This window comes from Henckelia pumila, chromosome 2 (assembly GCF_033568475.1).
Source record: "Henckelia pumila isolate YLH828 chromosome 2, ASM3356847v2, whole genome shotgun sequence".
In the NCBI taxonomy this organism is placed as follows: domain Eukaryota; kingdom Viridiplantae; phylum Streptophyta; class Magnoliopsida; order Lamiales; family Gesneriaceae; genus Henckelia; species Henckelia pumila.
Genome location: NC_133121.1, coordinates 78,109,926 through 78,182,014, shown reverse-complemented (window position 1 = coordinate 78,182,014; position 72,089 = coordinate 78,109,926). Strand labels below are relative to the sequence as shown.

Below are 72,089 nucleotides of genomic sequence, written 5' to 3'. Positions count from 1 at the left end.
ACTGAGCTCCATAGTCCATTTCACCAATATTCCAGAAAATATCAACTCGAGTCAATATCCCCCCAATAGGGCTGTTGGTCAGCACCACAATAGGATGTGATAGAAAGTAAGGTCTGAGCTTCCTTGTTGTCATAAACAAGGCCAACGCTAACTTTTCCACCTCCGAATACCGGAGTTCATTAAGGGCATGTGAGAAGAAATAGATAGGGTGTTGAGCTGTTCCCTCCTGCCTAATAAGTACTGAACTGTCCGCCCATTCCAAAGCTGATAAGTAGATGTACAACGGTTCACCAAGAACTGCCTTAGCCAACACAGGGAGTTCAGCTAAATATCTTTTTAGGTCATCAAATTCCTTCCAACATTCATCATCCCATTCAAATTTCTTGGCTGTGCGAAGAACTTTGAAGAAAGGTAAACTTCTATGGGCTGATCTTGATATAAATCGAGATAAGGCTGTTATCCTTCCTACCAACCTCTGAACTTCTTGTAGATTACGAGGAACAGACATGGATCGGATAGCCTGCAACTTCTCAGGATTGGCCTCTATGCCCCTCTCAGTAACCATGTACCCCAAAAACTTACCTCCCTAACTCCAAATACACCCTTCTCCGGTTGAGTTTTATCCGATGGGCCCTCAAAGTCGAGAAAGTCTCCTCAAGGTCGGCCAGCAATCCCACATCATCCCGAGACTTCACCATGATATCATCTACATAAACTTCCACATTTCTACCAATTTTGGAGGCGAACACTATGTCCATGAGCCTCTGATAAGTGGCCCCTGCATTCTTCAAACCAAAAGGCATCACTCTGTAACAAAAAGTTTCATGAGAGGTAGTGAAACTTAATTTGTCCTGATATTCCTCCGCCAAAGGAATTTGGTGATACCCCTGATATGCATCCATGAAGCATAAGTACTGATGACCTGTCGTAGAGTCAACCAGCTGATCAATTCGAGGCAGTGGATAGCAATCTTTGGGGAATGTCTTATTCAAGTCTCTGAAATCAACACACATCCTCCACTTACCTGAGCTATTGGGGACCAAGACCACATTTGATAACCAAGTAGGGAACTGCACTTCCCTAATGTGTCCTGCCTTAAGGAGCTCATCCACTTTTTTTTAATGACCTTATTCTTTTTCGGTCCAAAGTGTCTCTTCTTCTATTTTATCGGCCTCACTCCCGCAAGAGTGTTGAGTCGATGAACCATAATTTTTGCACTAACCCCTGTGAGCTCTGATACAGACCAAGAAAAAACATCTTTGTTCTTCTTCAAGCAATCAACCAAGCTTTGCTTCACCGATGGGCCGAGATCAGCAGCTAATTTAACAATCTGAGCTCCCGGACTTAACTCCACTTTCTCATGACCTTCTTCAGACATTAGAAACACCTTCTAACCAAACACCCTCGGTGCCCGGTGATGCGATCATGGATGGTTCGCATGCTGATCAAGTGGCTAAGGATCTATTGGAGATACCACAAGGACCAGTTACGAGAGGCCGAGTTAAAAGGTTCAAGGAAGCACTTCAATCTTTGATGATGAAGTCACAAGAGGGCGTTGGATTTCTTGATATTCAATTTGGGGGATGTTATAATCTTATTGAGGCCAAAGAAGGTCAAGAAAGTGAAGAAATTGAAGATCAAATTTGAAGCTACGGCGCGCCCGCACTTATCTCTCCGCGCTCCCGCTCCTTGTTTTGCGAACCTGCTACGCGCCCGTGCCTTGAAGACTGCGCGCCCGCGCGTACGAGTGATTGGTTTGACAAAGATATGTGTACCTATAGCGCGCCCGCGCCGTGTTCCTGTGCGCCCGTGCCACGTACTTTTACACACATCAAAGGTGTTTGTGTGTTTGCGAGATATTATGCTTATTTTTGATATTCTATGTTATTTTTAAGTCTTTTATTCCTACTAGGAAACTTTTAAGAGATATTATTATATCTTTAGGTATATTTTGCGATATCATTTATTATTTTTGTAGTTGTATTATAAATACAACAAACATTCATTATTTTGAATAACAATTAAGATTTTAGATTTTTATACATAAAATTCTATCTCTAGAATTTTAATTGAAGCTTTGTGCTTTGTTCAAAAATCAAACTTATCAAAGTTCATACTTTGTGGCGTTTGTCGATTGATTATCCTCGTGGGTTGTCAGAAACAGGTTTTCTGAAGGTCCCATTGTGATCAATTGTTTTTTTTTCGTGATTGGTTGTTGCTAGTTTCAAGTAAACTAGAGGTGAATAATCCAAAACATTTACTTGTTTTCAAGATTGGGCAATTTTTTGATTTCTTTTGTTATTAGATTGAGGGTACGATTTTAATATAGTCGTGTTTGCCTTTCATGCATTAAGAATTCATATCATTTGGTATCAAAAGCTAAGGTTTTGAATCAAGTAAGTATCTTATATTCATCTATACCGTTCTTCGTGTTTTTCGTGTTCTTCGCTCTTTATTTTTCGTTCTTCATCTGAGTCTATTCTATTTCAAATTTCTAAGTCGTTTCGGTGTCAATATTGTCACCCAAGTTTTCATGTCTTGTGCTATAAGTTATCTCAAAAAAATAAAAAATAAAAAGATAAAAATCGAAAATAAAAAAAATAGATTTGAAATCGGTCAAAAAAAATATAGAAAGACCGAAAGCTTAAAAAAATATATATTGAAGAAGCAAGATAACTTGTGGTCAATTACTTTGCTCTTCTTCATCCTTGTGTGCAAGTCAAAAATTCAATTCCATAACTTTCTTCTTCTTGTTTTTGTCAATCTTCGAGAGTCAATTTTCAAGTGTCTACAAGTTGTGAACTTGAAATTTTGGTTCATGCCTACACAAAGCAAAAAGCCTACACAAATTTTGAGTGAAAAAAAGAGTGGTTGAGTGAATTCCTTTGGAGTGACTTGTGAGATATTGGGTGAGAAATTTTATTACTAAAATTTTTTTGCAGGTACAATGAGTTTTAATAAAGAAGGAGAGGATAGTTCTAGTCAAGGGTTTTCCAAGACCCAAATAGATGATTTGTCTAAGATGATGAGGGAAGCAATGAGGGCCGAATTGGAGACAGTGCATGAAAAAATAAGTAAACTTGAAGTTGGTGGTATTGAGGATGATGAGATTTTTGGTGAAAATTGGGGTAGGAATAGACGAGATCAAGAGGGTGTAAGAAATAGAAGGGAAGCGAGGCGTGGAAGATACATTGAAGGGGGAAGGGAAGATGGGAATATTAGTGGGATTAAGATGAAAATTCCTTCATTCATTGGAAAATATGATCCGGAGGCTTACTTAGAGTGGGAGATGAGAGTGGAGTCCATATTTGACTGCCACAACTACAGTGATTCAAAAAAAATAAAATTAGTGGTCGTTGAGTTTGTGGATTATGCTCTTATTTGGTGGGATCAATATGTTATTTCTAAGAGGCGGAATCGAGAGCGTCCTATTGAGACATGGGAGAAGATGAAGCAAATTTTGCGAAAGATATTTGTGCCGAATTACTACTATCGTGACATGTTTAGGCGACTGCAAAATTTGAAACAAGGTCCAAAGAGTGTTGAAGATTATTTCAAGGAGTTGTAGGTTACTATGATCCGGGCTAATATTGAAGAGGATTGTGAAGCAACTATGGCTCGTTTTTTATGTGGTTTGAATAGGGAGATTCAAGATCAAGTGGAGCTTAGACACTACATGGATCTTGAGGAGATGGTGCAAATTTCCATGAAAGTGTAACAACAACTCAAAAGAAGAGGCATGGGTCAAAACTCTACTGTTGGAGGTTCTTCTACTCCTTGGCGTCCAAACATTGGCAAACGAGAGGATGTCAAGCCGGTGTCCAAACCAAAAATTGACATCAAGTAAGAAACACCAAAACAAGGAGTGCAAGGTAAATCTGAAATTCCTATTAATCGTTCTAGAGATATCAAATGCTTTAGATGTCAAGATGTTGGTCATATTGCTAGTCAGTGTCCAAATAAAAAGATTATGATTATGAATTCTTATGGTGAGTTTGAGTCGGAGAGTGAGGAGGAGAAATATGATGGTATGCCTGCGTTGGAGGATCCCGATGATGAGGGATATGATGCGGTGGTTGGAGAGTTGTTGGTGACTAGGAGAGTTTTGAATATGCAACAAAAAGAGGAGGAAGAAAATCAAAGAGAAAATTTGGTTCATACTAGATGCTTTGTGAAAAACAAAGTGTGTAGTGTCATTATTGACGGGGATAGTTTTACTAATGTGGCGAGTAGTCTTGTTGAAAAATTGAGTTTGCTACTTTAAAGCATCCTCAACCATATAGATTGCAGTGGTTTAATGATAGTTTGAAGGTGAGGGTGACTAGGCAAGTTGTGGTACCTTTTTCCATTGGTAAGTACGTGGATGAAGTGTTGTGTGATGTCGTTCCTATGCAAGCTTGTCATATGTTGTTGGGTAGGCCGTGAAGGTGATACATGACGGTTTTAAAAATCTTTATTCTTTTACTATGAAAAAAGAGTCTGTTGTATTATTGCCTATAACTCCAAAGCAAGTATTGGAGGATCATTTAAAAAAGAAAAAGAGAGAAGAGGCCGAAAAAAGAGTGAACAAAAAAGTGAGGTGACCTTAGAAAAAAAGAATGAAAGAAAAAAAGATGAGAAAAAAATTGAGAGGAAAGAGACTGATAAAAAAAATATATGGCCCAAAAGAGTGAGTTGCGAGAGATTTTACATGTGCATACTCCACTTGTGTTGATTTTCTATAAGGAGATTCTCCTTAACACAAGTGATATAGCGGAAAAACTTCCGAGCAGTGTTGTTTCTCTCTTGTAGGAATTTGAAGAATTATTTCCGAAGGATCCACCTCAAGGATTACCACATTTGAGGGGAATTGAGCATCAAATTGATCTTGTGCCCGAAAGTGCATTGCCGAATCGTCCAACTTATAGGAGTAACCCGGAGGAAACAAAAGAGCTACAAAGTCAGGTAAGTGAACTTCTCGATAAGGGGTTTGTGCATTAGTCTATATCTCCTTGTGAAGTGCCTGTTTTGTTGGTTCCTAAGAAAGACGGTTCATGGAGAATGTGTGTGGATTGTAGAGCCATTAACAATATTACCATCAAGTATAGGCATCCTATTACTAGACTAGATGATATGTTGGATGAATTGCATGGTTCTAGTATCTTTAGTAAAATTGATCTTAAAAGTGGCGCTATCATCAAATTAGAATGAGAGAGGGTGATGAACTTGTGTTTTTTAGTTTTGTTGTGAGTGCTCAAGGTGTCAAAGTTGATGAGGACAAGGTAAGTGCAATTTGAGATTGGCCAACGCCTACTTCTTTTTGGTCAAGTTCGGAGTTTTCATGGTCTTGCAAGTTTCTATAGGAGATTTGTGAAGGATTTCAGCACTTTGGCGGCTCCTATGACTGCGGTGATAAAAAAGAACGTTATATTCCATTGGGGCGAGGAGAAAAAGAAGTCTTTTGATATTATTAAGCAAAAATTAATTAATGCTCCTTTACTTGTATTGCCTAATTTTTCTAATACATTTGAAATTTAATGTGACGCATCAGGTGTAGGGATTGGAGGTGTTTTGATGCAAGGAGGACGACCAATTGCATACTTTAGTGAGAAGCTAAGTGGAGCAGCGTTGAATTATCCTACCTACGACAAGGAATTCTATGCCTTGGTTCGTGTGCTTGAAACATGGCAGCATTATTTGAGGCCAAAAGAATTTGTGATTCATACGGATCATGAGTCTTTGAAGCATCTCAAAGGACAACAAAAGCTGAACAAAAGACATGCCAAGTGGGTGGCATTTTGTAGTAACCCAGAACTCATTTTAAGATAATAATATGTTAAACATGATTAAGGGTTAGTAATTAACCAATTTCGGGGCTTAATCAACTAAAAAAATGATTTGACGAACGGAGTTTCCGTTGGCCATCGGACGCAACGATGGAGTGGCAGAACGGACGCAACGTTCCTCAACGGACGCAATGTTCCTTGAGATACAGGCAGACATGAGGTGGATTGATAACTAAGCTACGAGTTTTGACAAGTGTCAAACATGCAGGAACGGACGCAACGAACCCGAACGGATGCAACGTTTGTGTCCGGAAATTTTGGCTATAAATAGGGGTCTTCAGAGTTCATTTTCAAATACAAATTCCGAGTTTCCTTCTTCGATCAGTTATATAGTATGAGTTATACACTTGAGGGCCCTATCAGTTATAATAGAGGTTCTGGAATAACCAATGTGTGGTTATAGTCATCCGGGACTAGCGACTCCAAAGGGCTATCTACGGACGAAGGTATGGTCCGGGAATCAATTTAATTTTTGGGAGTATTTATTAGCTTAGTTAAGACTTATAGAACTTGTATAGTGATACGGTGAACTTTTAAATATAGGCTTGGAACCTAGGATCTACTATACTTGAACTAGCCTAGAGGTACGTACACATTGACTGAGATTGTCAGCGAGTATACATGTTTATATGTTGCATTTATTTGGAATTATTATATGGCATGATATATGATTTACCGCTTTTTATATTCATATGTCATGTGCAAATACACGTTGAGCCTATATCTTGTTATACCTGATTATAGAGCCGCTCAGCTCTATACTCGATAGTCTGTCACTGATAGTACCGCGACGGCGGGGACATGTATGTCTGACTACTCTGGTGTACTAGACGAGTGTGGTTGCACCCAGAGGTTGATCCGCGCGGTGGCAGCACTCATATGGCGCCGGTACGAAGCATGACTTTTCAGATGACCTTTTACCAGTTATCATGTTGCATGCATTATATACATATGTTTACTCATGTTTATGTACTGGGCGTTAGCACTCACGTCCTAGTTGTTATCTTGGACACCCTATTCCACGGGGCAGGTCGCAGGATGGACGGAGCTGGTAGTTCAAGGCAGGACTAGGGAGCAGGAGCCTTGAGGAGTTAATTATACAGCAGGATTCAATATAGCTGTATAATGTTTACTTTTAAGTTTTTAGATATGATTGTATCACTATAGTATTAAGCCTGGATATATTTTACTAAGCTGATATGTAATTTATGGATTATGTTTCCGCACGTTTTACTCTGTTAAGTATTTTGCTGTATTAAGTTTAATGCATGCTATTAGTTGCCAGTTAGTAGGTGATTCCATGTAGGGTCACTACATTTTTGATATCAGAGCATGCATAGATTTTGGGAATTAGTACTTGGGATTTAGTTTAGTCTTGAGTAATTCTTGCGCATTTGGGATTTTAATGTGCAATTCTTTTTAGGATATGGCTGACGAGAGTCACGGTAGTGTTGGCCAGGGAGGTGGTCATCATTGTCATCATCGCCATCGTGATGATCAGTATCGTCCTCATGAGGGTAGACGTCGCTACACTATCAATAAGTTCATGCAAGTAGGACCGAAACCCTTGGTGGGAGGCGAGAATCCTGAACAGGCAAGAGGTTGGATGTCTAAACTCGAGAGTGCGTTTCGAGCTTTCGATTGCACTGAGGAGCAGAAACTGAAAGTTCTAGAATTCGTTCTAGAGGATCGAGCACGCTTATGGTAGGATGCCAAAGCTACTCAAGCACGTACTGAGAGAGGACAGGTGACTTGGGGGGATTTCTGTCAGCAGTTTCAGAAACTGTATTTTCCTCCAGCTGTTCATCAAGCACGATCTATGGAGTTTCTGGCTCTGAGGCAAGGATCAATGACTATTGATCAATATCAGCAACGATTTCTTGATCTGCTACCTTTTAGTCCTCATATCAATGACAGTGATGCGTCCAAGTATGATATCTTTCTGCAAGGCCTGAATCAAGATATCTACTCACAAGTTGTCGTATGTGATAATCTGACATCTTATGAGACTTTGGTGAACCGTTGCCTTCAAGTGGAGAAAAGAAATAGGCGGGCACTGTTGATGATGCCAGAACAGCCTTGTGGATCTCTTGGGCCTAGGGCTCAATCTGTTGTGCAATCTGGACCTATGTCTTCTTCTACTCCTACTATTTCGTCTGGTTCTCGTGGCTCATGAGGTACATTCCTCTTTGGGAAGAAAAAGAAGAAGGAAGAGTTTTTCAGTCACTGTGGTGGGAAGCATCCTGCAGCTTCATGTAGGAAAGCTACTGGTGCTTGTTATATTTGTGGAGAGCAGGGACATCTGCGGAGAGATTGTCCTCAGTGTATGGGTTCTGCTAGTGGATCGGGATCACAGGTTGGATCTCAGGCTTCTACTTTTCCACGTCAGCAGCCAGCACCACAGAATTCTTCTGGTTACCATCCATAGACTCAAGGGCAAGTGTTTGCTCTGTCTCAGGATCAGGCTACTGAAGGAAGCGATCGCATGTTGGTAGGTACCTTTTTGTTATGTGATATTCCTGCACTTGTCTTAATTGGTACTGGAGCATCGCATTCCTTTATTTCTAGCCGTTTTGTTAAGAGACATAGATTACCTTATGTATCATTAGATATGAATTTAGTTGTATCTACTCTGCAGGAGCAGGAGGTAGTAACTAAGCGTCTAGTGATGGGTTGCCTTCTAGAGTTTGAGGGTCATGTGTTATCGACTAATTTGATGATATTAGCGATGACAGATTTTGATTGTATTTTGGGAATAGATATGCTGACTTTGTATCACGCTACTGTGGATTGTTATCAACGTCTGGTACAGTTTCATCCGGATGAGGGTGATAGCTGGTACTTTTATGGTGAGGGTGCGCGACCTCCAATGCCACTTGTATCGGCTCTGAAGGCATGTCATGTCTTGGAGTCAGGTGGGGAGGGCTACCTCATTTATGCAGTTGATAGGTCCACGAGTAGTTAGAGTATTGATCAGCTACCGATAGTCAGTGAGTTTCCTGATGTATTCCCTGATGAGATTCCTGGTTTTCCTCCGGTTCGAGAGGTTGAATATGGTATTGATCTAGTACCAGAAACTACGCCTATATCCCGAGCACCTTATCGTCTGGCACTGTCAGAGATGAGGGAATTGAAACAGCAGTTGCAGGATCTGCTTGATAAGGGATATATTCGTCCGAGTGTTTCTCCGTGGGGAGCACCCGTGTTATTTGTCAAGAAGAAGAATGGATCGATGCGATTATGTATTGATTACAGGCAGCTGAATCGTGTCACCATCAAGAATAAGTATCCTTTGCCACGAATTGATGATCTGTTCGATCAATTATAGGGTACTTCTGTTTACTCTAAGATAGATTTGAGATCGGGGTACCATCAGATGCGGGTACGAGACTCAAATATTTCTACGACTACTTTTAGGACCAGATACGGGCATTATGAATTTCTGGTTATGCCATTTGGTTTGACGAATGCACCGGCAGTCTTTATGAATCTGATGAATCAGGTATTTTGAGAATATCTGGATAGATTTTTCATCGTCTTCATTGATGATATTCTTGTCTATTCTCATGACAAGGATGAGCATGCACAACATCTGAGAATTGTGTTGCAGACGTTACGAGAGAAGCAGCTGTATGCGAAATTGAGCAAGTGTGAATTCTGGCTTGATCGGGTAGTGTTTCTCGGTCATGTGATTTCTAGTGAAGGGATATCTGTTGATCCTAGTAAGATAGAGGCAGTGCTGAACTGGTCTCGTCCGACGACGGTTGCTGAGATTTGAAGTTTCTTGGGTCTAGCGGGTTATTACCGTCGGTTTATCGAGAATTTTGCACAGTTGGCCAGGCCTTTGACTCAGCTTACTCGGAAAGATGTTACCTTCATATGGTCCTCGGATTGTGAGGAGTCATTTCACGAGCTGCGTAGACGTCTTACTACTGCACCTGTGCTAGCTCTACCTTTTGGATCAGGAGGTTATGTTGTCTATACTGATGCCTCTGGTCAGGGGTTAGTTTGTGTTCTGACACAGCATGTACATGTTATTGCCTATGCTTCTCGACAGTTAAAGACGCATGAGAATAATTATCCAGTATATGATCTCGAGTTAGCCGCAATTGTATTTGCACTCAAGATCTGGAGGCATTATCTTTATGGTGAGAAATTTGAGATATCACAGACCACAAGAGTCTGAAATATTTATTTACTTAGGCGGAGTTGAATATGCGACAGAGACGCTGGATGGATCTCTTGAAAGATTATGATTGTGAAATCAAATATCATCCAGGTTCTGCTAATTTTACTGCTGATGCCTTGAATCGACAGGTGAGACTTTCTGCACTTCAGACTAGTGGAATATCTCATATGGTTCAGGAGTGCTGTTCATTGAGTTTTACACTCAAGCCCAAGAAAGGAAGAAATGGAATTCGTTTGTATACTATATTATCTGAGCCAACATTATATTCCCGGATCAGGGAAGCTCAGATATCTGATGTTAAGACTCAGTGTTTGGCACGTCTAGACAATGGGGTTAATACATCTGGATTCCATTATCAGGCAGATGGTTTATTGTGCTTATCGAATCAAGTAGTTGTACCTGATGTTGCGGAGCTCAGGAACGATATTCTTTCTCAAGCTCATAGAAGTCGATTATCTATTCATCCTGGAAGTATGAAAATGTATAAGGACTTGAGAACCAGATTCTGGTGGAAAGGGATGAAACGGAGTGTTTATCAATTTGTTTCGAGATGTTTGGTTTGTCAACAGGTCAAGGCTGAACACCGACGACCAGGTGGATTACTACAGAATCTTGAGATTCCCGAATGGAAATGGGAACACGTGACTATGGATTTTGTTACCCATTTGCCTATGACTTCACGTCAGTGTGATGCTATCTGGGTCGTTGTTGACTGTTTGACAAAATCAGCACATTTCATTCCTTACAACCGGGAGTATTCTTATGATCGCATGACACGCTTATACATCCAGGAGATAGTGCGATTACATGGGGTTCCAGTAAGCATAGTTAGTGATAGAGACCCGCGATTTACCTCACGCTTTTGGGGTAGTTTTCAGCAGGCGTTGGGTACCACTCTGAGTTTGAGCACTGCATATCATCCGGAGACTGACGGGCAGTTAGAGCGGACGATTCATACGTTGGAGGATATGCTACGTTCTTCTGTCATGGATTTTGGCTTATCTTGGCAGGATCAATTACCTTTGATCGAATTTGCCTACAATAACAGTTATCATCGTAGTATTGATATGACACCTTTTGAGGCATTGTATGGTCGACGGTGTCGTACTCCGTTATTCTGGGATGAAGTCGGGGAACGACAAGTCGAAGGTCCTGAGTTGGTGCAGCAGATTGTAGAAAAGGTAGATTTGATCAAACAAAGGATCAAAATTGCTCAAGATCGGCAAGCCAGTTATGCTAATATTTACCGCAGGCCACTTCAGTTTGAGCCTGGTGAATATGTGTTTCTACGAGTATCACCTTTCAGGAAGGTGATGAGATTCGGTGTGAAAGGCAAGTTATCACCTCGTTTTATTGGGCCTTTCTAGATACTAGAGAAGATTGGAGATGTTGCTTATCGTTTGGCGTTACCGCCATCTCTTTCCAGTATACATAATGTTTTTCATGTGTCGTTACTTTGACAATATATAGCTGATGAATCACATGTGATTCAGTCTACTGATGTTCAGCTAAAGCCAGATCTGTCGTATGTTGAACGACCACTCCGTATCCTAGATAGGAAGGAGAAATTTCTTCGGAATAAGACTATACCACTTGTGATGGTACAGTGGCACCGCCGATGCGTTGAGGGAGCAACTTGGGAAACCGAGAGCCATATGCGAGCAGAATATCCTGAGTTGTTTGCCTTGTACTTTTGATTAACATGTAAAGGTGTAATTACAGTTGTTGTAATAAAATATGGTTTGATGTTTCATATTGTTATCTTGATTTGTCTTTAGATTTTATTTCGCGGACGAAATGTCTAAAGGTGGGGAGAATGTAGTAACCCAGAACCCATTTTAAGATAATATGTTAAACATGATTAAGGGTTAGTAATTAACCAATTTCGGGGCTTAATCAACTAAAAAGATGATTTGATGAACGGAGCTTCCGTTGGCCATCGGACGCAAGATGGAGGGGTAGAACGGACGCAACGTTCCTCAACGGACGCAACATTCCTTGAGATACAGGCAGGCATGAGGTGGCTTGATGACTAAGCTACGAGTTTTGACAAGTGTCAAACATGGAGGAACGTACGCAACGAACCCGAATGGACGTAACGTTCGTGTCCGGAAATTTTGGCTATAAATAGGGGTCTCCGGAGTTCATTTTCAAATACGAATTCCGATTTTCCTTCTTCGATCAGTTATATAGTGTGAGTTATACACTTGAGGGCCCCATCAGTTATAATAGAGGTTCTGGAATAACCAAGGTGTGGTTATAGTCATCCAGGACTAGCGACTCCAAAGGGCTATCTACGGACGAAGGTATGGTCCAGGAATCAATTTAAGTTTTGGGAGTATTTATTAGCTTAGTTAAGGCTTATAGAACTTGTGTAGTGATACGGTGAACTTTTGAATATAGGCTTGGAACCTAGGATCTACTATACTTGAACTAGCCTAGAGGTACGTACACATTGACTGAGATTGCCAGCGAGTATACATGTTTATATGTTGCATTTATTTGGCATTATTATATGGCATGATATATGATTTACCGCTTTCTATATTCATATGTCATGTGCATATACACGTTGAGCCTATATCTTGTTATACCTGATTATAGAGCCGCTCAGCTCTATACTCGATAGTCTGTCACTGAGAGTACCGCGACGACGGGGACATGAATGTCTGACTACTCTGGTGTACTAGACGAGTGTGGTTGCACCCAGAGGTTGATCCGCGCGGTGGCAGCACTCATATGGCGCCGGTACTGAGCATGACTTTTCAGATGACCTTTTACCAGTCATCATATTGCATGCATTATATACATATGTTTACTCATGTTTATGTACTGGGCGTTAGCGCTCACGTCCTAGTTGTTATCTTGGACAACCTATTCCATGGGGCAGGTCGCAGGATGGACGGAGCTGGTAGTTCAAGGCAGGACTAGGGAGCATTGAGGAGTTAATTATACAGCAGGATTCGATATAGCTGTATAATGTTTACTTTTAAGTTTTCGATATGGTTGTATCACTACAGTATTAAGCCTGGATATATTTTACCAAGCTGATATGTAATTTATGGATTATGTTTCTGCACGTTTTACTCTGTTAAGTATTTTGTTGTATTAAGTTTAATGCATGCTATTAGTTGCCAGTTAGTAGGTGATTCCATGTAGGGTCACTACACATTTGTAGAGAATTTTCCTTACATTATCAAGTACAAGCAAGGGAAGTAAAACGTGGTAGCAGACGCTCTATCACGAAGGTATGTGCTTCTATCTACTCTAAATTCTAAGTTTTTAGGATTTGAGTATGTGAAAGAGTTGTATGCTAGTGATCCTGATTTTGGGAATATTTATGCGTCATGTTTGCATGGTCCAAAGGATAAATTTTTCATGCATGATGGATATTTGTTTAAGGAAGATAAGTTGTGTGTGCCTAAATCGTCCATTCATGAGTTACTTGTTAGGGAATCACATGGGGGTGGTTTGATGGGACATTTTGGTGTGGCTAAAACTTATGACACTTTGCATGAACATTTTTATTGGCCACATATGAAGCATGATGTTGAAAACATTTGTGAAAGATGTGTGACTTGTAGGAAAGCTAAATCTAAGACACAACCACATGGATTATATACTCCACTTCCTGTTTCTAGTGAACCATGGGTAGATATTTCTATGAATTTTGTTTTAGGACTACCAAGGTCGAAGAAGGGGAGGGATTCTGTGTTTGTGGTGGTTGATAGATTTTCTAAGATGGCTCATTTTATTGCTTGTCATAAATCTGATGATGCTTCTCATGTTGCGGATTTATTCTTTAATGAAATTGTAAGATTGCATGACATGCCTAGGAGTATTGTGTCAGATAGGGATACTCTTTTCTTGAGCTACTTTTGGAAAATATTATGGTGCAAACTTGGTACTAAACTACTATTTTCAACTACATGTCATTCTCAAACGGATGGTCAAACTGAGGTTGTTAATAGGACGTTAGGAACTTTGTTGCGTACTATAATTAAAAAGAATTTGAAGAGTTGGGAGGAATGTTTGCCATTTGTTGAGTTAGCATATAATCGTAGTGTGCATTCTACTACAAAGTTTTCACCATTTGAAATTGTGTATGATTTTAATCATTTAACCCCGTTGGATTTGATGTCTTTGCCTATGAGTGAAAGAGTTAATTTGGATGGAAAGAAAAAGGCTGAATTTGTGCGAAATTTGCATGAGAAGGTGAAAGCAAACATTGAGAAAAAGAACATGCAATACACAAAGCAAGGAAACAAAGGTAAAAAAAATGTCGTGTTTGAACCAGGTGATTGGGTTTGGTTGCATCTGAGGAAGGAGAGATTTCCGGAGAAGCGGCGTTCTAAGTTGTTACCAAGAGGCGATGGACCTTTTCAAGTCTTGGAGAGGATCAATGATAATGCTTACAAATTAGATTTGCCAGGTGAGTAAAATGTTAGTGCTACTTTCAATGTTTCTGATTTGTCTCCGTTTGATGTAGGTGATGTTCAAGATTTGAGGACAAATCCTTTTCAAAAAGGGGAGGATGATGCGATCATAGATGGTTCGCATGCTGATCAAGTGGCTAAGGATCCGTTGAAGATACCACGAGGACCAGTTACGAGAGGCCGAGTTAAAAAGTTCAAGGAAGCACTTCAATATTTGATGATGAAGTCACAAGAGGGTGTTGGATTTCTTGATATTCAATTTGGGGATGTTATAATCTTATTGAGGTCAAAGGAGGTCAAGAAAGTGAAGAAATTGAAGATCAAATTTGAAGCTACGGTGCGCCCGCGCCTTGTTTTGTGAACCTGCTGCGCTCCCGCGCGTACGAGTGATTGGTTTGACAAAGATATGCGTACCTATAGCGCACCCGCGCTGCATCCTGTAGATGTCAGATGGAAAATGCGTGACTGACGCGCGCCCGCGTCGTGTTCCTGCGCGCCCGCGCCACGTACTTTTACACACACCAAAGGTGTTTGTGTGTGTGCGAGATATTATGCTTATTTGTGATATTTTATGCTATTTTTAAGTCTTTTATACCTAATAGGAAACTTTGAGGAGATATTATTATATATTTAGGTATATTTTGCGATATCTTTTATTATTTTTGTAGTTGTATTATAAATACAACAAACATTCATTATTTTAAATAACAATTAAGATTTCATATTTTTATACATAAAATTATCTCTCTAGAATTTTTATTGAAGCTTTGTGCTTTGTTCAAAAATCAAACTTATCAAAGTTCATACTTTGTGGCGTTTGTTGATTGATTATCCTCGTGGATTGTTAGAAACAGGTTTTCTGAAGGTTCCGTTGTGATCAATTATTTTTTTTCATGATTGTTTGTTGCTAGTTTCAAGTAAACTAGAGGTGAATAATCCAAAACCTTTACTTATTTTTAAGATTGGGCAATTTTTTGATTTCTTTTGTTATTGGATTGAGGGTACGATTTTAATATAGTCGTGTTTGTCTTCCATACATTAAGATTTCATATCGTTCCTACTGAAACCATTCCTACCTCCCTTATACTCTTCTTTGCATCAACCTTTACTTCATTCACATAGCATAGTCGGGTTGCCTTTTGATCACCCGGACAACCCCTACTTCCTTTCCACTTGGAAACTTCAACTTCTGATGATAGGTGGATGCTATGGCTCGGAAATCGCTCAGGGCAGGGCATCCCAAGATTCCATTGAAAGAAGATGGTGTATCCACCACTGTGAAGCAAGCCATTTTGGTTATTCTCTGCTCTCCACTTCCAATAGATAATGGGAGCACTATTTGTCCCAAGGGTTGCAGAGCATGACCCGTGAACCCATACAACGCAATGGTGATTGGGTCCAACTCAAATCCTTCCAATTTCATTTGGTCAAAGGTTTCTTTGAAAATAATGTTCACTGAGCTCCCAGTGTCCACAAAGATGCGAGCCACATCATAATTAGTTATGGTCAAAGTGACCAATAAAGGATCATTATGAGGTACCACCACATCGTTTAATTTTTCCCTTCCAAAACTGATGTTTGGATCAGCAAGACAGCTGAGCTGAGAATTCACCTCAAAATTTTCCAACCTTCGCCCATGAGCTTTGCGAGCCCTTCCTGAATCTCCATCTGTAGTGCCTCATGAAATCATATTGATCATGCTCCTACGAGGGTGATTTGCAATTTTCTCAACCCTATCTTCCTAACCATTTCGAGGAGCTCTTCCTTGATGATCAAGTTGGTTTCCCCTTACTTCATTTCCCTGATTCCTCCATTGAGGAGCTCGGCCTTGGCGAGGAGGATTTTCCCTCCGAGTTAGCTCAACCCTGATTCGAGCATCCTCATAAACAATTCTCTGCACCTCCTCCCCTAGCCTCTGGAAGTCATTAGTGAAATGTCCATATTCTTGATGAAAATCACAGAATTTATTAGATGGGAGCAATCGCGGGCCTCTTTCAGCATTTCGGGGTCTCGTAAGCACTTGCCTTTCCTCACATACCTGCATCGCTTTTTCCAAGCTCAGTGAAAGAGGTACATAAGGATAAGGCCCCTTACCTCTGCTTGGCTCTTCCGCAGCCCTCTTTCTCCCAACTTCCCTTTTACTTTCCACCTTTACTCCTGATTTACTTCCTGACTTACTTCCAGATGTTCCATCCTGTTTTATTTGTCTCTGTGCATCCTCCAAATTCACATACTTCTTAGCTCGGCTAAGGAGCTCATCATAAGTCAAAGGAGGCTTCTTAACCAAGGATTTAAAAAACTCTCCTCCCCTTAACCCTTGAGTGAAAGAGTTCACCAGGGTGTCAGCAGTGGCAGCAGGTACTTCCAGAGCTGCTGTATTGAAGCGTTGAACATATTCCCTCAAGGGTTCCACCTCAGATTGCTTCAGATTAAACAAACTGAGAGAGGTCTTCAAATATTTCTTGTTACTCGCAAATTGGTGTAGAAAAGCTGAGCTGAAGTCGTTGAAACTTCGGATGATACCAGGCTGTAAGAGGTTGAACCATTGCTGAGCTGACCTCACCAGAGTAGTGAGAAAGACCCGACATTTAATTGCATCCGATTATATATGCAACAGGGCTGCATTTTCAAATCTCCCCAAATGTTATTCTGGATCTGAGCTCCCATCATACTCCCCTATGGTGGGCTGCTTTTCGCAGGGAGTTCTTCATCTAGAATGGCCCAAGCGAAAGGGCTTTCCCTCTGTATAGGCTCGGGCTGACCTCCAACTTGCCGACCCAATCTCCTGATCTCCTCCCACACCGCATCCATTTGGTTTGGCTGACCTCCGGGTGGAGGGGGACGAGGTGGTGGATTCTGACCCATGGCCATTTGCACCGTTTGAGTGATGAACTGGCTGAGCTGATTTACAGTCATGTCCGCCACATTCCCTCCTCCTCTTCCTCTTCCTCTTCCTCTTTCTGACATATCTACGCATTAGCTTAAATTTCCCATAGACGGAGCCAATTGATATTCCTCAATAAAGTGATCTTCTTGGATGAGCTGAAGAAACTCCTCCAACAAAAGATGAAATGTTGCTGGCCTGAAACCACAAACAAGAGTGTTAAGGGGGGGGCCGGAAGGTGTTCCGGCGTATCCCCTCTGACGCTCAAGTCAGATGCTAGGATAGCGAAATATAGAGTGATGTGTGCACACGAATGAAAATTAGGATCTTAATAATGAAAGTGAACCTGATATTTATAGGAGAGAGCTTCGAATTTAACGCTTATCTTCCTTATCAAGAACCCAAGAATCTCGGGATCACGATCCCAAATATTTAGGCTGAGATCTCTCCCGAGTCTTGTCTGCCAAATGAAATAATAATACGCTTAATCTGAGCTGAACTGCCCCCATGAGGACATTATGTTGCTACCCTATAAGTACTAACAGGTAGAATAGTGAGTGATCTGATGTTGAATCCCGAGCTCACCCAAAACAAATGATCCTAACAACTTAACTAGCTTATTGAGGTTACTGGGCCAACCTGCTTAAGCTAGCTTCCTTCCGACCCCAAATCCGAGCCTAGCTCCCGACCCGACCTGAGAAATATGGCGAGGGGGCTTGGCCGAGCTCCCGACCCGACCTGAGAAATATGACGAGGGGGCTTGGCCGAGCTCCCGACCCGACCTGAGAAATATGGCGAGGGGCTTACAAGAACCTTCGAGCTTAGGGTCATCGATGAGCTGAGCTAATTTCCTCCTCCGAGTATCATATATATATATATATATATATATATATATATATATATATATATATATATGAGTTTCGATCACATGGATAACTACCATAGGCAACTACGTGGGTATATATATATATATATATATATATATATATATATATATATATATATATATATATATAAACAATGATGTTCAACTCGTCCCCGACCACTAAAACCCGGTACCGTGTTTTAGTTATGCGAAAAATAAAAAAAACAACAACTAAAACCGGGTACCGGGTTTTAGTAGTCGAGGACGAAATGAAAAAATATTGTTGGGCAGATGAAAAATCCTCATATATATATATAATTTGATCTTTACATTATAAATATATTAGATATAATTCAATCACCTCAAATTGTTCCGATACTTTAGTTTTGATTCATGTCCAATATATCATTCTCAATATTTCAAAACATTTAATAATTAATAAGATGCCAAAATATAAAGTATTCCATAAAAATATTTCTCACTTTGCTTCCCACTATATCCTATTATACTAACCACTATCTCATTCTTAATATGGAGCAAATGTTAATGCTATTACACATTCATAGTATTCGACCACCAAATAAATATTTATCGATCATAATATTCTAATTAAAATCAAATTTACACAAATAACATTTAATTCCAAATAATGTTTATATTATATGCACATACGTACAAACATGTTCCCGTGCCTACTAATAAAGATTGCAAGCCGAAATATTTCTTATCTTATTACAGCGAAAGGGGATCAGCTAATATTAGCTATAATTACGGGAAAATGATGTCAAACAAAAATCGAAAATAAATTCTTAATCCTCACTAATCTTCAGGGATTCTTTCTGATCGTGGCAAACATTTGGATTAATATTAGAAGCCTGTTTGGATTTTGTAGAGATTTTTTTAAATAAGTGTTTTTTAAGCTATAATTTTTTGCTTTTGAAATTTTTTTTTTTTTATTAAAAAAAGTGTTTTTTAAGCACTTTTTTGGTCTGACTTTTGTAACCAAACGAGGCTTAAGAGAGTATTTGTCATCTTTAAAAATAAATAATTATTGATTTTTTCTTTATAAATTTGTATAAGAAAAAATCGATAAACACCTATCGATATCTATCTATGCTATATACTTAATATCTTACTATCTTATTAAAATAGAAACCCTCTAATTAACAAAATTTTAATTAATTGGTGAAACTTGATTTGAAATTACCATTATCTCCTAATTTAATTTTCAATAAAACAAAAATTATTGGGCAAAATAGTCATTTTATACGGTTTCCTCTTTTCTAGCCATTAAAAGCTCACTTTGTGCCATTTGATATTATTTTATTTACAAAAATGACATTCACTTTATAAGATATATATATTTTTTGTGAATATTTGTTTAGGAAAACGTTATATTTTTATTATTTTTTAATTTTACAATTTATTATTTATTTTCTTCATTAAAAAAATGAAATGTACGAGCACGCAACGCGTGCAGCGAAATACTAGTATATTATTATAGTAGAGATTCTTCAATTAACCAACTTTTAATAATTGGTGAAATTTGATTTGAAATTATAATTATATCATAATTTAATTTTTAATAAAATCAAAATTATCAGGCAAGTTGGTCTTTTATATGGCTTTCTATTTTTAGCATTAGATGTTTTATTATTTACGAAAATGACACTCACTTAGTCACTTTCGTCATTTTACTTTTCTTAATTTTTTCCATTCAGCCCTTTATTTTATCTAATTTCTAATCAAGAACCAAATAATGCAAATTATTTAGACAAAAAATCATATGAGATGGTCTTAAGGGTTTTTTTTTTAGACAGATCTTTTATATGGGTTATCAATTAAAAAATATTACATTTTATGCCAAAAGTATTACTTATTATTATAAATATGAGTATGGTTGACCCGTCTCACGGATTAGTCCGTCTCACAGGAGTGTTACTCAATTATTTATGTTTAACACAATTATAAATATGATCAAAAAAGAAAAAAAAAACACAGTTATAAATATTCACTAAATAACATATTTATAAATATTTATATATTTTACATTTTTTATTTCGAATGAAATTAATTATATATGATTATATTAAAAAATTACAATAAAATAATATTATATACATAAATATATGCTCATGTAACGTGTGCCTTGAAGGTTAGTTTTTAGAACTTACAATACTAACCCATGGGATGAATCTTCTCATCGATCTACAAATTGCATTTGTCATCAATCTGAAAACTTTTAAAAGCAGAAAAACCCTATATTAAATTAAAAAACCTCTTACAATCCTTAAAAAAAAAATATCAATCACATTTGTCTCATTTGTAGGAGGGTTTACACAAGATTTTTAAAATACGGGGTCATTAATTTCCTATAAGAAGGTTAGGGGAAATAGCATTTAACATCCTTATGCAAAACCCCAAAAAGTAAATAGTACATAACCTTATAGGAAATTAATAATTTCCATGTTTTTCAAAATTAGACGTACAACACTCCTAAAAATGATACAAAAGTTTATTCAAAAAAAAAATGAGACAAAAGTGTTTGGTTCTTTATAAACATGGCTTTGGAAAAAGACAGTTGATTCAACACAAGTATCTCTATGTATTTTCGATATTTTACAAGTGTATATAATTGAAATTCAGATATTTCACATGTGCAATAATTGGAATTTGCTCGAGGGGATCATATATGTTTGTTTGGATATTTATAAGAGGTACTGAATACTATTAAGTATTAACCCGATATAATGCAATATTGATTGTGTATTCATTTTCAATAATGGTATCTAAATGATTTATGTTTTAAAAAAGCCAATCGAGAAATACATAAAATGTCAAAGAATAATCACGAACGTTAAGATCAGCATCTTCTTTTTCCCAATTCGAATCTTTATTTTCTTTATAATCTCTTGTTGAAATATTTATACGATTATTAAATTGTTTTATTTTGCGCCATTTTCTTCAAAAACGGATCTGATGACAGGTGGATAAGAGGATTCATTTTTCCTTGAAATAATATATGATTGGCTATACGAATTTTTTTTTTTTTTTGAGGCACCAACTTATATTTTTATATATCCAATAAGTTCTATCAAGTAGAGACTATTAATTTCCCCTAGTTTTTCACCATATACAAATACAAAATATTCGCAAAATCTCATCCATCACATTAAGCATTAATTTGGCCCCTTAAACATGTATGATCCTTTTTGCTATGTAAGGTACATAGACTAAACGAGGAAAAAATAAAAAGAAAATTATTGACAATTCATTAATTCTTCCACGAAAATTGAGAGTATCATATCATAAAAGATAAATGAAAAAGATATCTAAATTATTAAGTACCATACATTCGGATTATTTCTTTTAAGACACGAATTAATTGACAAAACACTTTTTTTTTTTTTTTTTCTCAAGGAGAATTATTTTATGCATTTTCCGGGAAATACAATTAGTTATAAAGTTATAATTTTTTGTATTTAATTTCAAACTAGAGAATAACAAAAAAAAAATTAAAACACTATATATATATTGTTCTGCAAAAAATACCTCAACCAATTAACGTCGCAAATTCATTGCCCTTGAAGAAAATAGCAAAAAAATAAAAATAATACTAGATAAAGGAACAAATTTTATTTGAACAAATTAAATAAAAACATGCAAAAAAAAGGACTGGTACTTAAGCATGTATACTTTATTTTACATAAATATTTATTACTTAAGGAAAGAAACGATGAATGCACTTAATTAACTTGCACTCCCATTGTAATAGTATTTATAAGATTGCAAACCCCTGAAATCGAATTTGGTTTCATTGTAATAAACAAAATGTTCATAAAATAACTCCTCCTTTTTTCACTGTCCCTTAAAGATTAAAATTTTCTTCTAATGCCAGAAAACACTGCAGTTTCATCCAATTTACAACCAAATGCACTGGTTTTAGCACAAAGTGTGCACCATGATTCACAATTACAATGGGGGATCATGTCAAACAATTTGCAATATTCCGATGTTCAATATTATAAATTCATGAACTTGTTTGATCTTCAAGATCTGATATCTCCTTCGAGTGAAGACGAGAGTGCTCAAAATATATGGAGTCCGCGCGGATGTGTAGACTTACAGGAAGATAGGATCAAGAATGTGCAGTATCCTTCGTTTGCCGACGACGTGGTAATCTATTTGAAATCTGTGTCTACTTGCATGATGGATATGGATTGAAGGGGTTGTAATTTCGTCTATTTGTTTTTCATGTACATGACTTTTATTTTTCGGAATATTATTAGGTCGTCTGTAACTCATTGCACTATTTTACCACAGTATATTTCTGCATATCTGTATCTCATGTACTTGATATTTTACTATAAAATGATTATTATAAAACGTGTGAAGCCCTACTTCATCAACCACACCATCACAATATTATTGATGATATGTTAATTTTTCTGTTAATATTGGTATATATAAGGCTTCAAGAATTAATAGCAATTGTGAAGCCAACATCAAGTGGCCATGGCCAGAGAACAATATCACTGCTCATGTTCAAGCGAAAACTTGGAAGTCGAACCCCGGAAAACGCGCCCTCGTGCCCGTTAATTCAGCCCGGGTTGATCGAGAGAACGAAAATGGTGCGTCGAAACGAGTTCGTATTAGCTCGAAGGACTTTGTACTTCCTCAAGGTTGGATCACTTGGAAACAAGAGAGATTGAATGGTAAAAGTGCAGGAAACAAAGATGCGGTAAATATTCCAATTTTATTGTTTTTTTTTCCGTTACTTTCAGTTACTGCTGAAAATGGAAATAGGGTTTTACGTATTTTGCTTTACATTTTTTAATTTTAGCTGATTTTTTTTTAATACTAATTCTCTCCTCAAATTTAAATATGGAAAATTTATAATTATTAAAATGATCAAATACCGTAAAATGTAACTATGTAAGTGCATAGGAATACTGAAACTGAACGAAATTAAAATTATTTTAGGTACTAACTTATATTTTATTATGTTTATAAAAAATTAAATGTCAAATATTTGAATGACACTGGAAATAGCAAGTATCCTGCTGTGAGATGTGTCGATTTAATTGGTTCATAGTTAAAGTGAAAAATTATATTAACGTAAACAGTAATAATTTTCCACGGATATGATCGAATCTGGTAGGAGATCCATCTCATAAAATTGAATAATGTAACGGTCTAATAGGAGTTTTTGTGTACTGAAAAATACGCAGGAACTAAATATGAATATTTCTATATGCCTTTATATATGCAGCATTACATGGAACTAAGCACAAAAAAAAGATTCAGATCTCGTGTAGAGGTCAAAAGATACTTGCAAAACAAAGAACAGGTATGCTTTATCGATCGATCGTGTAATTAATAATTATTTTTTTGTATTTAATTAATCTTTAGTCATTAATTTCTCTTTAATCTAATAATAAAGATTCGAATTTTTTATTTTTATTTTTTACTAGGGTGAGATATATAGATGTGAAAAAGTGTTTTGGTTGATGTGAATCTTAATTAGTATAGGTATTTAATTACCTAGAGCTATTAGAACTAGATCCACTTTTCGAGGAATATAAGTGAAAGGTATGAAAAGAACAAACATATAACTTGTGCGGATGCAAGCCACAATTTGAAACTGTTGAGCTTAATTTGGCAGCGAAAATGGTTAAAAGAATGTTGTATAATATAGGAGAAACATGTGTGTGAAATGTAAATAAGAGAGAATATTAAAGAAACGCAATGCATTTAAGTTTCATTCATTCAATTACAAAGAGTTAGTACAACTGATCTCTCGGTTTGTTTCGTGATCCCCTCAGTACTCTCTAAACTCTCATTAAAGTTTTTCTGAATTTCTCATAATTCACTCTCTCATACAAACTATAGAACAAAGTTTGAGGAAAAACTACCGAAAAGTCAAGTAACTTCCTAGCCAATTACTCACTACATCAAAATACTTACTTTTGACTGATTCAACTGTTGAATATTTAGAATTAATCCACAGAAACCTTGTAGCAAGAAAATAATGGGTGAAAATATACAGGATAATCAGATGGTTATCCTAAATGAAGTGGACGATGATCGGTGCTCTCAACCCCTCATAACAGAAGAAGAATCGTATGGTTTTCAAGGAACAACAGTACTGTCAATATCCACCGATCATGTTTATCGGAAGAAAACATTGACTAGGGAAAAATTACAGGTATTATAAAAATAAACAAACTACAAATTTATATATGTTTGATTCATCGTGCAACAAAACATTTATCTTAATTTCTCAGGTAAGAAGACCGAAGAAAAGTATGGGAATAACGAGGAATGGCATATAGAATTGCGTCGTTGAAGGTTGTTTGTTTTGCATATATTTTAGAACTTCTTTTTTTTTTCTAAATTATTTTGCTAATGATGTTTCTTTTGTTGTAGGTCGTCAACTCTGTTATTATTAAAAGCAGCACAAACTTTATCATCTTCTCAAGTTTGTAGCCATCTAACTCAAATTCAACGTAGGTTAACTACTTCTCAAGCTGGTCCGACCTCCTGTTGTAATGATACTAAATTCAAGTCTTAACTTCTAGTGAGACACATTGTGATATTCTTATGCTGATATCTAGAGGACGCCAGGTTCTAGCTAGTCTTGTGATATTTATGTCGACTTTTTGTAGTTGCTACGTTGCCATGTTGGAGATCTAATTCCATGTCGGTTGTAGTTTGGATTTATTGTTGTAGATTTTATCGTTTCAATACATTAGTTTCTGACAAGGATTAAGGGGAGTGAATGATGAAGATTAGTGTTTGGTTTGCTGTTGTTGGATATACATTAATATTATGTTCGTTTTTCAGCTATTCTTTTGTTTTTATTTTGTTATCTATAATACTGATACTAAATGCGTAGTCATCCTGTAGAAATTAGTGAGCACAATTCTACAGGCTTTCATATATAGCAGCACAACAAACAACTACTTTAGTGGAGATGGGAAGAACACTTGTAATCGACCGCACTTCATATATGACCAAAGCTAACAAAAGGTTATCAATAACAGACACCCGTCAATAGCAAGAAGAAACGAACAAGTTCGGGCCATTCCTGAATTCTATTTACATTGCATATACCAAGACATCTAAATCGATAGATAACATAGAATTAAGCTTGCAAAACAAGAATGAACAATGTTCACAATCTCACATGACAAAGAACTAACCAACCAACCAACCAACTAGAATCGAATGGATGAGGAAAAAATGATTGCGTGTAACGAAGAAAACAGTAGGAGGTAGTGAATCAGGCGTACTACCAGTTTATTCGACGCGGATTGACTATCATTGATCTCTGAAGAATCGACTGCAAGTGGCAAGTCATCGCTGTTAAGGCTGCAAAAAGTTGGATCCACAGCATTATCAGTGTTCATCATGAGAGCCCTCAAAACGGCTGATACCGTATGTATATATGCAGATCGGTCTTTATGGAGAAGCCAAGTTAAACCCATCAGCTCGCAATCCCGGCTATGAATTTTGTTTGTCCTCTCAGTTTCGTCTGTTCCTTTAGCTTTCTCTCCATTAAGCTGCATAGAAGTATATAGAGTACTTCAAATATTGTTTGCCTTTTGCTCCGACACATAATGGCTATATTATTTTTACCATCGACATTAATTGTTTGCCTTTTGCTCCAACACACAATGGCTAATTTAGGAAGGGTTTTTAAAACGTCTACCACTGAGATTTTATTTCATGTTTTTTATGACGATGGAAACCACACAGCCGTTACCTTGGATAAACACCTAAGCTAACTCAATAGTCTACAAACCACTCTAGTCAAGTACTAAATCACATTGGGTAAACAATGTACGACAGGCTGCCCGAATGAGAAAGTGTTAGAAGGTGGAATCGAACTCTTTTAACCATTAGCCTGGAGTTCACCTACTCTACCAAATCGGATGCCCTCAGAAGATTATTGAGCATAGCAATGTTATCAATAGATGTGATTAATCACTGCAAATAGCTTAGTATAGAAACGGCTCCAAAAGGTCATAAAACTCGTTCTAAAATCCAGTTAAATTTGTCGTGCCTTTGAAATGAAAATCAAATAGATAAAGAGAAATAATAATAAAAATGCAGGATATTTCTAAGTTTTAATAATAATATATATATATATATAATAATAATTAAGAAGAAGAAATAATAGAGTCTATTTAATAGATGGTAGACAAGTAACATGGAAATAAAAGGACAGCTCTAGGACCACATCCAGCAAAAATGCACACGGGCAGGCCTTAATCCATCCTTCTGTGATATATTTCACTGTTTTCCTTGTATGTTTGATTAATCCATATAATATAATCCCATTCATTCAGTAATTAATTTTAATTTAACATTATTATATTATTGCATGAAAAGAATTAATAAAAAATTTAGACCGGACGCGGGCTCCATCTATGGATTTAACATGGACATTCCCATGTCTCTTACCCCGTGTAATTTTACTGAATAAGATCTGATGGTGTTTCGTTCTAAAACCGACGGTTCCGGATTTGAAACTCATGAACCCAACCATTTGGGCACGGTTCCGATGCCAGTTTGATAACGGTTCGAACCGATTTGTACCATCACTTATGTTTTAAAATTTTTACAGTAAAATATATACAGAGAGTACCAATTAAACCGTAAGTCGTCGGTTACCTTTGGTTTATGGATCAAAGGACAGGCAGACTCAGATCTAAAGCACATGACTCTCACCCAATTCACATCCGCAAGTGTTGGCCAAACAATTCATTATTCATAATCACGTCACCAATGACACTTGGGTGACTTCTACTCGACTCAAACTCATGAAAAAATATCATCGATACTTTCACGAACCTTATAATAAATATATTTAGACTCTTCGGGCCGTTACCTTATTTTAAAAAATAAATAATTCCAATTTATCTTTTACATGCCAAACATTATAATAATGAACACAAACTTAAAACACTGACGAAGATAAAAAGAAAGAAAGCCTGCAGAGTTTGTTCGGACATGGTAATGGCTAGCTATCATGGAATTTTAGTGTGTGAAAAAAGAAAACGTACAGAATAAAGGGTGTTGAGGCACTTGGAGCATCCGTTATTCACGCAATCTCTTTCCAATGTCTTCACATTGTCGCCGCCCACCACTTTCCCACGCCAATCAACGGAGAATGCTTCGGGGCAGCTGAAAGGGTGCAGCCTTATGCCGCAGTAACAGTAAACGACGTCGCACGTCTCGTTGGGCCTGCCCAATTCCATGCCCCTGTTTCCCAGAGCCTTCTCCAGGGAGTCCACGCACGTCTCCGAGTCGTCCGGAAGCACCGGCATCTCGTACGCCGCCGACTGCGGCGGCTTCGCTTTCGCCAGCGAGCTCAATGCGGTCCTCGAGTAGGCGGAGTAGAGCCAGGCCGCCAGCACGGGGCAGCAACGCGTGCGGTGGAGCTGACCGGAGCGGGATTTGGATCCGCACGCGGACTTTATGTCGTGGAAGAGGGCCTCCGGCAGGTCCAAGGGGCAGCCGGCGGCGTCGGATTGCTCCGGGAAGGCGGGAATGGTGGCGGGAGGGGAGGAGGAAACGGGTAGAAGGGTCTGGGTAGCCGGGTCCGGGTTGGGTAAAACGGGTAGAGAGGATGTGGTGAAGAGGAGTATCGTGATGATGATGATGAGGATGAAGTTGTGTGGAGACATGGCTGTGTTTGGGGATGTGTGTGTGTTTTTTTCAGTATAGAATAGAATGTTTAGGGATGTGTGTCTGTGTGTGGTGATTATACCTACTTAATTTGCTAACTAATAAAATTCATTACATTTGAAATTTTTATTTATTTCTAAATTTTATAACTAAAATATGACTAACCAAATCATATGCTTCACTTTATATTAGTATTTTTTATGCTATAATATATATGATATCATGTTTCCTTTTTTCTGACATTGGATATGTCATCGTTACTACCATTTGACATGTACTAATTACGTACCTGGTAAAAAAAAATTAATAAAAAAAAATTAAAATTATGACAATCGGTCAAACAATCATCTACGTAACTAATTCAGACATCCAGCTAGAGGCAATGTGTCTTAATTTTCATTGTTTGGTGAGTATATACTTAACCTGACTCAAATTGTTATACTATCACATGTCTGTTTTGTACTTTTGTGTAATATGGAATGCGGCATAAAATGAAGCAAATTATTTCATCTCATTTCACCTAGTGTGATTTACATTTTAAAATTGATGGTTTCAATTTTAAATTATGGAGGACTGAAAACCAAACTACTCGGATGCGACCATATGATACATGTAGATATGTCAGACAGGCCAGCTCATGACGAGATACGTTGATTCACCAAAAACTCACTTTTTGGCAGGTCGAAGGTGGGTCGGCCTACCATCTCGATGGGCTGAAAATCCTCAACCAAGCCCAATGTGGATTGCTGGTTAGGCGGGCCGATCCATGGGTTGACACACTACAAATAAAAATAAATAAATAAAAATAAAAATAAAAATCATTATAATTAATTATAAATTTCATAAATAATAAATATTAATAGAAATATATCAATAAAATTTATAATTATTTATTTCCCACGTAAAAAAAATTTATTTGTCATTAAAAAAATACATATATCTCCATAGAGTAAAAAATAAAATAAAATTTTCTTCTCCAAGCCCGTCTTTAGTTGAGTTGAAATAACCAACACATTTAAATTGTGCGGTAGGCAGGCCGACCCGACGAAACCAACCCAAATTGAAGTCTCTAGATAGATACATTAACTGTATTAATAAAAATCAATTCATATAATATTTGTCGCAATAAATGGTGTCTTAATATTTTATTTTAATTTTATTGAAGGGGAAAAATAAAATGAGATTTTTTTTTTGAATTATAACATAAGATTGCTTTGAATACATATATGTAAGGGATATCATGGTTCATAAAAATTATCAGAATCAGATGTTGTCACTAGGTGTTGACAACATCCTACTCAACATGCAGCGAAAATATTAAAACGTGAATAGTAACAGCAAACTAACAATAAAAATACTCAAGAGTAAATATGCACAAGTACTAAAGTAATAAAAGTCTGCACATAAAACAAATTCAGATGTTGTCACTAGGTGTTAACAACATCTTCAATAACACCTTGATTAACATGCATCCTAATTTTTGAAAGCATGAATAAAATAGATAAGCAACCAAACAAATCAGACTCAAATATTTAAGCAAGAGTATAAAATACTCTTGCAGCGCCTTAGGGCAAAACTTTCACTAGAAAAATAATCAAAGAGTTTTACAAACCCTAAAACTAATGAATTATTTCAAAAATCAATTTTCTCAAAACATGTGAGAAAATAAATAAATAAAAACAACTCCCTTAAAAGTCTACTGAAAGTAGAACAAGGAAACTCAAGAAATGAGTTGATCCGAGATGCCCAAACACAAGAGCAACACAATCTTCGATCAACAATCTTCAAGTGCTCTCAAAACTACAAGGCATCTACGAACAATAAATTCAGCAAATTGACAAGAACTCTTCAGCGTGAAAGCACTCCAGAAAGTCGAGTACTGTCATCTACGTTCAAGCTCTATTTTTTTCTGCACGCTCAAATCCTCATCTACGGCTTGATCTATCTTTTCTGCGCTCTCTCTCCTTTTCTTCAAGCCGCATCAATCTCTACACCCTCTTCTTCTATTTAAGCGTGTCAGCTTATCTCCAAAAAAAACTTGATCATATTTCCTTTCAAACTTGAACCAATCTACAAAGATATGGAAATAATATTAAGTTAGGAGATAAAGATATATTATGATAAGTGCATAATATCTCCTAAAAAATAATCAAGTAAATATTTAAGCTATTTAAGATATATGAATATCTTATTCTATGATTCAATATAAAATAATTCCTATTTAAAATATCTCAACCAATTAAATAAGATATTTAAAAAGATTTAAACTTCAAGTCCAAAAAACCATATTTTAAATCTAGGAATATTATATTATCTCAATTCAAATCAAAACTATTCCTAGTTTAAAAAATATATCAAGCATACACAATTTTAACTAACAATCCTAGAAAGACAAAACACAATATTATAATCTTTCAAAACATGGAAAGATATAATGGAATAATTATCCTTTCAATATAAATTTAAATTTTACGAATTAAATTATTCTCATATACCATAAATCTTAAACCTTCAAATATTACCGTTCTGATAATTTAGCAGTGTTTGCGGTCTCAAAAAAGGTCTCATTTTTAGTGGTTGCAATTTTTATTTAGAGGAACCGGAGCTTTGGATTGGTGGTGGCTTATTGTTTGTCTTATTCGGCATAAAAAATTAAAATTAATAATAATAATAAAAAAATATAAAGTCCCTAAAAAGGGGTTTGGATAAATTCTCCATATTTAATGTGGAACAAAGCATCACTTTTTTTATTATAGCATTGTGAGAACAATTGATGGGATAAAATGTAATTCATCAGGAAATATTACAAATTTATTATTATGATAATAACAATATTAGAGTATTGATTTTTAGATATTACTTCTACCATATCAATATATTCTCACATTTACTTATTTAATTTCTGATTATTTTTTAGGTCCATTCACACAATATTAATATTAATATACAATTAAATTTGCTCGTGCATTAGAATTAAATGCTAACATTAATTCAAATTAAAGAATGTGAACTTCTGCCAATAATTAATGACAGAATTTCACTACGGTTAACAATAAATGGTATCACGAGATTTTTGTTTAATTATTAAATCAACTTGTGTTAGTATCCGACGACACATTAGGCGTGGGGTGAAAAGTGTGCAACTTCTCTACTTGTCTTCCTTGGATCGAGTCGAAAGCCCTGATACCTTAGAGACACGTTTACTGCACCCAAGGTGTTCGAAAGATTGCTTAAAATAAATTTCTCAGCAGTGTGTTTGAATGCCTAAAAAATGAAATAAAGTTTGGCCTGCTCTTTAGTTTGCATATAGGATAAATATTTCGAACTAACATAATAGTTTGTAAATCATGTTAGTCGTGTAAATCATATTTGGAAAACTCCGTGCAACAAACTCGTATGAGGAGATATTAGCATGAAATATCGAGCACATGATCAGGGGCGGTCCGAAGGAAAATGAGGCCCTGAACGAAGATTAAAATAAGAGTTTCTTACATGAATTTAAAAAGATAATTGATATTTAAATTCCATTTTTTGTTATTTGCACTCCATTTGTGAATAAATTTGCACTCTATTGTACGGGAATGTCTATGCTAGCACATGGGCAGCTAGATCCAACGGCCCTTTTTTTTTTGCATTTGAGATGTTGGCCCGAACATTTCAAATGCAAAACAAATTCCGCCGTTGGATCCTTATTCGGGCAGTGCCCGAATGGGGTAGCATAGACTGCTCCTTATTATACATATTAGTGGAGTATAGATAACATAAAATGGAATGTAAATATTAACTTTCATTTAAAAAATCAAATATATTCGAGTTTTACGAAATTATCTTCATCTTTTGGGAATATAATTATGAAATTATCCAAAAAAATCACTTTGAATCATCAAAACTCACAATTTAAGTGCGAATTTAATTTAAAATTAGTTAATTTAGTCATTCAAAGATAAATTAAATAAAAGTCCCAATTTTCAAAATTAAATTTTGAAATCCGTACCTTCAACCCATAAATTTTCAACCACGACATGAAATTAACTATAAATATTAAAATCTAACATTAACTTAAAATTAAATTGAACGAGTCATAAATCAAATTTTAACGCACACAGAGGCCGAGAAGACATTGGTCGAACATCAAGCTATAAAAATCAAGGCTAAGAACGTCGATGATCAAGGAGGGGCGATGGAATGTGATGGTCGACGACAAACAACACCAAACTGAGAGGTGATGAACGAAGCAAAGATTGAAAATATCAGTTTGGGTGATAGCTTTGTTGTTGACGATGCATAAGTATTTTTCGATTTTTCTAATACCTATTTTAATATAATAATTAATTGAACTATATTAATTCATAATATTTATAATATATAATAATTTTTTTTAGTAAATTTGGGGCCCCACTTATAATGGGGCCCTGGACATGGGCTCTGCCCGCCCTGGTGTAGGGCCGCCTCTGCACATGAATACATAATCATTGATTAAATGTTCATATATTCTGTTAATTTGAAAAGCATTTTGAGGCAATAAAATTTTGTTTTTGTTGCATGTAGTTGGCGACACCGAACGTTTTACAAGCTTATGGATATTTACTAAAAGTAAAAATGAAAGGATGCTCACCAAAATTGGAGGAAGATTTCTTTTATTTTATTTATGTTTGCAAGGATGCTTCCAAATAATGGATCATTGGATTAAAAAGTGGATAATACAAGATGGCCCCAAGCCACACTCTTCAACTCTATATTTTTATATTTATACGTACAAGGAATATTGTATGGCTGTGTTTACTTGCCTTGATAAATGAAGGATAACATAGATAATACCAAATAATCCTATGTTTACTTGCAAAATTGAAAAATGGTATAAATCTTTAGGCCCGTTAATGATAGGATTGAGAGATGATTTTTAGTCATAATTTTTTAATGGGATTATAAATATTATGGAGTGAGAGAATGAAAAAAAATCAATTATACCCTTCCTTTTTATCTTCCACCTTCTTTCCTTCTTTGCCGAACATATGATTATTAATTTATTATGATAGCTAAAAGGTGAAATCGTAATTTATTCTTAAGTATAATTTCAATCCCAAAATTAATCTATTCAACTAAACATATTATTATTTATTCATAACCACTCTCTATCCTATCAAATTATATTAATAATCATAATTTAATCTATCCTTATCCAATCCCATCATTTGAAGTAAACGTAGTCTATAAAAACATCAAATCAATTACTTTGTTAAGATAATTATCTTAATATATTTCATTGTAACTAATCTAGAAAATACGGAATCTATACATGAATACTGGCCAGAAAATCCATCCTACTATACTATAAATTAATAATCTATCTGAAATAATATTTTTCATCCGAACTGGATCAATTTGTTAAACAAATAATTCTAATAAATTAGTAAACTTAATAATTTTTTTAAATGCTCTGATATAATTCTTATCCCATTTATATCATAAAATAGTAATTACTTTAAATTACAAATAAAATTAGGATAATTTGAATATAATTATATTGTTGTTTATTTATTTTTCTTAAAACTAATTATATTGTCAATATTCTATGACTGTTTACTTATATGATTAATTTATTTGATTAGTCAATAGCATGAATTTTAATTAATTATTAAAACCAATGAATATCACTTAGCTATTTTTAAAAATATATATACACCCCCATATATTAGAATTTATTTTTTTATATTAATTAAAGGAATAATTATAAGTGAAGCATAATGAATTTTTAGTATTTTATGTAATTAAATTTATGTTTGTTGAATTAAAAAATTAATTTTTGAACATATTAAATTATTATTTTATTGAGTAATTATTACATATCTAAATTAATAAAATTTCATACATTATTAATATCATAAAAACTTTACTGTATATGATTATTTCAATTCAGAAAATTCTATGATCAAGTAATGCATTTATAACTCTCCTCATGTTATAATAATTTATCAAATATTTTTGTGACAAAATTATAATTAAAATTTTGAAAATAGATAACATGTATATGTGTCTGATTCTAACACATCAGGGAGTGGCATGTGGGGCATGACATCTGGCATATTTAAGACATACAAATGTATTGGGGATAGAGAAGTGACATTATAGAACAACTCACATGGCGTTAGAGCTCCGATATTATTTTTATTGCAAGTTTTTTGTTGTCCTCTTATATTTATCCATCGCTATCTTTGTCACAGTCACAAAGGGGTACACATTATGGACCTCTCTAAATGTATCTTTTAACTCTATATAAGCCCCCAATTTTATACATTATGTATTTTATTTTTAATATTATACATTATGTATTTGGTTACTCTATAGGTTGTTCCACGTATACTCGCGTAGATCCGAAAACTTGGTTAGTTTGACCCTACCTTGAGTTAATTAATATTCAAACGGTTGATCCATTAATTACAAGTAAGTCATATCATTTTTTTATGTGATACAATGTACTAGACACTGTAAAAAAATACATGTGATTTCGTTACAGTTGAATGAATACTTTGGATAATATCCTAAAAATAGAGTCGAGGAAATCCAAAAAAATTCGAGATATGAGATTGAAGGAAGATGAGACGACTCGACAAAATTTAGTGAATGATGGAAAACCAATCTAGTACTGCATCTTTGGTATGTATAGGTCTTTTTCCTCGGTAGCCATGCAAATTAACGATACGAGGAAAGTAAGCACATTGCCACGAGTAAAATCACATGTATTCCTTAATTTTTAAAATCACTTTATCTTCGTATGTATGTTTTCATCCGATGTTTATTTGGCCACATTCGACTTTGTATCTCATACAAAAAACCCCCAAAAAATAGATATATTATTTGATTTTATTCTGGTTTGTGTTTGAATTAAAAGATTTATCAAGCATTTTAAACCATTTTAAGCTTAGTTGATGCGATAGAATCACAAAATGATAAACTAGACATTAATTATTGAATTGATATGATAATTGCAAATAATAATTGATTGATGTAACATATTTGATGGAACGGTTAGTTACGAGATAATTTAAGACTTTCCAAAACTCACTGATTTTACCCACAATTTTTTTTTACTGCTTCTACTTTTCTTAATTTAATCAAAAATTGTTTCTTTTGTTTCTCAAAAGCCTTAGCAAACATTAACCACCACAAAATCCTGCCTCAGCATTAAGCAAGGTCTCATGCATGAATAGAAGCAATGAATTTCTTCATAAAATTTCAATACAGAATTACATACAGTTCATAATGTTTCTCGATGCTTCGTATAATTTGAAATGACTCAACATGTTATATTTAAGTGTAACCTCTGTACCGGGCTTGTAAAATTCACCGTAACCGCCACCATATGAACTGGTGTTTTTGAATAAAGAATAAAACTAGTGAAGTATAATACATGTATGAACTTCAATCAAACACCTTCAGTATTGTTATTAATATTTTGTAGAGAGACAATAGCACCAGATCGAAAGTCATCAGAAACTGGAGAATGAGACATAAGAATGTATATCACCCAAAGATGAAGACACACAATGTAAACAACTGACCATATTCTTGCTGTTCTATTTCTTCTCAGAAAAATAGCACCCAAACAAAAGAGCGAGTCCAGCTGTTGAACCATTGATCCGAAATGTCGATGACCAGACTGCATTCTCTCCCTCAACAAAGGTTTGAACTTTGAACTAGAGAATTCCAATTTATTTGGAGTCTCAACTGAATTGGGTAATGAATTGTTTTCGTCTAGCAGTCTTGAAGCCGCCTATAAATTTCAATTCAATTGTTCAAATAAAATTGAACCGACTCAACATATTCTCACATGTCACAGTAATTCCAGATCAAGGATACAAGGAGTTACCTCGATCCTGAAAAGTAAGGAAGCCTTTTCTGATGTTAGTGTCTCAACCTGAAAACAAAAGTGAAAGTTCTACACTCAGACTACAAAACAAGAGCTAAATCAGGCTATCAGCAGAAAGTAAACTATTGAGTCTCCTTCGGAATGGATACACTCTCCCAAACTCCAAAAACCTGTGTTTGATTAATCTTATTTGTCTACTGTTTACAAGTAGCTGTAATCATGTTTCTTCTACGTGTTTGTCTTAAGTTCTGAATTTGAGTTACGCAGTCTGAAAGACAGACCTGTGCTTGCTTCTGAATCAAATGGTCGGTCAACAGACCGAGCTTTCGCTTGAGCTCAATTTCTACTTCTGTAGGATATTCCACTTCTTTCCAGGTTGTTTCAATACTTGCTTCTAGAGTCTTGGCCTGCATATATTTAGAACATCATTTAGTGAATGATCGGAAAAATTCAAAAATTTCATGCCACACCCCATGCTTGGTTCACGCCAGTATAGTACTACTTCTACAGCCACACGTTGTGATCAAGGATTCATTATAGTTGTGTTCATATCGCCGTGCCTATACCCGTGTATCATTATCTTAAGGGACGGAGCCAAAGAGGTGGCAACTGCCCCCCACTCAACTTGCGCCCACCCCCACACACCCCTAATTGGATTTTCTGGCACCATCCCTAATTATCTACCACACTACCATTACTTACCCCACCAGTATTCAATTCCACAAGGAAAAAAGGCTTCATTTTATATATAGAAAATTATTATTTATCAATTAGATACAAAGAGGGAAAAAAAGATATTAACACATTCCTGTAAAGAGCTAGCAAGGGCAAGCTTCCAGATAGTGGACTGAGCAGTCAAACCACCAATTCAAGCTGTTTTCTTTAGACACTAAATTAAATATGAATGACAAATGAACTGATCTAAAAAGTAGAAGTCACCTTTTCTTGCATTCTTCCCAATTTATCTGATATGAAGGAATATTCTGCCTCAAGCATCTCCAAAGCGAAACCAACACCTTTAGAAGCTTGGAGCTGCAGATTATTTTACTTAAAACAAACAAACAAGCTAAAGAAACTGTTTTGACTACATAAGAAAGCAATGACCGCTCACTTTATCTCCATTTTGCTGCATACTTGATATCTTCCTCTGCAATACTACCGTAAAGTGAAAAAAAATCAGTAATGAAGCTTTAGTAGCATCAATGACAAACAACATGGCGTCATTCCTAAATAAATCAAACAACACAAGCATTTAGATAAATGCTATTTAAAGGGACAGTTTGAATAGTAATATTGGTCTTTTTTTAACAACCTTCTTTGACTAAAAAAGTAAAAAAGACATGATGCAACACAATGCACAATGTAATTTAACAAATGGAGGCTATTTCTTTTTTATTCAAATTTCTGTAGGGACCCAATTCTCCCTTGTTTTTGTGTTGTCAATGAAAATCCTATTGGAAAGTCTCTTTGCAAACAAAAAGTGATGAGCAGATTTCCTGTTCTAATTAACAGACGATGCTGCTGGCAAGAAAAGACATAAATATCTTTGCAAATGGTAGGGATGATTAAAGAACTGTTAGCATAGATGCATGAAAAATACCTTCACGAGTTGCTTCTTTCAAATCAACTTCTTGACGAAGTTCAGCTATGTGATCAATCTAATCCAATAAAAAAAATATCATGATTTAATCAGAAATGCGTCAAAAATGAGAGAGAATACCTTTCTCTACGAGCTAAAGATATTATCAATGTGATTTATCTTTTGTCATAATTCATGAATATGTTTAACAGGTGATGGTAGAACAACAGTTAAGGGCCTACTCATTGCAAAGTGCAACACACTAAGTTTTGAAACTCAAGGTATTTGAATATCATTCAGTCAGTTCTCAAGGAATGCCATAGGTGATAGGTTGAAGGTATACTTTCAACAATAAAAACCAAAGATGTAAAAGGGTCATTTATTACCTCTGCTTCAAAACTTTTCTGTACATTAGCAAGAGACTTTGAAAGATCAGCATTTGCACTCTGCAAGATACAGCAAGAAAATTACTGGCGCAATGTATCAGAGATATAAGAAAGCTCATCGTGTTCCTCATTATAATATTGCAATGAACGAATATAACAAATATACATCATGCTAACAGTTCCAAATTACGATGACAATTCTATTTTAAGGGGAAAAATGTAAGTTCATGCGGTCAAAAGTATGAAAGCAGAAAAGGTCAATTGATTGAAAAATTCAAGGGTAAATCATAAATGGAATTCACATAGTATGCTACAAATTGGTAAATGGAAGTAAAACAAACAACTATATGGAATGGAAGTGGCAGTGGCAGTAGCAGTAGCAGTAAAATTTAGGATGATTACAAGAATGACAAGGATGGAACTTTGGGCAGACATATGAATCATGATAAGATATATGAATATGGAGATAAATCAAAACAGAAAATCATACAACCACTTGAGGTACCTCAAGTGTGGCTAGTCGTGTGAGGGCCTCCATCCGAGTGTTATTATGTTTCTGCTTCTCTACTTCAACAGCTTCCATGGTTTCCATCATTGATGTCTGTAATTCTGATGCCTGAAGCAAATAAAGCAAACTCGTATCTTAAAAATATCTACTATTCACAAAAGATAGAAAATGAAATAGCAAATTACAAAGCAAGGATTCACTCATATGTGAGCAGAATTACCGACCAAATTATACAAATGCACGACAATTTAGAAAGTTTGTTCTGACAATCAGCTAATAGTTGATTTAAAAAAAGATGATGAAATTGGAACATTGTAGCAATTAAAAAAATCGCATGAGCAAATGACGTTTAAAATGAATAGATTTGATCATAAACTTAAAGCAACTGGAGATGCTTCAACAATTTATTTCTGAACATTTTTTATATGAACACTCAGTCATCGGCAGATTTTTTCCAATCTTGATCAATCAGAACATATGAAATAATTTGTATTGTGCAAATGCAATTATGCAAGAAAAGAGCAGGTTTCGAATGCCCATAGTTTGAATTAAGTGTGCGAGAAAAAAATTCTTAAAAGGAGCAGACCTTATAATCTGATAAGAGTGAATAATTTGGGGAGCTTTAGAGTTGTGAACAACAATATTAATGATGATCTCTTGTCCGCCTATTGTAATTAATAGCTTTTTCGTAATTAATATAATAATGTTTCTTATCAAAAAATATATATATGTTAATGATGATTTGATAAGTTACTTGCAAAAAAGGTGGGATTCACAGTTTGCTCCGCGCCTCCTCCGAGTTGATCAAGGTTCTCGCATAAAAAGGAATTATGTGGATCTCAACCTTTTGGGGACCAGTTAAAGCTAAAGTAGTCAAAATTTTAGATGGGTGGAAGTGACCTTTCTACTACTATTATTATTTTTTTTATATATACAAGAGACCTTTTTATTTCTAAGCAGGGATGGTCGTCCTAGTTGGTTTTTTTATATGTTCAATGCACCAAGGTGTGGCAAATAAAATCAAGACATTTACAAGTTTACTTTACTGACACTACGGTGAATGAAAATCTAGAAGTCTTGACATTTAAAAGAAGTTTACAATAATCCACAAGACAAGGAGGCTGGTTGTCAGCATTTTGGGGGCTCACAATGAGACCATATACCACAAGTCGTAGAGATTTCCTTATAAGATGTTTCATCATGGCATAGGGTGGCAGTAGTAATATGTTTGGTTTCAAGGGATTGGAAAGGAGTATCTTTAATTGATTCTCACGAGTTTTCTCTAAAGTTCCAACAAGAATGTGGAAGGCATGAAGGAATCCCTGATCGAGGTAATGAGAGAGCTTTAATCAAATATTCTCGATAACAATATCATTAGTGATATATAAAGAACAATTGTATCTAAGTGATTCTCCTCGTACAAAATTACTGATTTCCTTGATTTTGTGATTCAAAATAAGGGCTTTGGTAAAATACGGAATAAATGGATGTTAGGATATACATGATAAGTTTCTTATTCAGCAATGATAAAACCAAAATTAAGGTCGAGATATCTCAGGCAAGGGAAACTATTATCACCATTTTGTTCATTCTTGTTGTGGATTTATTAGCTGGATGATTGACGAAGGGGCAGGGTGTGCAACCACGAGAACTCGTTCAAGAGCTAAACCAAAAGGCTACAAATTTCGTACGTACCGAAAGGCTACACATATTGTGCGTGAGATGTTTGAAATGATCAGCGCAGAATCCATGAAACACTTAGAATTGGAGTAAAAGGATGAAAATATTATGAGTAAGTTTAAAATTTTGATTGTTAAATCAAAAATCAAACCAGAAAAATGAAATTTTTTCTCCATTCCTCACGTCACGAAGTTATTGCTTTGTTTCCTATATTCGGGTCTACTTAATATTCCCTGGATCTCATGGAATGTAAATGCCCAAAGGAAGGTAAACTGAGGAACAAACAAATAGCCTGCTCAAAATGCATGTACTCCAAATACCATATGCCAAAAGTTAACTCCAACAAGGAAAAGAAAGGAAAGTACCTCCTGTACTTGTTGTTTAGCACGTTCTTCAAGCATTTTCTCCAAAGTCTGTTTCTCCCCTTCCAATCTGGCAACTACATTCTCACGTTCCTGAATTGCCTCAATTGCTTTTGCAGCAGCTCTTTCTGCCAGAATCTGTTGCCTCCTCTTTCTCCTTTCTTCTCTTTCTCTTTCTATCTCAGAATCTGATGTTGAAGTTGTATCTGCATCAGAATTAGACTCTACATCGCTTGGCGGAGAAGGAACCTTCACTGTAGGTCCATTTCTCCCATTCGTCCCAATCTTTGATGTTTCACCATCATTTGAATGCAGCTTCAATTTCAATTTCCTTCCACCAGAAACTGGAACCTTATCAAGATTACCTTTGTCAGTTAAATCAGTAGCAGAATGCATCTTCTGTCCGTCTAAAACAACATCCAACTCCTCCATTGTCCTGGCATTGTTATCATCAGCAACAAGAGTTGAACTAGTATGCTTTTGATCAGATTCGCCTCCACCTCCATCACTTGGTGATTGATCGTTAAATATTAGCGGAGTCACATCACTCGCATTGCTTGCCCGCTCATTGCTATCAGCATTTGAAATACTTTCCAAGCCAACATTTGATTTTCTTGAAGCTGAGCCAAAATTCCTCACCTTCTTACCGTCTTTCTTCAAACCCTGAATCCCTAATGCTCCTCTAATATTACGGCTCACATTAACTCCCCCAGACCCTTCCCTTTTATCCGGAACACTCAACAATTCCGTCCAATCACTCTCAGTAAGCCCACCGCTCAAATTCGGTGTGGAATTCAGATTTGGTGATCCTCCAGCTTCACGATTTCTGTTAATATCACTATTACTTCTACTAATAACATTCAATTTAAGTTTATCATTATTGGCACTTTGGTTGGATGTCTTTTCTGGAGCTTTCTTCCTCAGCTGATCCTTTAGCAATCGTTTAGTTTCAGCAGTGTTTCCAGGTGAGCCATCAACTCCTAATTCACTGCCAGGTCGTGGATTCTCATTCTTACCCAGTGATTCCGCAGCTTGCTGATCAATCTGAACCACCAAAATCAATTAATCAGGCAACGCTTCCACTCAAATGCATCATCATTTAAAATCAAATAATTACAGTCATGACAGGAATATTGTTACAAACAGAGAGACGCGTAATTCTCATCAATTTTAGTCTAATTAGGTTTTTCATCAATTGAAACTATACGCATTAAAATCTAAGAAACAAAACATTGAATAAATTTCTAAATCCAATCAATACAGACCAATACTTCTAAAATGGAAATCAAAAGCAAATGATAGGGGGATCAATTGCCTGTTGAAGAAGGGATTCAGCTGCTTTGAGCTTGGAAGAGATCCAGTGAGCCATTGGTCTACCAGTGGAGGAAAGATAGCTGTTTAGATCAGTACGGTTACGCCACCGCGCATTTTAGCGAGAAATCTCAGTGTCGGTTTTCCAGTCTACTACAGAGCATAGGGGACGACGAAGAAGGAAGGGAGCGTGAATGCAAAGGCTGTTAGTTTTGCTTCGTTATACGTGTCGGAATCTGATTAGCTGTCATACAGATTTTGTCACAGGCAAGGAAATTTTTGCGTTTTCATTTCAGTTTTTTTTTTTTTTTTAAAAAAAATAACTCCCATTGAAATTAGTAACCAAAGTTTACATAAGAAATAATAGAAGGCTAAGGAATAACCTGCCTTTCAGAATGAGACAAAGAATCGGTTGACTTAGTTAAATAATCAGTCGTCTAGTTTGCTGATCTAAAAAAAAAAAAAATCAAAAGTGTATTTCTGAAGCTAGAAATCTACAATCTTCCAAGATCAAACTCAAACTTGATGCATCTAAATATAAATTCTGTAACGCATTGATACTCACGAGTGCATTTGATTTCACGATAACATTATTGAGATTTAGTTCTTTGATCCAACTAAGAGCCTCTCGATTATCTAAGGCCTGTGCAGTTCGTGATAGACAATCACCTGGGATACATCCGCAAACAGCAGAAATAACAACTCCAAAAAAATCACGAACAATACACACGAAACCCATACGAGGAGGATCCCTACAGACAGCTGCTTCCACATTACACTTGATAAAATTGATTGGGGGTGTTTTCCATTCTGTTGTATGCTGATGTACAAATAAAGCTATAGGATTCTGATTCCCTTGATTAGCCATTATCCATTGATTTCTAAATTCCATGACTGATTGATATACAAGAGTTGCTGGTTTGTTATTTTCGTTCCATACAACCTCATTCCGGTTATTCCAAATGTTTCACAAAATCACAGATGCATTTTCAATATCAGAAGTTGACTTGGTGGTGGTTAAAGAAATCCACCACGCTCGAAACGAAGTTGCTGCACTTGCATTACTTCCGATAGGTGTCAAGCACCAGACACTCCGAGCAAAAGGGCAGAGAACCAGAACATGGATATCTGTTTCAGTTTATTTATTTATTATTTTTTTAGATATTTTTAAAAAAAACAAAAAATGTTTTTCTCATTTCATCTCATAATTTTTTATATAATCATTTCATCTCATAATGTTAGATTGACTTTCATGGATTAGTTTAAAAATAACTTGTAAATTATTTCTTCAATATTTTGTATTTTTGTTTAGAGATGTATACGAACCGAATTGTTCATGAGTTATTTGGAGCTCAACTCGATAAAATACTCGTTAGTTAATCCTATTGAGTCGAGCCTGACCTTGATTTCGAGAACGACAGTTTTATCGAGCCGGGCTTGAGCTTAAGCTTTAAGGTATATTTGGCTAGTGAGATAGTGAACATATTCGTTAATAGGCTCATGAGCTCGAGTTCAGGCTCGTTTAGATGGCTCACAAACTCGCTCATAGTTATGATGTGAGATATTTAGTAATCTATTTATGGTGGTATATTTTTATTTGGCATTTTCAAGTTGGATTAGCATTTTGGGATGTTCAATGATGTATTGAGTTTATGTTTTTTTTTAGTTGTTAGGTTTGTTGTTTTGGTTACTTGTGAAAGAATTTACTTTTTGTGTTGAGTTTAGAATTAATTTATAGAGATACATTTTATTGTATGCTTGAGCTAAATTTTATATTTAACGAGCCTAAATAAAACTCAAGTTCGAGTGCAGTTGTATGCTTGACGATCGCTTAAAGGCTTCTTAACGAGTTTTTAACGAGCCCACTTAATGAGCCTAAAACAAGCTCACTTAACAAGCCGAACTCGATAATATGATTACTGAATTATTAATGAACCGAGCTCGAGCTTTTATGTGCATGTTATATGTTGGATCAATTAGGTTTTTGTGTTAAAAATTTTAAAAAGGCAAAAACTGAACTAAGCTAACCGAACTGAAAAGACTTATTCCACAAGCTAAACTGATTGCCAAACTGGAGTAGTCAACCAAACTAAATGGTGAACTCGACTGAAATATTTAAAGCACAATATACAAGTCATCAGTCAGAGTCTGAACCAACATTCCCTGAGGAAATGTTAGTTTACCTCGAACAACTGGATTTAGATAAGGACTTACATACCTAACTGACGAGCAGAAACCGAAGCGCACTACATGTGTAATATTGTCAAAAAGGACTGCTAATGTGGACAAGACAAAACCAACGGCTACCTTAAATAAAAAGGATATTTTTTTAAGTTTGTGACCGTTAGAATCTAAGACTATAAATAGAAGAAAGATCAGTTTAACAGCTCTATCGCATTCTTGCAATCTCAAAGAAAAATTTAAAGCATTCAAAGTACTCACAAGCTAAAATGAAATCTGTCAAGCACACTTTACATAGAATTTTATCTGATCATTGAGGATCAATTGTGCTACAAAATTACACTAAAAATTTGTTGTATTTGTGATAGTTGCATAACTATTCATTTGTAAAAGAGTATACTGATAAGTGCATTTTATGCACTTAATTTATATATGATTTGACTTGGATTTTGTGATGTATCGAGTGAATATTATGCGTATTTGTTGTTGTTTTTGTGAGTTGCAAGGATTTGAAGAAAAGTAGCAAGAAGAAGCGGAAAGCCAAATTACGGGACAACAAATTTCAGAAAATTACTGGGAATGTTACAGACACCTAAATCCAATCTCCACCGTTCAAATTAAATTTTAGGATGTTTTAAAGTTGATGTCAAAATTTCAGCTCGATCCGACTGCTAGAACTTAAGTTATGATTTATACAAAAATGCTGCACAGATGGTGAAATGGAAGAACAAGTAGCGCCCCAGCTCTAGTTTTCCAGCGCTCCAGCGCCCGTAAATTCATGTCCAGAGCGCCCCAGCGCCGTCTTTTGAGCGCTCCAGCGCTAGACAGCCGTCATTGAAAAATAAAATACGAAACTTGAGCGCCCCAACGCCTAATTATTAGCGCTCCAGCGCTGCGCAGTCTCAAAAAATATGGAAAGTGTTTAATCGAGTTTTAAAAGGGATTTTATGACTTATTCTGGAGGATACGAGGGTTTAGAGAGTTTTCAGAGCATAGATACGGCTATTGAGAGTTTTGAAGTGCACAAGAGCTTGAGAATTTGATACGAAGACAGAAGACGGCGGCATCCGGCGACGGAAAAGCTTAATTTTACTTCGTTCTAGTTTTCCTTTAAACTCTATTTTTCTAGTTTGATGGATTATTTGAAGAACAAGTTTTGTTTGATCTTTAAATTTGTTATGAACTAATTTCTTAGTCTAGAGGTAGACGGATCTTGACTGGAAACCATGATTGACATATTTTGATTTATATATTTAAATTTCTTCGCACAGTTTATTTGTGTTTTCCTGATTTTAATGCTTTCAATTTACTGGCCATAGATTGAATGATATTTTACTTAGAATCTATCACTCGAGAGAGGAGATTTTGAATACGACATAGGAAAATACATCTTTGATGTTTATATTGTTCGAGAGGCATATAACTCCATAGAAGTCATTAGAAGAATTCTTGTACTATTTACAGGATTTAATAATTGAACTTTGATAGAGATATTGAGTTTGTTATTGAATACGAATTTCTGCTTGACACTCGAGAGAGGTAGTAGAAAATAATAGAGATTCTTGGCTAATAAACTAGAAGAATTGATAATTGAACAATCATTAGAAATAAATTGTGGTGAACAGTCAAGTGAAGTCGAACCTCTAGCATTCTTCGCTTATTGAATTTTTCTCTCGTGAACTCGTGGTTATTTAGTTTTGTTTCTTGCAAATTTTTGTTTTATAAAAATCAAACCATTTTCGTAGTTCTACATAGGATTAGGATTTTATTAGTTGCAAATATTTGATATAATATCATTTATTCATTCTCCGTGGGATCGACTTGGACTTAATTCCTATATTATAACTTGACATCGTGCGCTTGCGAGCAAAAAAACACGCAACAAGTTTTTGGCGCCGTTGCCGGGGAATGAATTTTATTTGATTTATATTAAATTGTGCTAATTGGTCTTAATTTTGATTTAGAGCATTTTATTTTATTTTGTTGGTTCTAATTTTAAATATTTCCTGTCTATGTAGTTTATGTAAAAAAGCCAAAGTTACGACTCACTGCTCTTTGATCCAAAAATCGAGAAAACTGCTAAAGCTTTGAGAAAAGCTAGAAGAGAAGAGTTGCAACAAATGGCTGAAGAAAGGGAAAGAGTTGTCAATAATGCCCCGGTGCCGATCAGAGATCACTTTCGACTGGTGATCACTACTCATTATTCTGGGATAGCTCGGCAGAACATCATGGCAAATAATTTTGAGTTGAAGCCAGCTCTGATTAATATGGTGCAGCAGAATCAGTTTAAGGGTGCAGCTACTGAAGATCCAAATTTGCACCTGCGTACTTTTTTGGAGATTGCTGACACAGTGAAGATTCATGGTGTACTGAGGACACCATCAGACTACGATTGTTCCCATTCTCTCTTAGGGACAATGCTCGTAGTTGGTTGCACTCACTACCTCTTGGAAGTATCACTACATGGGAAGACATGGCATCCAAATTTCTGGCAAAGTACTTTCCTCCTGCCAAGTCTACCCAGTTGAAAATTGAGATCACTACTTTCAAACAACAAGATTATGGGTTACTGTATGAAGCTTGGGAGCGGTACAAGGAATTGCTTAGGAAATGCCCGAACCATAATTTTTCGGATTGGGAACAGATCGAATTATTCTACAATGGTTTGAATGGACCAACTCGTATTTCTGTGGATGCTGCAGCTGGAGGTTCAATATTTTCTAAATTTCCTGAACAGGCTTATGCTTGAGCAAATGACTGTTAACAGTTATCAGTGGCCGAGTGAGAGATCTGCAATAAGGAAGCCTGCTGGAATTCATGAGGTTGACGCATTCACTGCTTTGACTGCTCAGATGGCTACTATTTCTACACAGTTGGCTGCACTGACCAAAGGGAATCAAAGTTCTAATGAGACAGCATCGCTGGCGACTGCCATAAATTCTGCTGATGGATTTGAGAGTGTGGAGCAAGCTCATTATGTGAACAACAGGAATTACAACAATTATCGAGGTAATCCTATAACCAATCAGTATCATCCTAGTTTGCGTAATCATGAGAATTTTTCCTATGCAAACAATAAGAATGTGTTGAATCCTCCACCAGAGTTCAATACTCAGAATGGTGAAGGAAAGGCATCGTTGGAAGATTTGGTGAGTAATTTTATTGCAGAATCATCCACAAGATTTAAGAGAAATGAAAATAGGCTTGATAGTATGGAGACACACTTGACCAATGTGAGCGCTTCTATGAAAAATCTTGAAACACAAATTGGTCAACTGGCGAATGCATTGAATAATCAGCAGAGAGGTGTGTTTCCTAACAATACTGAGGTTAATCCAAGGGAGCAGTGCAAGGCTATCACCCTTAGAAGTGGTAAAGAACTTGGGGTTGATGACCCTAAGGAAGTAGATGATGAAGAGGATGAAGAGATTGTGGTGGAGTCTGAAAAATCTGTTAGCAAAAATTCCAGCAATTCTGCAGTTGTGCCTAAGAAATCGCCTGTACCAAAAGCTGTTTTGTCATATCCTCAGCGGTTCAAGAAGAAAGCGTTGGATGAGAAGTTTTCTAAGTTTCTTGACATCTACAAGAAAATTCATATTAATATTCCATTCGCTGATGCTTTGGAGCAGATGCCGCATTATGCAAAATTCTTGAAGGAGGTGATGTCTAAGAAGCGGAAGGTGGAGGAGTTCGAGACTGTAAACCTGACTGAAGAATGCAGTGCTATCCTGCAAAAGAAGCTACCACAAAAATTAAAAGATCTAGGGAGTTTTACGATTCCTTGCATTATTGGTTCTTCTAATTTTAATAAAGCACTTTGTGATTTAGGAGCTAGCATTAACTTAATGCCTTTGTCTGTTTTCAGGAGTTTGGGACTTGGAGAGGTGAAACCCACGACAATCGCATTGCAGCTAGCTGATAGATCTATCACATATCCGCTTGGAATCATTGAAGATGTTTTGGTAAAAATAGATAAATTTATTTTTTCGGCGGATTTTGTTGTGCTAGATATGGAGGAGGATGCAAATATGCCACTAATATTGGGGAGACCTTTCTTGGCCACTACTGATGCCAAGATTGAGGTGAAGAATGGTGAGTTGTCGATGGGTGTGGACAGAGAAAGAGTTATTTCTAACATATTCAAGAAATTAAGTAATCCACCCATCGAGAAATTATTCATGATTGAGCGAGTTGTGAAGCTGGATGGTCATCCAAAACTTGTTCATGAGGTAGATTCAAAGAAGAATGATCCGAAGGTGCCAAAGAAGAAGAAGAAAACGAAGAAGAAATCAAAGTTTAAAAAGGTTGTTGAATATATTTGGAGGGTGAAAGCAAAAGGGAAGACCCTCAACAAAACGGAACCGGGCTAGAATTGGAATAAAGTCGGGCTATGGACTATAAACTAATCGCTTCTTGGGAGGCAACCCAAGCTAGTTGTTTTTTTGCGTTTTTTTTATTTTATTTTAATTGTTTTTGTTTTTATTTTTATCATGAGGAAACTAGACATTAATAATGATTTTGAATTGTGTAGGTTAAAAAGTATGGAGCTGAAAGAGTTTAGGAGCCACCCCTGATGAAGAGTTTTGAGTGATTAAGATGGTGCTGAGTACTGACGCTTGGTGCCTAAGGTATGTGTCCCTTGTTTTTAATGAATATTGTACATTGAGGACAATGCACAATTTAAGTTTGGGGGGTGTTTAAAAATTGTGAAAATTTGAAATTTTTTATGAGTTAGTTGGAGTTGAAGGCATGATGTTGAAATTGTGTTGGCCTATGATGAAAATAAATTTTGTGTGCTGAAAAAGTTTATGTTAGCTATATTTAATCTTGAGTTCTCACATTTATGCACGAATGCCATGATTTTCGATACTCCTAGAAATTAGAGAAAAATTATGTGGATTTATGATGTGGATTAGAGGAATTGATTCTTAACTCTTGTGATGTTTGCTTGAAACTGAGATAGATTTTTAAGATCACAGAAGTGATTTAGGCGTTTTTTTTCGAATCTATTGAGTTTTTTTAGCCATTCTATATTCATGAAAAATCCAAAACAAATTGAGTAGCTAAAAAGTTTAAAGAAAAGTAATGGCGGAGAAAGTAAGGTGAGGGGGGGCCTTGAAAAGAAAAAAAAATGGATTAAAATTTTAGTCCAAATACAAGGCATAAAGATGGAGATTTATGGAGTAGAAGAAAGCCAAGACTAATGTCTGACAATGCAAATAAAAAATTTTTAGCTACTCATAATCCTGCACAAATTGAAAATATTCAATTCCCTTTGCTTTGCATCATGAGTCCTTGGTTGCATTGATATATATATGGATGCTTATCTCCTGCTGATTATGCTTGAGCCTAATGTTAACCGAAAAAGTCCTGTTGATCTGTGTGAGTAAAATTTGAACTTGGTTGAGAGTATTTTGAAACTTGAGGACGGAGTTAATGATTTTATGAAGCTTACAAATTGCATGATTTTACCGAAAGTTAGGTGGGTAGATGAGATTGGAAAATCACACACACACGAGAACTCTTGAGAAAATTAGCCGACATGTGTATTAAATCTTGGAATGTATAAATTCGAAGGTCGACTATATTGCTCATTACTGTTTTGCTCGGGACTAGCAAAAGTCTAAGTTTGGGGGGATTTGATAAGTACATTTTATGCACTTAATTTATATATGATTTGACTTGGATTTTGTGATGTATCGAGTGAATATTATGCGTATTTGTTGTTGTTTTTGTGAGTTGCAAGGATTTGAAGAAAAGTAGCAAGAAGAAGCGGAAAGCCGAATTACGGGACAGCAAACTTCAGAAAATTACTGGGAATATTACAAATACCTAAATCCGATCTCCACCGTTCAAATTGAATTTTAGGATGTTTTAAATTGCTGTCAAAATTTTAGCTCGATCCGACGACTAGAACTTAAGTTATGATTTATACAAAAATGCTGCGCAGATGGTGAAATGGAAGAAAAAGTAGCGCCCCAGCTCTAGTTTTCCAGCGCTCCAGCGCCCGTAAATTCATGTCCAGAGCACCCCAGCGCCGTCTTTTGAGCGCTCCAGCGCTAGACGGCTTTCATTGAAAAATAAAATACAAAACTTGAGCTCCCCAGTGCCTAATTATTAGCGCTCCAGCGCTGCGCAGTCTCAAAAAATATGAAAAGTGTTTAATCGAGTTTTAAAAGGGATTTTATGACTTATTCTGGAGGATACGAGGGTTTAGAGAGTTTTCAGAGCATAGAGACGGCTATTGAGAGTTTTGAAGTGCACAAGAGCTCGAGAATTTGATACGAAGACAGAAGACGGCGGCATCCGGCGACGGAAAAGCTTAATTTTACTTCGTTCTAGTTTTTCTTTAAACTCTATTTTTCTAGTTTGATGGATTATTTGAAGAACAAGTTTTGTTTGATCTTTGAATTTGTTATGAACTAATTTCTTAGTCTAGAGGTAGACGGATCTTGACTGGAAACCATGATTGACATATTTTGATTTATATATTTAAATTTCTTCGCATAGTTTATTTGTGTTTTCCTGATTTTAATGCTTTCAATTTACTGGCCATAGATTGAATGATATTTTATTTAGAATCTATCACTCAAGAGAGGAGATTTTGAATACGAAATAGGAAAATACATCTTTGATGTTTATATTGTTCGAGAGACATATAACTCCATAGAAGTCATTAGAAGAATTCTTGTGCTATTTACCGGATTTAATAATTGAACTTTGATAGAGATATTGAGTTTGTTATTGAATACGAATTTCTGCTTGACACTCGAGAGAGGTAGTAGAAAATAATAGAGATTCTTGACTAATAAACTAGAAGAATTGATAATTGAACAATCATTAGAAATAAATTGTGGTGAACAGTCAAGTGAAGTCGAACCTCTATCATTCTTCGCTTTGAATTTTTCTCTCGTGAACTCGTGGTTATTTAGTTTTGTTTCTTGCAAATTTTAGTTTTATAAAAATCAAACCATTTTCGTAGTTCTACATAGGATTAGGATTTTATTAGTTGCAAATATTTGATATAATATCATTTATTCATTCTCCGTGGGATCGACTTGGACTTAATTCCTATATTATAACTTGACATCGTGCGCTTGCGAGCAAAAAAACACGCAACATATACTAAAAGTTTCAGTTAGACAGTGTTAAGTCCTAAATTGAACTGTGATTTTGCAAAGTGTTCGTAACTTCCAAATTCTTCTAGTTGATATCATTCTCAATAGGTATAAGGGGTGACGTAGGAGATTTTCAAGTCTCTGAACATCCAGAAACAAATTGTATCTTCTTCGCATTTCAGTCAGCCTCCTTTTCATTATTCAGTCAGCCTACTATTTGTTCTATCTGTCAAATACGTTTTATTCTGCACAAATTTTTTTTGTTATCCAACTGATATTGACACACGAGAATCACTGAATTACAATTGCTAACCTATATAAATTCAATTGTAGTAAAATTTATTTGAATTTTTTATTCAATCTCCCATTCTAAACACTTTCCCTGGTCCTAACAAGTGGTATCAGAGCGAAGTTGATTCTCGTTTCTGAAAAATCATTAAACAATGAATTCCTTTAGCAAGATTCCAATGTTTCCAGAAAAGATTTTGATTATTGAAATAATAGAATGCAGGCGCATTTAGCTGACCAGGATGATGACATGTGGTATGTCATCACAGATGGACCGATGAAGATCTTAAAAATCAATACAACTATAGCTATTACAGAGGGTGCCTCTCAGATGATAGAAAAGCCAAGACGAGAGTGGAAGACTGAAGATAAGAAGAAAACCAACCTTGATAATGTAGCAAAAGATATTGTTTACAAAATGTTGGACAAAAACTGTTGGAAAACTGGCGTTCAGATCAATCACGATTGATACCCGGTGCAGCGGAAGTTAAAAAATTTTTATCATGGAACAATTCCATGGTGTGGGTATCAACCATTCAACGATTAAATTATTGTGTGTGTAAAATTCAAATAACAGTTATTAAATTTTACCTTCAATCTCGCAACGAGATTACTGGACACCAACAGATTTTATCTGCTCTTGTTGTCTCTCCCTGGAACCGATGAACTCCTTCAATCAGGTCCACGAACAGAGGTTTAATCCCTCTGATAGATTGCACTAGAAAATCTATCAGAAGTTTTCTGCGAAGAGATTACACGAATCTGATTCGTTATTCCTGACCGCGATTCAAAATCACAGACCGGAATTTTCTCGGGCAGAGGGGAAGGGGTCGGCCGAAATTTCTTTTAGAGAGACTAGGGTTTTCGATTTTTGCTCTCAAAAATTATGACCTGTTGTGTGTAATTTCTGTACTGAAATAACTTATTTATAATGCAGGCCACTAACACCTTAGGGCCCATTAGTCATAAGCTGGGGCCCGACAAGCAAAGCCCGCTCGTTCAGAAATTAATATAAAATTCATCGTGACTCCGATTGATGAACTGATTTCACCAATGTGCACAGAAACCATTTCTGCACATTTTAAAGTCAAAATAAATTTTCCTGAATCCGAATTCAGTGGTTTCCAAAAATGTCCATCCCTATGTCATTTTAGGAAATCCTACTCCCTTACTCTTATTTAAGAAATCCAACTCCTTAGTTCATTAAATTTAACTCTTTAAATTTAACTATCTCAACGGGGATTAAAACTCCATTACACTGTGTGACCCTCAATGGTTCAGGGATACAGCTAGCCGTGGGCTCACAACTCCTTGTGACTCGGAACAACACTTTCCGACTTGCCCAACGAATCATGGTAAAGCGCCTAGCAACATCGCCCCATGATTCCCTAGGTATCACTGATAGTGCCTACAAGAACCAGTAGATTTTGGTTAGCGTACAGTACGGTCCCTTCATCCATATATCCCGATCGAATCAACAACCATTGGTATATCGAGAGTCGCTCAAGATTCGATAACTATGCAATACATCTTGAAGATCAAATTAGTGACATCGCATGTGCTACTAAGAAACCATTTCTTAAATCACATCAAGTACTCTGGCCAGAGATTTGTCACACTAATATCTCCTCAGATCGCATAGGATATCCACACTCGCAAGTATGTGGTGAATCCTTGACAACAATGCATTGACTCCTATATGTGTCGTAACTGTACCCAATCTCGACACCTGATGACCCCCTCAGAGTCGGTAAACGAGTCAAAGCACAGTACTAGCATATAGAGTCTCCATGATGTTTCAAGTCGTAAGGACTAATGGTGTACAACCAAAACCGCGGACTTTATCCACTCGATAAGTGATAACCACTTGGAAAGTCCGGATAGGGTAGTTCGATTATTCATCCTATGAATATCCATTTGCATGCTTCGAACATCTCCATGTTCCCTACCAATGAAACGTGGTACTCCGCATCGCAAATGCTAGTCTCAAACTCGAGCGATCCTTATCCTTATTATCGGACGGCTCAATCGACTAGGAACGGTTTTAGAATATACAGTGACTATAAGATGTATTTCATGATAGACATCCCCATGTTCTACCACATCTTACATACACTATAGTATATTCAAGGTCTTTATCAAAACAACAATAGTATATCACAATATAACAATATGAAGTAATATAAAGTCATTGCCATAAAAGTGTAAATAATATTAAACAAAAGATTGTTTATACAAAGAGTCATCAAAGCCCATAGCCACACAGTTGGCTCACTGGGCACCCACTCTTACAATCTCCCACTTGCCCTATAGCCAACTAGTCATACTACGTAGACCCATTGCTTCGCGATGTTTGTCAAACAATGGTCCTGGCAAGGGCTTAGTAAGCGGATCAGCGATATTGTCTGCAGAGGCCACTCGTTCGACAATGATGTCTCCTCTTTCCACAATCTCCCGGATTATGTGGTATTTCCTCAGTACGTGTTTGGATCTTTGATGAGACCTTGGTTCCTTTGCTTGAGCAACGGCACCCGTGTTGTCACAGTACACCGGGACTGGACCAACAAATTCAGGAATGACGCCCAACTCTTGGACGAACTTCCTCATCCAAACGGCCTCTTTAGCAGCAGCTGATGCTGCAATGTATTCAGCCTCAGTGGTGGAATCCGCTGTGGTGTCCTGCTTGGAACTCTTCCAAGAGACAGCACCGCCATTGAGCATGAACACAAATCCAGAGGTTGACTTCGAGTCATCCACATCACTTTGGAAGCTAGAGTCGGTATAGCCTTCCAATTTGAGTTCTCGTCCTCCATAAACCATGAACATATTCTTAGTCCTTCGCAAGTACTTAAGAATGTCCTTCACGGCTTTCCAATGCATTTGACCAGGATTAGACTGATATCTGCTCGTGACACTCAGAGCAAATGCTACATCCGGTCTGGTAGATATCATCCCATACATGATACTACCTATAGCTGACGCATATGGTACATGTGTCATATTCTCTATCTCTTCATCAGTCTTGGGACACATAGACTTGGATAGAGAAACTCCATGACACATGGGTAGATGTCCTCTTTTGGACCCATCCATTGAAAACCGTTTCAATATGGTATCGATGTAGGTTGATTGAGTGAGTCCTATCATTCTCTTAGATCTATCTCTATAGATCTGAATCCCTAGAATGTAGGATGCCTCACCCAAATCCTTCATCGAAAATCTACCTGATAACCATATCTTCGTCGACTGCAACATCCCTACATCATTCCCAATGAGTAGGATGTCATCAACATAAAGTACTAAGAATGTCACCGCATCCTTAACTACTTTCTTGTACACGCAAGGTTCCTCCGGGTTCTTGATGAAACCAAAATCTTTAATTGTTTCATCAAATTTCTGGTTCCAACTTCTTGATGCTTGTTTTAGACCATAAATTGATCTCTGAAGCTTGCATACCTTATGCTCGCTTCCCATGGATGTGAACCCCTCAGGCTGCTTCATATAGATTTCTTCCTTAATGTCTCCATTAAGAAAAGCAGTCTTCACATCCATTTGCCATATCTCATAGTCATACCATGCAGCTATGGCAATAAGGATTCTTATGGACTTGAACATAGCAACTGGTGAAAAGGTTTCATCATAGTCAACTCCTTGCCTTTGAGTATAACCTTTCGCCACCAATCGCGCCTTGTAGGTCAATACCTTACCATCAGGCCCAAGCTTTCTTTTGTAGATCCATTTACACCCTATTGGAACAATTCCATCGGGAGGATCTACCAAAGACCAAACTTGGTTTGTATGCATCGAATCCAATTCTGACTGCATAGCTTCAAGCCATAAATTCGAATCCGCATCAGAAATTGCTTCCTTGAAGTTTCTTGGATCACATCCAATGTCGGGTTCATCTTGATCCCCTTCAAGAAGAAGACCATATCGAATAGGAGGTCTAGAAGTCCTCTCGGATCTTCTAGGTTCAGGCGTGTCCAGCAATGGTTCCTGAGGTGTAGGATCGTTATTTTGTATTTCGGGTTCTTCTCGAACTTCTTCGAGTTCCATCATCTCGCCTTTCTTATCCAATAAGAACTCCTTCTCCAAGAAGGTGGCATTCCTAGAAACAAACACCTTTGTTTCAGCAGGATAATAGAAATAATATCCGATTGAATTCTTCGGATACCCTACAAAATAACATAAGCTGGATCGACTATCCAACTTATCTCCCACTGTCCGCTTCACGTAAGCAGGACATCCCCAAATCCTCAAGTACGAATACTTAGGAGCTTTGCCATTCCATAACTCGTATGGTGTTTTGTCCACTGCTTTAGTGTGGACGTTGTTCAACAACAATACCGCCGTTTCAAGCGCATAGCCCCAAAACGAAGGTGGAAGCTCAGTGAAGCTCATCATAGATCGAACCATGTCCAACAAAGTTCGATTACGACGCTCCGATACACCATTAAGCTGTGGTGTCATAGGAGGAGTCCACTGAGAGAGAATCCCATTCTCTTTCAGATAGTCCAAAAACTCGGTACTCAAGTATTCTCCACCTCGATCCGATCGAAGTGCTTTAATACTTTTACCTAGCTTGTTTTCTACTTCAGCCCTGAATTCTTTGAACTTTTCAAATGCTTCAGACTTATATTTCATTAAATATAAATACCCATACCTTGAATAATCATCAGTAAAGGTAATGAAGTAGGTGTGGCCATGTTGAGTCCCTACTCTAAATGGACCACAAACATCTGTATGGATCAAATCCAACAGATTTTGACTACGCTTAGGTTTCCCCTTAAAAGGAGATTTAGTCATTTTTCCTTTTAGGCAGGATTCACAAGTAGGTAGAGAATTAATATCAGACATATCAAACATGCCCTCTCCCACTAGCTTGTTCATCCTCCTTGAGGAAATATGACCTAGCCTAGCATGCCAAAGGTTTGCCGGGTTTTGACTATCGATTTTCCTTTTGTTTGTTGTCGCCGGTTTATCAACATAATTCACTGGAACGTCTTTTAGTTTTAAGTTGTATAGATCGTTTTCAAGTTGTCCATTTCCAATTAAACATTCATTCTTGTAAATATTGCAAATCCCATTCACAAAATTGCAAGAATAACCATCTCTATCAAGCATAGAAATAGAAATAATGTTTTTAATTAAATCTGGCACAAATAAAACATCTATCAAAAGTAACTTAAAACCGTTCTGCAAAAATAAATATTTCCCATAGCTATGGATTTAACTCTGGAACCATTCCCGAGCCTTGACTGGGTCTCACCCATCCTTATCCTATTACTTCTTGTTATCATTTGCAACTCATTGCAAATATGAGATCTACATCTGGTATCCAATACCCAAGAAGTAGTATTAAGAAAAACATTTATTTCAATGTAAAACATACCCTTTGCAGTTCGCAACTGCTTGGGGTATTCCTTGCAGTTACGTTTCCAATTACCGGGTTTCTTGCAGTGATGGCAAACTTGTTTAGACTTGTCCAATTTTGCATGTAACATTTGGCCTTGAGATCATGGTCCAACCATTTCTCTAATTCGGCCAACCTTTCGGCAGTTACATCAGCCGGGGCTGTTTTCGGAGAAGCCTTTTCTAACACTTAGAAAATCTTTTTCCGAACTTAGGACAATCTTAAATTATGGAATCATTCTGTATTGTTTGCGTCAATAAGTTTGTTTTGTTGGAGAACAGAAACATGTGGATTACTGAGATAAAACAGACAATTATTGATGATTGTTTAAATAATTTACTAAGACATAAAATTGGCGAATTTTATTTTATGAATCTCACTCCCACTATTTTAACGATTTCACCACCCTCTAGTGAAAACGGGAAACTTTTTCCTTAGTGAGAACATGGAGTCCAATTGACAAACTTATGGTCCCGAATAATATCAGCCAACCATAATTCTCAAAAGGTAGAGCCCAATTGCTTCCAAAGCAACCCCCATGTGTTTACCTCATGTCCAATAAGGGCCCAATAATATGACGCCGTTTAAAGTGACATGTCAAGATGACCCATCAATATTAAGTTGTGATGGACGGTCGCCATGTGGATCCCCCAATAATATGAGCCGATCCCATGGGAGTTCCACCCAACTTACAACATTTGTCGATCCAATGTACAGCTTTCCGACGGACGGGCCCCCCCAATAATATGAGCCGGACCGTATCCGCGGGTAGCGTCACATACATTGACCGTTGATGGAAGGTGGGAACATTTAAACAAATTTAAATTTCCTTTATTTATCTTGATATAAATTTTAAATCATATTTAAAATGAGGGATTTTTAATTATAAAAATATTTGTCTCATCATATTCATTTTATTGCATGCTTGCCGGATTCACGCAATTTATGTCTAAACATGCATACAATCATAATATCACATATTATATAGGATGATCGATTCCATTTCTAATTGACCCGTGGTTGCCAATCACGGGTCTTAGTCCAATCCTAGGTAATATGCAGTATGCAAATGCAATCCTATTACATATGCTTCCAATTTACATTTCTTCAGTCTTCATTGTCTGCTGGGCCCACCATCTTCAAATCTTGATCTCCCACTAAATCTAATGTATTTACAATAAATAACAATGACAAGTAGGGGATACATTTTTAGGGGGTGGGAACGGGCTATAAACCAAGCCCACTTTTATTACATATGACATTCATATCGGGCCATAAACCAGGCCCATTAATAAAACCAACAATAATAAAGACAAAATGTAAATTCCTAACATACACCTACAAAATTGGTCATGACAATCGATCATCCTTATCCAATAACATTTAATTCAAAATTAATTTATTGGATAACATGCTGTGGCAATTCAAATTTAAACAAGATAAAATCATATTTTATATATAAAATCTCATTTCACATATAAAATCATATTTTATCTCTATATCAAATAAAATCATATTTTATCTATAAAATCCAATTTTACAAATAAAATCATATTTTACTTAATATATCATAAGATCATATCTTATCATCAATTGTACCAAAATAATTGATTTCAAAATTCAATTTACGGATAAAATATTAAAATTTTCCAAAAATTCAAATTTATCCAAAATCAATTTTAAAATTTACGGACTCGAACAATTCGATCCGAAATCTCGTGAACCAATCAAAAACAATTTTTGACCGGACCAAAAATAAAATTTTAAATATTAAAATTAATTTTTAAATAAAAATATAATTTTTCCCGCGGGCCGCCCGGGACACTCCCGGGCCGGCCCGCACCCGGGGCGCGGGCCGGGGGCAGCCCGGCTGCCCCCTTCGGGCAGCGCCGTGCGCTGCCCTGGGCGGCGCCGAGCGCCGCCCCTGGGCAGCGCCGAGCGCCGCCCCTGGGCAGCGCCGTGCGCCCCCTTTGGGCGGCGCCGTGCGCCGCCCGGGGCAGCAACAATTGCTGCCCCACCGGGCAGCGATCCAATCGCTGCCCGGGTTTTGCCCCGGAAAATTTTTTTTTTTTTTTTTTTTATTTAAAAATATTTATTTTGTTTCAAAAACCGAGACTCAAAAATTTTGTACAATTGATTAATTTAATCGTTTGATCTGAGCAACCTGGCTCTGATACCACTGTTGGAAAACTGGCGTTCAGATCAATCACGATTGATACCCGGTGCAGCGGAAGTTAAAAAATTTTTATCATGGAACAATTCCATGGTGTGGGTATCAACCATTCAACGATTAAATTATTGTGTGTGTAAAATTCAAATAACAGTTATTAAATTTTACCTTCAATCTCGCAACGAGATTACTGGACACCAACAGATTTTATCTGCTCTTGTTGTCTCTCCCTGGAACCGATGAACTCCTTCAATCAGGTCCACGAACAGAGGTTTAATCCCTCTGATAGATTGCACTAGAAAATCTATCAGAAGTTTTCTGCGAAGAGATTACACGAATCTGATTCGTTATTCCTGACCGCGATTCAAAATCACAGACCGGAATTTTCTCGGGCAGAGGGGAAGGGGTCGGCCGAAATTTCTTTTAGAGAGACTAGGGTTTTCGATTTTTGCTCTCAAAAATTATGACCTGTTGTGTGTAATTTCTGTACTGAAATAACTTATTTATAATGCAGGCCACTAACACCTTAGGGCCCATTAGTCATAAGCTGGGGCCCGACAAGCAAAGCCCGCTCGTTCAGAAATTAATATAAAATTCATCGTGACTCCGATTGATGAACTGATTTCACCAATGTGCACAGAAACCATTTCTGCACATTTTAAAGTCAAAATAAATTTTCCTGAATCCGAATTCAGTGGTTTCCAAAAATGTCCATCCCTATGTCATTTTAGGAAATCCTACTCCCTTACTCTTATTTAAGAAGTCCAACTCCTTAGTTCATTAAATTTAACTCTTTAAATTTAACTATCTCAACGGGGATTAAAACTCCATTACACTGTGTGACCCTCAATGGTTCAGGGATACAGCTAGCCGTGGGCTCACAACTCCTTGTGACTCGGAACAACACTTTCCGACTTGCCCAACGAATCATGGTAAAGCGCCTAGCAACATCGCCCCATGATTCCCTAGGTATCACTGATAGTGCCTACAAGAACCAGTAGATTTTGGTTAGCGTACAGTACGGTCCCTTCATCCATATATCCCGATCGAATCAACAACCATTGGTATATCGAGAGTCGCTCAAGATTCGATAACTATGCAATACATCTTGAAGATCAAATTAGTGACATCGCATGTGCTACTAAGAAACCATTTCTTAAATCACATCAAGTACTCTGGCCAGAGATTTGTCACACTAATATCTCCTCAGATCGCATAGGATATCCACACTCGCAAGTATGTGGTGAATCCTTGACAACAATGCATTGACTCTTATATGTGTCGTAACTGTACCCAATCTCGACACCTGATGACCCCCTCAGAGTCGGTAAACGAGTCAAAGCACAGTACTAGCATATAGAGTCTCCATGATGTTTCAAGTCGTAAGGACTAATGGTGTACAACCAAAACCGCGAACTTTATCCACTCGATAAGTGATAACCACTTGGAAAGTCCGGATAGGGTAGTTCGATTATTCATCCTATGAATATCCATTTGCATGCTTCGAACATCTCCATGTTCCCTACCAATGAAACGTGGTACTCCGCATCGCAAATGCTAGTCTCAAACTCGAGCGATCCTTATCCTTATTATCGGACGGTTCAATCGACTAGGAACGGTTTTAGAATATACAGTGACTATAAGATGTATTTCATGATAGACATCCCCATGTTCTACCACATCTTACATACACTATAGTATATTCAAGGTCTTTATCAAAACAACAATAGTATATCACAATATAACAATATGAAGTAATATAAAGTCATTGCCATAAAAGTGTAAATAATATTAAACAAAAGATTGTTTATACAAAGAGTCATCAAAGCCCATAGCCACACAGTTGGCTCACTGGGCACCCACTCTTACAAAAACACTTTCAAAAAAATTAAAATGTGCAAAACTACAAAAGAGATATGGGAAAACTGATCCAGTTTTTTGAAAGAAACGAGCAAACGAAAGAAAACAAACTATATGTTGTCATACAAAAGTTTCAAAAACATAAATGAAGAACAGTGAATCAATGTCTAACTTTAATGAGAGAGTCAGCGAGATTGTGATCGAATTGAGTGCACTTTGAAAAGTGTATAGTGACATAGAAGTATCTTGAAGGTGACGTGTGGATTACCAAAAGAGTAGGATGTCAAGACTGTAGTAATGAGAGAATCCAAGATTTGAGCAAGATGGAGCTACATGATTTTTTTTTTGCAGACCTTAAAGCCTATGAATATGAGTTGCAGACAAGGGATGACAATCAGTCTACCTCCAAGCTGACAAAGGCTCTAACTGCTATGAAGCTGGAACCATCAGTTTCCAATGAAAATCAGCTAAGAAGTTGAGCAATGATGCTATGTCATTGTTTGTAAATAATTTTGGCATTTTTTTGTGGAAAAATCAAAGCTCCTACATAAGATCTCAAAATCCAAGGATTAATATAAATCGTGTTTCAACAGTGAGAATGTTGGTCACTTTATTTCTGATTGCCTAAGGACAAAGAAGGATGAAAAAAGGTCAAATGAGAAGGACAAGATGTCCTTCGATAAGAAGAGAATGTCTAGAGATGAGAAAAATTCCTTCAAGAAAATGTATGATCAAAAGGTTTTGGTGGCAGAGGAAATAAAGTCAAAGCGGGCTTATTCATACTCTGAATCAATCGGAGTCGAGAAGTTCCAACAGCTTCATATGAAGAGATTCAATGTCCCATGGCCAATGACAGTGAGCTGGAATCTATCAGTGAACAGTATTCGATTTTAGCTCAACTGAATTCACATGAGATAATTTAATTGATGAATTACATGAATGGTCAATGAATACCGAAGACTTTATAATTCATTCGAGGAAGGTAAATCCAAGCAAGCCAGTTTGCCTGATAATAATACTGAGCCAAACTGGGAACAGTTAGATGAAATGTTGAGTCTCAAGGCAGAGGTTGATAAGCTGAAGATTGATTGATCTGATCAAAAATCTGAAATAAGTCTTTAGTTACCCTTGAACAAATGCAAGAATCACAGAAATCGGTAGAAGACAAACTGGTCTCAGTTTCAATAACAATGAATCCATTGCTGAGACAAGTATTCAACCAAAATTGGACATGTGCAAAGGAAAATACTTTCATTTTGTTATATCCAGTTTGGTATATGAACACAAAGAACCCACCTATCAAGTTGAAAAGCCAGTTGAAAATATGAATACAAGAAGAAGGTTTGGTATTGGCTTTGTACCTGAGAGTTCTAATGCCAAGCCTAATTGGGTGCCTAACCGACCAAGTTTAGCTAGGCATAACTCAATGAAAGGTAAGCCTAAGAGATACTATAACCAAAATCATGTTGAGAAAAGAGACAGACAAATCAATGAAGTTGGGAGGGAAAAACAACATTTTGTATCCAATTCTATTAGAACCTAATGGGGGGGGGGGGGGATTTAGGTTCTATTGGCAACTTTAGCAATTTAAAATGATTATGCAAATACGCAAGCGGAAGACTTAAAGAAATCAATAATAAATGCGGTAAATAAATGCGTAATGTAAATAAAGCAGTAAAAGGGATAAGAGATGTTTATGGAAGTTCGACGATAAATCATCTACGTCTCCTTTTCTTGGTTAAGATCGATTAACCAAGGATCCACTAGCACTTCGAACGTGCCGATACAACTCGATACACTTGGCCTTAAGGGCTCCAAGGATAACATCAACAATCACACAACACACTTGACTTCATACTCAAGTGTTTACAATGATCGCACAACCAAATCACAAATGATTTTACAAACAACTCTCGATTTTTGAATATATCACACAAATATTGATCGAACACTTTAATAGAGAGAATATTGCTTGCAAAGGAGAGAAGAATGAGTTTTGGATGCTTCAAATGGCTTGGAATGACCTCTATTTATAGTTGCAACTTTGGCATCGATCGGAGCTTCCGTTCCCTGCATCGGAGCTTCCGAAATTTGAATTCTAAGATCACGCGGGTGTATAGGATCGGAACTTCCGATCCCCCATTGGAGCTTCCGATCGGCGCATTAAATTTGTTGTCGGTCAAAAGTCTTCCGGACAGAATCAACTGACCGTCGTTGCAGATCGGAACTTCCGATCCATTGTGAGATCCCGTTTTTAATCTTCTAAGCTCGAATAATTAACTACAATCGAACACAAAGAGCCGAGGAAACGAATCAATTTTTTTTTTTAAAAAAGCCTCGCGCACGCGCAGGCAACACGGCCAGAGGCCTCGCGGGAGGCTCGCGCTCGCGCGCGCGCTGGCAAAAATACCCGAGCCATCCAGGCTTGCTCGCCCGCGGGCAGGCCAAACGGGCAGAAACAGGTGCAGAGCCCTGGGAACAACTCCAAAAGCAACTCCAATGAAATCTAAAATCAAGAACACATACATATCAATATTTAGAACATACAATATTCTAAGTTCTGCCCAAAATACAATAATAAGTTCGACGATAAGGTTCGTTCGACTAATCAAAATAATACAAGTCCAAAAGGCACAACCCTACGACACACAGTGTCTCACTTCTATCATTCTCACCCCGAGCTAACCCAAATGACTCGGTCCGGCTCCTGATCCTCCTGTTTTCAAGTACACATAGAAACAAAAACAATAGTCGGATAACCCGGTTAGAAATATAATTTCTAAGTAAAAGAGACATGCATACAATATCAATTAAATACCTCATATTGAAATGTATCAATCATCAATAAATCAAAAGAGGGTGGATGTATGCATGACTTCAAAACTCGGGATTATCAAGTCAAATAATTGAAATATCAGTCGGTAATCGGGTGGGATCCTGGGGTCAAGTCATTACAAACAACCCACCTACACTCCCATTCGGGGTGGATGTCGCACAACTCAAACCCCTAGACTTCAGGGCAACTATAAGAAGTATTCTAGCACTTGGAAAAACTAGAAATCCAAAGCCACTTCAATATAGCTCCCTAAATCGTCTAATTTCAAAATGAATCGAATATTCGGCTCAATATGAATGCAAGTGTAAACAAAATAATCAATCAAGTTCACACCAACAAATAAACATGCAGTATGTGATTTTAGGGACTCGAGAATCAATCGAACTCAAGTATTCAACCCCATGTAATTCAATGTCGTCTTTTACCTTATCAAGTTTTTCGGTGATTCAAATCTAAAAAATGACAACGAACTCAATAAATATCGAATCAAATCAAAACAAACCATTTGCAAGAAGTTCAATATTATACCGTCTTCAACTCTCGAATCGGTTCAAACTCCCAAGTTCGTTCTAAACCCGAATCTTCAACCCAAATCTGAAAATGTAGAACATACAGATTCAATATCAATCTACTAATTCAAACAAACCCAGAAATCAAACCGAAACAATACAACCGATAATCCAAAACTCGATTTCGACGGCATAACGTCTATAAACGGTCAAACCAAAAATCTCCAATCAACAATCATCATCAATACAACTCTAACCCATCTTCCAATCCAACAAAACAACAAAATCGAACCAAAATCACAAAAACCATTTTCAAAATTAAGCTCCAAAAATCATATAAAATCCAAACTTCGTTCTTTTTCCAAACCAACTTCGAATACACGGTCTATGCTAGCTCAAGAACAACATACTCAAAAATTATCAAATTTTGAAAACCCGACAAAAATCAAAGTTAATGGATCGTAGCAAAACTTACGGCAAAACGAAGCCCTCGTTGCGGTGATGTGAATCTCAACTCGAAACGAAAATGTGACGGTCGGATCGTGCGAATCAGAAGGAAGAAAAGCTTGGAGAATCATCCATGGCTTCTTCTCTCTCGGTCGGCGTGTGGGAGTAAGGAGGAAGGAGAAGGGTGATGTGATGATAGGATGATAGATAATAATAATATAAGTCAAGGCTTTGACTTGGTCCACCCCACAATTGCAACTCGATCCCTGAATTTCCAATTTAAATCGATTCAATCCCGGCTCAATTTATCTCCCAAAATAAATAATAATAAACTCTGCTAATCACGAAATAATTAATTTCAGGGCCTTACAATTCTCCCCCTCTAAGATTCGATTTCGTCCTCAAAATCTGACAGATCACAACTGAAACAAGAAAGAATCATACTGAAGAAGAACTTAACTCAATCAAACAACTCTGGAAATCGCTGCCTCATATCAGATTCGGTCTCCCAAGTTGCCTCTTCAACTCCATGTCGACTCCACTGAATCTTCACTTACGAAATCGAATTGTTTCTGAGCTGCATCTCTTTCCTATCAAGAATCTGAATCGGTCTCTCGAAGTAACTCAGAGTCTTATCGAGTTCGGCCTCATCTGGCTGAAGAACATGGGAAGGATCCGGATGATATTTCCGCAACATCGAAACTTGAAACTCATCGTGGATGCCTGAAAGAGACGGAGGAAGAACAATCCTATAGGCAAGATCGCCTATCTTCTCCAGAATCTCATACGAACCAATGAATCTCGGCAATAACTTCCCTCTTTTCCCGAATCTGACAGTACCTCGGAACGGAGAAATCTTCAGAAACACTCGGTCTCCCTGATCAAAACACAGTGTTCTGCGCCGAACATTTGCATACTTGGCCTGTCGATCTTGGGCTGTCTTCATTCTGGTTCGAATCAACTTCACCTGCTCTGCCATATCGCAAATCATATCTGGACCCAACTCAGGTGATTCCAAAATTTCATCCCAAAACAACAGAGATCTGCACTTCTTCCTGTACAAAGCTTCAAAAGGTGCCATACCAATACTCGCTTGGAAGCTGTTATTGTACAAAAACTCTACTAGAGGCAAATAATCCTGCCATCCTGAGCCAAAATCAAGCACTACAGCTCGAAGCATATCTTCCAAAGTCTGGATCGTACGCTTGGACTGACCGTCGGTCTGAGGGTGATACGCTGTGCTCAAGTGAAAACGAGTACCCAATGCCTCCTGTAAACTGTGCCAAAAGTGAGAAGTGAATCTTGGATCTCTGTCTGATACTATCGACTTCGGCACATCGTGCAATCTCACAACCTCTCTGACATACAACTCGGCCATCTGATCGTGACGGTATGTCATTCTGTATGGAATGAAACAAGCAGATTTCGTCAGCCGATCAATCACTACCAAAATCGCATCACAACCTCTGACTGAACGCGGTAGCTTCGAGACAAAATCCATAGAGATGTGATCCTATTTCCATTCCGGGATAGGCAAACTGTGCAATAACCACCTGGTTTCTTCCTCTCGGCTTTCACCTGTTGACAATTCAGACAACGGGACACAAAACTTGTGACGTCTCCCTTTAACTGCTTCCATCAGAACTGAGTCTTCAAGTCATTATACATCTTTCGGCCTCCGGGATGAACACTGAACCGACTGCTATGGGCCTCTCGAAGAATACGCCGTCTCAACTCAGAAACATCGGGCATGACAATACGATTATTCACAAATAAAACATCATCCCTGACCTGAAACTCTGACTGGTGACCTGATCTGACCCTCTCTATCAAACTCTGACTGCTCGGATCAGATCTCTGTGCCTCTCTGATCAACTGAAACAACTCTGGCTCGGCATGGACCGCAAAAACTCTGATGGATCTCCTATCGGTGTCAAATTCCAAACCAAAAGTACAACAGTCTTCAATCAACTGAGAGACACCAATCGTAGCGAGAGATAAGGAACAAAGTTTCCGATTAAGAGTGTATGCAGCTGCATTTGACTTTCCAGGATAATACTTGATCTCACAGTCGAAGTCCTTAAGCAAATCCATCCATCTCCTCTGTCTCATGTTCAGATCGGACTGGGAAAACAAGTATTTCAGGCTCTTGTGGTCAGAAAATATCTCAAAAGACTCACCATAAAGGTAATGGTGCCAGGTCTTCAAAGCAAAAACGGTTGCAGCAAGCTCAAGATCATGGATCGGATAACGAGTCTCGTGCAGCTTTAGGTGCCTCGAAGCATAAGCTATTACGTGCTTCCTCTGCATAATAATGCATCCAAGACCACGGTGAGAAGCATCACAATAAACGGAAAAACCTCCCGTACCTGATGGAATAGACAAGATCGGTGCGCTGGTCAACCTCTTCTTCAGATCGATAAAACTGGCCTCGCACTCCTCGGACCAAACAAACGGTGCATTCTTCTGGGTCAATTGGGTGATCGGCTTTGGAATGGAAGAGAAACCCTCGATAAATCGGCGATAATACCCCGCTAAACCCATAAAGCTTTGGATTTCTGGCACTGATGTCAGTCGCGACCAATTCATAACTGCCTCGATCTTACTGGGGTCCACAGCAATTCCATTTCCCGATATTATGTGGCCTAGAAAAATAACTCGGTCCAACCAGAACTCGCACTTTGATAGCTTAGCATACAACTATTTGGCTCGCAAAATCTGCAATACAATCCTCAAATGCTCTGCATGATCTGAACGGTCCTTCGAATAGATTACAATATCGTCAATGAAGATAATGACAAACTCATCTAAATATCGCTGAAAGATACGATTCATTAGATCCATAAAAACTGCTGGAGCATTGGTCAAACCGAACGGCATGGTTATAAACTCGAAATGCCCATATCTGGTTCTGAAAGCTGTCTTAGGCACATCCTCGTCGCGAACTCTCAGCTGATGATACCCTGATATCAGATCTATCTTCGAATACACTGAAGAACCCTGCAGTTGATCAAAAAGGTCATCAATTCTAGGTAGAGGATACTTGTTCTTGACCGTCACTTGATTCAACTGCGATAGTCGATGCAGAGTCGCATAGAACCATCTTTCTTCCTCACAAAAAGCACTGGAGCACCCCAAGGCGATACGCTAGGTCGGATGTACCCCTTGGCAATCAAATCTACTAACTGCTCCTTCAACTCTTTCAATTCTAACGGAGCCATCCGGTAAGGCGCTCTCAAAATAGGCTGAGTACCTGGTGCAAGTTCAATGCTAAATTCGATCTCTCGAAAAGGCGGCAAACCAGGAATCTAGTCTGGAAATACATCGGGAAACTCGCTAACCACTGGTATCTCTGTCAACTCAGGGCTAGACCTCTGAACATCCACTTCATAAATCAGGAATCCCTCTGCTCCTCTCTGAAGCAAATGAGACATGGATAACACAGAAATCAAAGGAATTTTGGATCAAGAACCCTTACCAAAAAACTTCCAATCATCTGCCATCTTAGGTCTGAATCGAACCACTTTCTGAAAGCAATCTACTGTTGCCCTATACTTGGTCAGAGCATCAATCCCGACAATACAGTCAAAATCAGATAATCCAAGTACAATGCAGTTAATCTCAATCGAATTCCCTTCAGATTCTAACACACAATTACGGACCAATCTCACCGAAACAGTTTTCCTACCCAAAGGTGAAGTGATAGAAACGACATCAGATAATGGCTCAGCAATTAAATCATGCATCACGACAAATCTTTCAGAAATAAAATAGTGAGAAGCACCCGTATCAATCAAAACATACGCAAGATAACCAAAAATCGAACAGTTACCTGCTATCACATCATTCGAAGCTGCATTGGCTTGATCTTCTGTCAAAGCAAACACCCTCGCCTGTTGTCGAGGAGGTTGGTTTTGATTCTGATTACCTCCCTGACGAGACTGCTGCTGGGGCTGAAAAGAATGGATTGCAGAAGCTGATCTCTCGGGCTGAGCTGGCGGTCGAGAAGAACTGCCGCTCTGAGCTCTATCGGATCCCCGTTGAGGACAGACTCTAGCAAAGTGACCCGGCTGATGGCAGATATTACAACTACCAAACACGCCTCGACACTGATCACTTGGGTGACGGCCTCCACACTTACTGCACGATGCTCCTGAAATCCCTGAACTCTGCCCAGAACTGAACTTCCTAGAGCCACTGGAACTCGATGAACTGCTCCCAGGCTTTTTAAATTGCTTCCCTTTCGGTCTATACTGATCTCGCCTGTTCTGCCACTGTTACCTCCCTCAACCCTCTAAGACTGATTCGACTGCTGAGAAGGTTGGTACTGATACTGAGACTGTTGCTGTGGCTGAAACTGAACAGGCTGATTCTGAAAAGATCTCTGCTGCTGCTGAGGAGCTATCTGATTTCCTCGCTGCATCAAAAGTCCAGCTTCGGATCCCTTAGCCTGATCCATAGCATCTGCGAAGTTGTTGGGTCTCCCGGTATTGACCAAAGTGAAAATCTCCGGGTTCAAGCCGTTGATGAAATGATCGGCCTTGGCTTCTTCGTTGTCTGCGATGTGAGGTGCGAACCTCAAGAGACTGTCGAACTTGCTCACATAATATTCGATGCTCAAGTTCCCTTGCTTCAAATTCGCAAATTTGGCACCCTTTTCCTTTCGGTACGACACAGGAAAGAATCACTTGTAGAACTCAGTCTTGAATAAACTCCAAGTGACAACGGTGCCTCGATTCTCATTTGCTCTCTTGGTTGTAGTCCACCAATTCTTAGCAACACCCTGTAGCTGGTGAATGACTAACCTGATTCTGCGGTCATCGGTATAGTCGAGGGAATCGAAGAGTTGATCAATGTCCTCTAGCCAACTTTCACAGTCAACGGAGTTCTCGGTACCCGTCAAGGTCGGTGGTCGGAACGATTGAAATCTCTTCAATAGAGTTTCCATAGGGGTCGCGGTAGAATCCATTTGATCTACTCCAGTACTACCCTGATCATTCAAAGGAGTCACTACCGGCAGTGGATTCTCACTAGAAGGAGGAACCAAAGGTGCTTGATTCCTTCGCACAGATCGTCGAGGTGCCATCTGATATCAAAGGGTTAGAACACAATATCTCAAACTCAATCTCATAACCTCGGTGTCCAAAACTCTGCTATGAGTACTCATAAATCTCAAGGATATTCGAAACATATGATAACACAAATACAATTATATATTACGTAATCCATGCTTTATAAATTAAATCACAACTCATGTAATTCAATTAATTCAAGAATCAATAAAGCATGCTCGCACGCATTTAAATAATCATTTAAATAAATCAATCACATGCGAGAATTCAATTCATGCGGACTGGATCTACCCCGCTCACTCTAGTTCAATTCCAAGAATCTTATCGCTCTGATACCACTTAATGTGAGACCCCGTTTATAATCTTCTAAGCTCGAATAATTAACTACAATCGAACACAAAGAGCCGAGGAAACGAATCAATTTTTTTTTTAAAAGCCTCGCGCCCGCGCGAGCTATCGCCTCGCGCGCGCAGGCAACGCAGCCAGAGGCCTCGCAGGAGGCTAGCGCCCGCGCGAGGAGAAGTGCTCGCGCGCACGCGGGCAAAAATACCCGAGCCCTCCAGGCTTGCTTGCGTGCGCGCAAGGTCAAGCCTCGCCCGTGCGTAGGCCAAACGGGCAGAAACAGGTGCAGAGCCCTGGGAACAACTCCAAAAGCAACTCCAATCAAATCTAAACTCAAGAACACATACATATCAATATTTAGAACATACAATATTCTAAATTCTGCCCAAAATACAATAATAAGTTCGACGATAGGTTTCGTTTGACTAATCAAAATAATACAAGTCCAAAAGGCACAACCCTACGACACACGGTGTCTCACTTCTATCATTCTCACCCCGAGCTAACCCAGATGACTCGGTCCGGCTCCTGATCCTTCTGTTGTCAAGTACACATAGAAACAAATTCAACAGTCGGATAACCTGGTTAGAAATATAATTTCTAAGTAAAAGAGACAGACATACAATATCAATTAAATACCTCATATTGAAATGTATCAATCATCAATAAATCAAAAGAGGGTGGATGTATGCATGACTTCAAAACTCGGGATTATCAAGTCAAATAATCGAAATATCAGTCGATAATCGGGGGGTATCCCGGGGTCAAGTCATTACAAACAACCCACCTACACTCCCATTCGGGGTGGATGCCGCACAACTCAAACCCCTAGACTTCAGGGCAACTATAAGAAGTATTCTAGCACTTGAAAAAACTCGAAATCCAAAGCCACTTCAATATAGCTCCCTAAATCGTCTAATTTCAAAACGAATCGAATATTCGGCTCAATATGAATGCAAGTGTAAACAAAATAATCAATCAAGTTCACACCAACAAATAAACATGCAGTATGTGATTTTAGGGACTCGAGAATCAATCGAACTCGAGTATTCAACCCCATTCAATTCAATGTCGTCTTTTACCTTATCAAGTTCGTCGGGGATTCAAATCTGAAAAATGACAACGAACTCAATCAATATCGAATCAAATCAAAACAAACCATTTACAAGAAGTTCAATATTATACCGTCTTCAACTCTCGAATCGGTTAAAACTCCCAAGTTCGTTCTAAACCCAAATCTTCAACCCAAATCTGAAAATGTAGAACATACGGATTCGATATCAATCTACTAATTCAAACAAACCCAAAAATCAAACCGAAACAATACAACCGATAATCCAAAACTTGATTTCGACGTCATAACGACTATAAACGATCAAACCAAAAATCTCCAATCAACAATAATAATCAATACAACTCAAACCCATCTTCCAATCCAACAAAACAACCAAATCGAACCAAAATCACAAAACCCATTTTCGAAATTAAGCTCCAAAGATCATATAAAATTCAAACTTCGTTCTTTTTCCAAACCGACTTCGAATACACGGTCTATGCTAGCTTAAGAACAACATACTTGAAAATTATCAAATTCTGACAACCCGACAAAAATCAAAGTTCATGGATCGTAGCAAAACTTACAGCAAAATGAAGCCCTCGTTGCGGTGATCGTGAATCTCAACTCAAAATGAAAATCTGACGGTCGGATCGTGCGAATCAGAAGAAAGAAAAGCTTGGAGAATCGTACATGGCTTCTTCTCTCTCGGTCGGCGTGTGGGAGTAGGGAGGAAGGAGAAGGGTGATGTGATGATAGGATAATAATAATAATAATAATAATAATAATAATAATAATAATAATAATAATATAAGTCAAGGCTTTGACTTGGTCCACCCCACAATTGCAACTCGATCCCTGAATTTCTAATTTAAATCGATTCAATCCCGGCTCAATTTATCTCCCAAAATAAATAATAATCAACTCTGCTAATCACGAAATAATTATTTTCAGGGCCTTACATCCATGATCGGTGCTTCCGATCTCCTCACTTCGTTGCTTCCGTTCTGCTTCCGATCTCCTCACTTCGTTGCTTTCGTTCTGCTTCCAATCCTTAAATTAACTTTGATAAATAGCTCAGAGGTTCCGATCCCTGATCGGAGCTTCCTATCGTCCCTTTGCTTCCGAAGATGCTTTTGATCGTGATCGGAGGTTCCGATCCCTGATCGGAGCTTCCGATCCCGTAGCAATATAATTCTTTGAAATTTATT

The 72,089-nt window shown here is 37.2% G+C and overlaps 3 protein-coding genes and 1 non-coding gene across 4 annotated transcripts; all 4 read right to left on the bottom strand.

Moving 5' to 3' along the window:
* Positions 1-15,564: 15,564 nt before the first annotated feature.
* On the bottom strand, positions 15,565-17,417 carry LOC140877762 (uncharacterized). Its single transcript, XM_073281338.1, has 3 exons — positions 17,213-17,417; positions 16,197-17,003; positions 15,565-16,118 (listed from the first exon to the last, which is right to left on the bottom strand). Exons 1-3 carry the CDS (start codon positions 17,415-17,417, stop codon positions 15,565-15,567), a joined length of 1,566 nt encoding a protein of 521 aa, XP_073137439.1.
* A 7,793-nt stretch (positions 17,418-25,210) lies between these two features.
* Positions 25,211-27,931, bottom strand: LOC140884402 (uncharacterized GPI-anchored protein At4g28100). Its single transcript, XM_073291144.1, has 2 exons — positions 27,271-27,931; positions 25,211-25,764 (listed from the first exon to the last, which is right to left on the bottom strand). The coding sequence occupies exons 1-2, from the start codon at positions 27,892-27,894 to the stop codon at positions 25,420-25,422; spliced, it is 969 nt and encodes a 322-aa protein (XP_073147245.1). The 5' UTR covers positions 27,895-27,931; the 3' UTR covers positions 25,211-25,419.
* Positions 27,932-35,139: 7,208 nt separating this feature from the next.
* LOC140881583 (golgin candidate 2) lies at positions 35,140-41,773 on the bottom strand. Its single transcript, XM_073287005.1, has 10 exons — positions 41,593-41,773; positions 40,281-41,321; positions 38,233-38,343; positions 37,728-37,787; positions 37,363-37,420; positions 36,874-36,917; positions 36,702-36,794; positions 36,044-36,169; positions 35,763-35,810; positions 35,140-35,666 (listed from the first exon to the last, which is right to left on the bottom strand). Exons 1-10 carry the CDS (start codon positions 41,644-41,646, stop codon positions 35,319-35,321), a joined length of 1,983 nt encoding a protein of 660 aa, XP_073143106.1. The 5' UTR covers positions 41,647-41,773; the 3' UTR covers positions 35,140-35,318.
* Positions 41,774-46,291: 4,518 nt separating this feature from the next.
* Positions 46,292-46,397, bottom strand: LOC140885674 (small nucleolar RNA R71). The gene has a single exon (XR_012151093.1). It is a non-coding gene; the product is annotated as a small nucleolar RNA R71 (small nucleolar RNA).
* Positions 46,398-72,089: the final 25,692 nt, after the last annotated feature.

What these genes read in the sequence shown, in the direction of transcription:
- LOC140877762 (XM_073281338.1), bottom strand. Translation starts at nt 17,417, where the DNA reads ATGTCAGAAAGAGGAAGAGGAAGAGGAAGAGGAGGAGGGAATGTGGCG. An exon ending in ATTGGGTCGGCAAGTTGGAG is followed by an intron (nt 17,004 to 17,212) that starts GTCAGCCCGAGC and finishes TGGTGAGGTCAG; the next exon opens with CTCAGCAATGGTTCAACCTC. An exon ending in AGGAAGAGCTCCTCGAAATG is followed by an intron (nt 16,119 to 16,196) that starts GTTAGGAAGATA and finishes GAGGCACTACAG; the next exon opens with ATGGAGATTCAGGAAGGGCT.
- LOC140881583 (XM_073287005.1), bottom strand. Translation starts at nt 41,646, where the DNA reads ATGGCTCACTGGATCTCTTCCAAGCTCAAAGCAGCTGAATCCCTTCTT. An exon ending in CTAAACAACAAGTACAGGAG is followed by an intron (nt 38,344 to 40,280) that starts GTACTTTCCTTT and finishes TATTTGCTTCAG; the next exon opens with GCATCAGAATTACAGACATC. An exon ending in GAAAGAAGCAACTCGTGAAG is followed by an intron (nt 36,918 to 37,362) that starts GTATTTTTCATG and finishes ACTTTACGGTAG; the next exon opens with TATTGCAGAGGAAGATATCA.
- LOC140884402 (XM_073291144.1), bottom strand. Translation starts at nt 27,894, where the DNA reads ATGTCTCCACACAACTTCATCCTCATCATCATCATCACGATACTCCTC. An exon ending in GCCTCAACACCCTTTATTCT is followed by an intron (nt 25,765 to 27,270) that starts GTACGTTTTCTT and finishes ACTTCTATGCAG; the next exon opens with CTTAATGGAGAGAAAGCTAA.